The following is a 71353-nucleotide window of genomic DNA, read 5'->3' as shown; positions in this document are numbered from 1 at the left end:
AGGAAAGGTCAAATCATGCAATAATATACAATATGACAACTGCAAAGCACTGTAGAATTTGAGGACTCTTTCATCCAATTTAACATATATGTATTTAGGGACTCTGTGCTTCCATTGCAGAGGGCCTGGGTTTGATCCCTGCTTGAGGAACGAAGATCCTCCAAGCCACATGATGTGGTCAAAATAAATAACTAAAATATTTAATACATTAATACTTATTTATTAATATTTATATTAATTTTAGATATTTACATATACATATATTTAATATTATCTGTTTTACTAATCTCACAAGGGTCTTCATAAAAACCCACAAAATCCATTGGAGGAAGGGCTTTTAAGCTAGAAACATCCTGGTCACTGGCATCATTCTCTCCTATTTGAGTGACCACGACTGGCTCCCAGGTACAGCCTGGAGGGTCCGCACCCTGACTCTCCATCCTAGTCATGCCTGTGGAAGCTTTCCAGTGTGTGTAGTTCTTGCCCTCTCGGATCCGCTGTGGTCACATTCGCAGCTCAGAAGGTGTTTGTTAACTTTTTCAGTCCTGCTTTAAGCCAAGTTGGGGTGAGTGGGGTACAGAGGGGGGTGCCAGAGGGAGGAAAGGAAAGAGGCTTCCTGCCTGGCAGTTGGGGATGCCCGGGTGTTGAGCAGAGAAACCACGGTCAGAGGCAGTTTCCCCCAAACCTCAGTGCACCCAGGCCCTTCCCCTGCTCTGCCAGCACGCAGCATTTAGTTATAGCATTTTGCTGGCATCTCTGCTGCAGCGGGTCCTTCATCCTGCCATCCCCATTGTAGTTGGGAAGCAGAGCTACAGACAGGGGAGAAACCAGACACGTGGTCTCAGACCTGGCTCGGAATCCTGCCTCATCCCCAACAATTTCATCACTGTGGCCAACTGATGTCAACCTTCTGGGCCTTATTTTCTCACCTGTCAAGTGAAAAATAATATTATTTACAAAGTCTTAGGTTATTTCGAGACTTAAATGAGATAAGCAAGCACTCAGTACGTCTGAGCTAGAATTATTGTTAATATTAGTCATTCTGTTTTTCCAGCCTCCTTTGAACTGGAAGCTCCTTGAAGGCCCAGAATCGTATCATACCATACTCAGCTTGTGTGATAAAGCAGCGTGGGCAGTGCCTGCAGCTCATGATACTTTTAGGAGCCCCTGAAAGTGTTTTAATGTCTTTTAAGATCAGAAAAGAAAAATTAATATAATGCAGTCTGGGTTATATTTGTTTTTGTATCAAAGGAGTTGTAAACAGAGAATTCTTAATTTTTTTTTTTACTGGAAGAAAGGGCCCGCAGAGGCAAAGTGCCCTCCACCCAGGAATGTCACAGGGTGGCCCTGAGTGCGGGGGCTTGGAGTGAGACAGGTCAGGTTTGAACCCCAGGTCCACCGCGTAGCTATGAGAGTGATCTGCAGAAAGGCACTTAACTTTCTTGAGCCCAGTTTCTTCATGTGAAGAAAGGCTCATCTGATAAATCCTACCTCCTGGGACACCTAATTCTATTCCCCCTTCCTTTTTAGTCACTTGTCACGTCTCTAGTTATGTATTCAATGTCTGTCTTTCCCCACTAAGCTGTAAGCCCCACAGAAGCAGGAATCCTGTCTAATTTTATGATCCCTACACACAACATTTACAGTGCTCTTACTGTGTGTTGTACATTGTTCTAAAGGCCTTAAATGTATGACATCAGTTATGAAGGGTTTTAGCCCCATTTTACAGATGAAGAAACTGAGGCTAACTGGTTGAGTGGCTTGTCCAGAATCACACAGTAGGAAGTGGCAATGTGTGTGTGAGTTTGTGTGCGTGTTTAAACCCCTGAACCTGTCATCTTAACCATGCCTCTCACTGTGATATAGAGCTCAGAGCCTGGCAGACAAAACAGGGAAAGGAGCAGGTACCTAAGCAATGCACGGCCCAGAGGAAGCCACCTCTCAAGGCAGTTCTGATAAACTGAAACAAAGATTTGTTCCTGAGTAGGTGGCTGGAAATTCAGGAGACAGGAAGTCATTAGGAAGAAGAATTCCTCAAAGACAAATGCTTTCCATTCATGAAGGGGGGAGAGTTTAGGTAGAGAGAATAATCTGACCACATCGAGCACAATAGTGATTGTCCCCACAGTGAATCAGCGAGCGGTTCAGACACCCTGGGAAGCTGGTCCGCTCAGGTCTCCCTGCGGTAGGGGAACTGACAAGCCCAGAGGCCAAGTGTAGTCCAGACTCAACCTGAACAGATCAAGTGCTTCTCATCTGTCATCCTACCCCGGCAGCCTGCTCACTTTGTGTGACTCTCACACGTACAGAACCCTCTCCAATACTCTTGCCTGGAGAATCCCAAGGACAGTCGAGCCTGGCAGGCTACAGTCCATGAGGTCACAAAGAGTAAGACAGGACCGAAGTGAGTTAGCATGCATGCACATGTACAGAGGAATTGGCTTTGCGTAATGTTTATTTATTTAATATTTTATTTATATTGTTTTTATCATCTTTATTTTTATAATTATCTTTTTTATAATAATGGTCTTTTCTGATTGCAAAATAGCACACATATCTTCATCTTAGAAAAATTGGAAAATACAAATACACAGGCACACAAATCAAGTGAAAGTCAGTGATCATCTCACCACGTGGGAATGACGTTGTTTAATGTTTTGTATATTTTCTTCCAATTCTTCTTTATGGCATATAAATACATATTTATTCTTGCAACACTGAGATCATAAACAATACAGTTGTTTCTGTAAACAACTTGGTGGAATCTTTAAGAAAAACAGTCAACAAAACCATTAAAATTATTGGTCTAAAATTAAACTATGTACAATGAAATGCTGATTTGAATTTAGCATCCCTTACTTTCGTCTAGATAGCAAAGGCTGTTGTAATGTGCATAAACGTGGGGTGGCTTGTACCAACTTGTCAGCAGGTTTATTTTTATTTTTGTTTATCACTATTTGTTGACAGTAGTGATGTTGATGATTTGTACCTGGTTTTGATGAAACCCCTGAAGGTCTCTGCTGTTGGGGCTGGTAAACCAGGAAGAAATATGCCTACGTAACCAGCAGGGTAGAAGAAGCCCTGGGAGGTCCTAGGGGTCTTCCACTGGGGTCTTCCTAGGTCCGAGGTGCTTTGTGATGAACCTGTGACCCAAGAGAGGCAGTGAGTCTGGTAGGGTTCTTACAGAGGCTTACAGCCAAGCCTCTGTAAGAGGAGGAGCTTAGAGCTTAGAGCTGGCCTCTCTGGATCTTGTGCTGCCTCACTTGAAAGCTTTTAATGCTTTTCCTGCAATAAGCTGTAGGTTTGCAAGCACTGTCAATTGGATCCTGTGAATCTTCTTTAATAAACTCTGCCTAATGACCACAATTAATGTCCATGAGATGGTAACAACAGTAGTTGCCAAGAAAAAGTCAGATCTACATGTACTGCCTGGAAAGAGATTTTAAATGTATGTGAAACAAATAAGTTTCAGACTAATAGGTAAAACATGATTTGTCTTTATTTTTTGATGTGTGATGCTAGGTATAAATATCAATATATTTGTAGAAACTTAGGGAAAAAAATCAGGAAGCATGCGCATCAATATAAATATGTGGGAATATGTAGAGCAGAGAATGCAATAGGCTTGAATATCTACTTCTAACTTTATGTGATGAAAAAGATGGGATTATAGATTTTTTTTAAAAAAATTAATAAACTATTTTTTAGAGCAGTTTTAGGATTGAAATATTGAGCAGAAAGTATAGAGAGTTCATATGTTCCCTTTCCTTTCCCCCAGAGTCCCGTGCCATATACTTTCCTCCATTATTAATATCCTGTATTAGTGTGGTATATTTATTATAATTGATGAACCAGTATTGATATATTGTTCATGGCTAAAGTCCCTAGTTTACATTAGGGTTCACTCTTTGTGTTGTACAGTGCTATGAGGTTTTTTTTTTTTGGTCGTGTGGTATGGGGTGTGGGATCTTAGATCCCAACCAGGGGTCAAACTGGTGTCCCCTGTATTGGGAGTGCAGAATCTTAACTACTGGACTACCAGGGAAGTCCCAGTACTTTGAGTTTTGACAAATGTGTAATCTCATGTATACACCATTAAATACCATACAGAATAATCTCACCACCCTAATCATCCCCTGGGCTCACGTAGTCATCTCTCCCCACCACGCCCTCCATGAACCCCTGACAACCACTGACTTTTTTACTGTCTCTTTTGCCTTTTCCAGAATGTCCTATAGCTGAAACTATATATAAGTAGCTTTTTCACACTGGTAATATGAACTTAAGGCTCCTCAATGTCTTTTCATGGATTGATCACTCATTTCTTTTTATTGCTAAATAATATTCTATTGTCAGGATGTCCCACAGTCTGCTTATTCATTCACCCACTGAAGGACATCTGATTGTGCTCAGTTTTTGGTGATTGTGAATAAAGCTGCTTCAACTTTTGGGTGGAAAGAAGTTTTCAACATATTTGGGTAAATATCAAGGAGGGCAATGTCTAGATCATATGGTGAGAGTATGTTTAGCTTTGTAAGAAACCACCCAGCCATCTTCCAAGAAGCTGTAAATAAGAGTTATTTTCTCCACATCCTCACAGAGATTTGGTGTGGCCATTGTTTTGGATTTTGGCCATTCTAATAGGTGTGTGGTTTTATTTCACTGTTGTCTTAATTTGTGAATCTCTAGTAATATGTGACGTGGAACAACTTTTCATGTTTATTTGCCATCTGTATGTCTTCTTTGTTGCTTCGTGATGTGCATACAGATTTCTCAAGAGGCAGGTCAGATGGTCTGGTATTCCCATCTCTTTCAGAATTTCCCACAGTTTGTTGTGATCCACACAGTCAAAGGCTTTGGCATAGTCAATAAAGCAGAAATAGATGTTTTTCTGGAACTCTCTTGCTTTTTCCATGATCCAGCAGATGTTGGCAACTTGATCTCTGCTTCCTCTGCCTTTTCTAAAACCAGCTTGAACTTCAGGAAGTTCACGGTTCACATATTGCTGAAGCCTGGCTTGGAGAATTTTGAGCATTACTTTACTAGTGTGTGAGATGAGTGCAATTGTGTGGTAGTTTGAGCATTCTTTGGCATTGCCTTTCTTTGGGACTGGAATGAAAACTGACCTTTTCCAGTCCTGTGGCCACTGCTGAGTTTTCCAGATTTGCTGGCATATTGAGTGCAGCACTTTCACAGCATCATCTTTCAGGATTTGAAATAGCTCAAGTGGAATTCCATCACCTCCACTAGCTTTGTTCATAGTGATGCTTTCTAAGGCCCACTTGACTTCACATTCCAGGATGTCTGGCTCTAGGTCAGTGGTCACACCATCATGATTATCTGGGTCGTGAAGATCTTTTTTGTACAGTTGTTCTGTGTATTCTTGCCACCTCTTCTTGATATCTTCTGCTTCTGTTAGGTCCATACCATTTATGTCCTTTATTGAGCCCATTTTTGCATGAAATGTTCCCTTGGTATCTCTAATTTTCTTGAAGAGATCTCTAGTCTTTCCCATTCTGTTGTTTTCCTCTATTTCTTTGCATTGATCACTGAGGAAGACTTTCTTATCTCTTCTTGCTATTCTTTGGAACTCTGCATTCAGATGCTTATATCTTTCCTTTTCTCCTTTGCTTTTTGCTTCTCTTCTTTTCACAGCTATTTGTAAGGCCTCCCCAGACAGCCATTTTGCTTTTTTGCATTTCTTTTCCATGGGGATGGTCTTGATCCCTGTCTCCTGTACAATGTCACGAACTTCATTCCATAGTTCATCAGGCACTCTATCTATCAGATCTAGGCCCTTAAATCTATTTCTCACTTCCACTGTATAATCATAAGGGATTTGATTTAGGTCATACCTGAATGGTCTAGTGGTTTTCCCTACTTTGTTCAATTTCAGTCTGAATTTGGCAATAAGGAGTTCATGGTCTGAGCCACAGTCAGCTCCTGGTCTTGTTTTTGCTGACTGTATAGAGCTTCTCCATCTTTGGCTGCAAAGAATATAATCAATCTGATTTCAGTGTTGACCATCTGGTGATGTCCATGTGTAGAGTCTTCTTTTGTGTTGTTGGAAGAGGGTGTTTGCTATGACCAGTGCATTTTCTTGGCAAAACTCGATTAGTCTTTGCCCTGCTTCATTCCGTATTCCAAGGCCAAATTTGCCTGTTACTCCAGGTGTTTCTTGACTTCCTACTTTTGCATTCCAGTTCCCTATAATGAAAAGGACATCCACAACAGACTGGTTCCAAATAGGAAAAGGAGTACGTCAAGGCTGTATATTGTCACCCTGCTTATTTAACTTCTATGCAGAGTACATCATGAGAAACGCTGGGCTGGAAGAAACACAAGGTGGAATCAAGATTGCTGGGAGAAATATCAATAACCTCAGATATGCAGATGACATAACCTTTATGGCAGAAAGTGAAGAGCAACTAAAAAGCCTCTTGATGAAAGTGAAAGTGGAGAGTGAAAAAGTTGGCTTAAAGCTCAACATTCAGAAAACGAAGATCATGGCATCCGGTCCCATCACTTCATGGGAAATAGATGGGGAAACAGTGGAAACAGTGTCAGACTTTATTTTTCTGGGCTCCAAAATCACCGCAGATGGTGACTGCAGCCATGAAATTAAAAGACGCTTACTCCTTGGAAGGAAAGTTGCGATCAACCTAGATAGCATATTCAAAAGCAGAGACATTACTTTGCCAACAAAGGTTCGTCTAGTCAAGGCTATGGTTTTTCCTGTGGTCATGTATGGATGTGAGAGTTGGACTGTGAAGAAGGCTGAGTGCCAAAGAATTGATGCTTTTGAACTGTGGTGCTGGAGAAGACTCTTGAGAGTCCCTTGGTGTGCAAAGAGATCCAACCAGTCCATTCTGAAGGAGATCAGCCCTGGGATTTCTTTGGAAGGACTGACGCTAAAGCTGAAACTCCAGTACTTTGGCCACCTCATGCGAAGACTTGACTCATTGGAAAAGACTCTGATGCTGGGAGGGATTGGGGCAGGAGGAGAAGGGGACGACAGAGGATGAGATGGCTGGATGGCATCACTGACTCGATGGACATGAGTCTGAGTGAATTCCGGGAGTTGGTGATGGACAGGGAGGCCTGGTGTGCTGCGATTCATGGGGTCGCAAAGAGTTGGACACCACTGAGCGACTGAACTGAACTGAACCGAACCGATGTCTTCTTTGATGAGGTGCCAGTTCAGATCTTTTGCCCATTTTTTAATTGAGTTGTTTGTTTACTTATTGATGAGTTTTAAGAATTCTTTGTATATACTGCACACAAGTTCTTTCTCAGATTTGTGTCTTGCAAATATTTTCTCCCAGTCTGTGTCTTTTTTATTTTCTTAATTGTAGGCTATTTTTTAGGGATAAAAACAGTGTGGTATATAGATATAGATGGGATATATATACATATATATGCTGCTGCTACTGCTGCTAAGTCGTTTCAGTCGTGTCTGACTCTGTGCGACCCCATAGACGGCCTCCTACCAGGCTCCTCTGTCCCTGGAATTCTCCAGGCAAGAACACTGGAGTGGGTTGCCATTTTCTTCTCCAATGCATGAAAGTGAAAAGTGAAAGTGAAGTCACTCAGTCGTGTCTGACTCTTAGCGACCTCATGGACTGCAGCCTACCAGGCTCCTCCATCCATGGGATTTTCCAGGCAAGAGTACTGGAGTGGGGTGCCATCGCCTTCTCCAATACATATATATCAGATCAGATCAGATCAGTCGCTCAGTCGTGTCCGACTCTTTGCGACCCCATGAATCGCAGCACACCAGGCCTCCCTGTCCATCACCAACTCCCGGACTTCACTCAGACTCACGTCCATTGAGTCAGTGATGCCATCCAGCCATCTCATCCTCTGTCGTCCCCTTCTCCTCCTGCCCCAATCCCTCCCAGCATCAGAGTCTTTTCCAATGAGTCAAGTCTTCGCATGAGGTGGCCAAAGTACTGGAGTTTCAGCTTTAGCGTCAGTCCTTCCAAAGAAATCCCAGGGCTGATCTCCTTCAGAATGGACTAGTTGGATCTCCTTGCAGTCCAAGGGACTCTCAAGAGTCTTCTCCAACACCACAGTTCAAAAGCATCAATTCTTTGGCGCTCAGCCTTCTTCACAGTCCAACTCTCACATCCATACATGACCACAGGAAAAACCATAGCCTTGACTAGACGAACCTTTGTTGGCAAAGTAATGTCTCTGCTTTTAATATGCTATCTAGGTTAGTCATAACTTTCCTACATATATATACACACACATAAATAGCCATAAAAGGGAATGAAACAGTGCCATTTGCAGCAACATGGACCTAAAGATGATCATACTAAGTGAAGTAAGTCATACAGAGAAAGACAAATATCATATGATATCAGTTACAAGTAGAATAAAAAAATGATTAAAGTGAACTTATATACAAAATAGAAACAGATTCATAGACACAAAAACCAAACTTACGATTACCAAAGGGGAAAGATGGCAGGGAGGGATAAATTGGGAGTTCGGGAGTAATATACACACATACTATATATAAAATAGATAAACAGCAAGGGCCCACCGGATAACATAGGGAACTACATTCAATATTTTGTAATAACCTAGATGCGAAAAGAATCTGAAAAAAAAGATATATGTTTATTCATGCATGTAACTGAATCACTTTGCTGTACACCTAAAACTAATACAACATTGTAAATCAACTGTACTTTAATAAAAATAAATAAATAAAAATTAGAGGCCATTTTTCACTTCTGTATTTTTCAAGTAAATGTTTAAATAAAGAAGACAACAGTGAACAGGAATGACTTAGTTTAGCCTCTCTTGCCTGGTTAGAGGACGAGAACCAAGTCTAGTGAGGAGGAATCCACGCCTACATGTTATACTTTTGAACAGTTTTGTATTTCTGTAACTAATTTTAAAAATTCCACTCATTGTTTTTATCTACAGTTTATGAAGAAAGAACCCCCTCCCCATCCCTTTCTCTTTTTTTTGCAAGGCCTAATTAAAGAACTGCTGTTCAGTTTGTGGGAGGGGCAGAAACTGGACTCCAGGGCACCTTTGTGGGTCAGCTACTCCGTGATGGGGGCACCCAGTCAGGGATGGAGTGTGAATGAGGGGCTGCCTCTCCTTCCACCTACTGATGCAGAAAGTGGGGGGTGTACCTGACCAGGCCCCTCCGAGTCAGTTCCCTGAGAAGCTGAATGTTTTACTTGAGCTTATTTCAGGAGACCCACAGAGATGACCTTGGTTCGACTCCTTACTTCCCTTTGTAATGAGGAAAGGGACTCTCTAGAGCTCTGGCTGGAAGCTGCTTAGAAATGCAAAGGTTCAGCTACTTGAAGGGAAAACATTTGAGGGAAGTCTCCCCTGTGCCTTCAAAGAGGAACAGAGCTTTTTCAGAAACCTGGTGTAAAGGCGGAGAGTTCAGAGGCTCTGGTCCCTGGGCCCAGAGGAGGTATCTTCCCAGGCAGTGTTATGCAAATCTCACTTAGAAGAGAAGACTGACTCTTTATTCCCAGCAAAGAAAAACAAGGAAGGAGAATTAATACCCTTCACATTTGGACTATAAATACCACAGTAAATAGGGCTGGAAGGGAAGGATTTGAGGCCTTTGGGGAGCTTGTATCCACTGTGAGGCCTACAGCTGGTATGTCAGTGGTACTTCTCACAGGAAGGACTGGCGGAGCTGGATTGAGGGACTGGAATGGACACCGATTGGAACGACAGCCCCAAGGACCCAGCCACCGCTGCCTGGTAGCCCCTTGGTCACCTAAGAGCAGCAGATGGCTGAGAAGAAATTGTTCCCTGTCGGCTGACCATTGGGGATCAAAGGGGCCAGGACTGCTGTCAAAGATTAAAGCATTGAAATTCGAACTACCTCTGGGAGAGCAAAATGATGAAACGGTCACCAAACCAAGATGTGTGCTCCAGCCAAAACGGGGTATTGTTTTCCCTCAGAAGGAAAGAGCGCAGACCCAAGGGTCACCTGACCCAAGGTAGAATCTCCCTACCTGTAGCCTTAGATCTGCCTCCGCCACCTTCCCAAAGGACTGAGACCTCCTAAAGGCAGGGATTCCATCAGGTCCCTATTGTTTTGCAGCCTGGCTCAATAAAATGTTGCTGGGATTGAATCTGGTGGTGCTAACTGCCTCAGTTTCCTCATCATTAAAATGCAACTTAAAATTATAACAAGAAGCTAGCACATGGTAAATACTCAATAAACATTAATATCTGTCCTTTGTTCATTGTGAAGTCATACTCTCGGCTGCAATTGTGAGTAATCTCTTTTTTTGTGTGGCCACGCTCTGTTGCAGACAGGATCTTAGTTCCCTGACCAAGGATCAAACCCATGCCCCCTTGCATTGGGAGCCTGGAGTTCTGACCACTGGATCACCAGGCAAGCCTTTGATAATTTCTTTTTCACAGCTACATAATCATAAGTCTGTTAAACTTTATAATCATAGTGGTAAAGAACCCACCTGCCAATGCAGGAGAAATAAGAGACATGGGTTTGATCCCTGGGTCAGGAAGATCCCCTGGAGGAGGGCATGGCAACCCACTCCAGCATTCTTGCCTGGAGAATCCTCATGGACAAAGGAGCCTGGCGGGCTATGGTCCATGGGGTCACAAAGAGTCAGACATAACTGAAGCAACTTAACACGCATGCACCCATTAACTCAGAAAACAGTGTATCAAGATACTAAAACTCAAGTTTTGACTGAGACACCAAAGCATAATACTTGGTGATATCTGCACATCACCAAGTGCAGACTTTACACATTTTAAAGAACTGGTTTCAAGGTAGCTGGACCTTTATCCAATTTGTGAATATAAAGGGGGCTTTTAGGCTTGGAGAAATGGGGAAAGCATTTGTAGAGCCAGTTCTTGGAGAAAAGAAACCTTGTTGTGGTGCTGAGTCCTCCTCTCCACCAGGCTGCAGGGAGGACTGCCGCCTCCTTTTCCTCAAGCCAACTGAAGAGGGGGCTGCCCTGGAGCCCCTCGAGGAAATAGTTGTGCCGGGCTAGGTCTGTGTGCCCTAGTGTCTCTGGGCAAGGGATGACTGAGATCTTCCTAAGGCCGGTGTGGGCTGGCCTGGGTCTGTCTAATAAGGCCATCTAGAAAATCCTAGATGTACCAGCAAGAAATTGGAGGTGAGAGACAGTCTCCTGGGCCCCAGGAAAAGTGCTTCCTGCAAATATATTTGCCCAGGTGGAGGGACATAAAGATGGAGAGTTCCCTGGAGACATAACCTAGGAAGAAAGAATTCGCTTTAAATATTTGCCAGTGCACCCAAAGTCAGCTTAGGGTCGTAATAGTTCTAGATCAAGAGCCCATTCCTAACCCCTCATCAGTGCCTTAACCCTGGGCTCCATCCCTGGGAGGAGTCAGAAACTGGCCAGCCAACCTGGGGTGAAGGAAGGGAGAAGACAGCGAAGAGAAGCGTAGAAGAGATCCCCAGCTGTGCCTCCCAGCTGCCCGCTCTCAGCCTGAAGCAGGCCTGTGCTGCTGTGCAGGGAGAAGACCTGAGCCAATGAAGCTTGGGGTTTCTAAAGAACAAGTTGACACTTAAAATGGCACAGGACTGTCTCTTACCTGAGAATCAGCGGAAAAGCCCCAGGCCAGCTGGAATTTTTACCCCAGGGCAAGGAAAGATGATCCTTCTTGGATACATTTCAAAGAGATCATGGGAGATAACATAGTAAGCTGTATTTTAATTTAGCTTGAGCTGTGCATTCACAATAGCCAGCACCTTTCAGTCCATGGTACCTCTTAGCCTCACTGGATCTGCCAGCTGCTATGGTGGCAGCATATACGGCGATATGGTATCTGTGGCAGAGTAGCTGGTGCTGCAGCCTGGCCCTGCTGTAAGCACTTTCTTGCTCCAGGCACCACTCAAGACTAGCAGCTTTCTAAGCCGCTGATAAATAGGTTAGAGCAGTATTCCTAAGTGGGGTGTACATATGTATTGCCTCCAAAATTCTGAAGCAGTCTACCAGGCCCTGTGCCTCTTAGTGATGGAGTGCCAGGGGCAATTATCTATCCTTAATTTTAAAGGTGAAAGTCCCTCAGTCGAGTCTGACCCTTTGTGACCCCATGGACTGTAGAGTCCATGGAATTCTCTAGGACAGAATACTGGAGTGGGTAGCTGTTCCCTTTTCCAGGGGATCTTCCCAACCCAAGGATCGAACCCAGGTCTCCCACACTGCAAGGGGATTCTTTACCAGCTGAGCCACCAAGGAATCTTGAAGGGGAACTTCCAAATGCCTCCGACCACAGGACCACTGAAAACACCATCCCAAGGGACTCCCGTGGTGGTCCAGTGGTTAAGACTTCACCTTCGAATGCAGGGAGTGTGGGTTCGATCCCTGGTCAGGGAGCTAAGACCCTGCATGCCTTGCAGCCAAAAAAACCAAAACATAAAAAGCAGAAACATTGTTGTAACAAGTTCTATAAAGACTTAAAAATGGTCCACATCAAAAAAAATCTTAACAAAAAAACAAACACACACCACCCATATGCAGATCCCGAAATCCTCATGAGCGGGACTCTTTCCCATCCTCCGGTGCTCACGCACCTTCAGTGGCATCTAGAGTACTGTCTGCTCTGCAGGTCCCATGAGCACTGTGCCAACCGTACAACAGGAGCAACTGGACTCTCTGGAATGACAAGGGGATCAAAGCGCCTATGGATTAGACTCTGCTGGGGGGCAAGAGAGTTAATACAGCCCTTGGGCTAGGCAGTACATGGACACTTCTGCCTTTCTCATGTAAAAGTGAGCTGGTTTAATTGATTTTGCTTATTGATGGGAATTGAGTAGAATGCATTTATCAATTAATAGCTGCTTGGGGCTTCCCTGATAGTTCAGTTGGTAAAGAACCCACCTGCAATGCAGAAGACCCCAGTGTGACTCCTGGGTCAGGAAGATCCACTGGAGAAGGGATAGGCTACCTACTCCAGTATTCTTGGGCTTCCCCTGGTAGCTCAGCTGGTAAAGAATCTGCCCACAATGTGGGAAACCTGGGTTCGATCCTTGAGTTGGGAAGATCCCCTGGAGAAGAAAACAGCTACCCACTCCAGTATTCTGGCCTGGAGAATTCCATGGACTTGTATAGTCCACGGGGTCGCAAAGAGTGAGTGACTTTGCAATTGAGCAACTTTCACTTTCACTTACCAAAGACCAGGAGTGGTGTAACCTGTTCTAATCATAACACCCCAAGCATGGCAGCTGAGGGAGGGAATACCACTTGGTAAGGTTTACGCTGTTCCATCATCACTCACCACCATCCATCTGATTTCACAGAGATCAAACAAGTGAATTCTACAAGAATATGATATAAACTGCCACCACCCTTCTGCATCCTTTAAGTCTTTGCTGGTGGTGCTGTTTCCTGCAGTTGCACCTAAGATGTAGTGTCATTTCTGATTTTCTATCTTGGCTGGGGATGCTATAGTTTCAAGCACTCCCATTCAGTTTTTCCTACCAAAACACTCTTTATCAGTCAGGAGCTGGGGAAGGAGCCATAAGAAGGGTCTGTGGGCCCAAAAACCCACTGGAGGCAGACATGGGCCAGGACATTTCTTATCCCCTGTCCTCCATAAACCCATCTCCAGCCAGAAAAGCATGATAGCAGGTGTCCTGGCATCAGTGTCATCTCATACCCTTAGTTTTAATGCGAGTGCTGGGATTGATTCATTGGTCCTCAAGAGATGTGAGAATTCCCTTCCCTCCTGTATAGTTACTCTTTAAGGAAGGATTGGGAAAATGTTTATTGAATACATGTGATGGTAACATAGGGGTTTTCCTCAAGGGGACCCTGCCTATCCTTCAGTCAGTGGGCTCTGAGTCTGGAAACTGACTTAGATCTAGAAAGTACACGAGGCTCTTGCTGTCCATGGTACCAGTTAATTGCCTTTATCTGGCCTCTCAGTTCAGTTCAGTTCAGTTTAGTCGCTCAGTCGTGTCCGACTCTTTGCAACCCCATGAATCACAGCACGCCAGGCTTCCCTGTTCATCACCAACTCCTGGAGTTCACTCAAACTTATGTGCATCGAGTCAGTGATGCAATCCAGCCATCTCATCCTCTGTCGTCCCCTTCTCCTCCTGCCCCCAACCCCTCCCAGCATCAGTCTTTTCCAATGGGTCAACTCTTTGCATGAGGTGGCCAAAGTATTGAAATTTCGGCCTCAGTCCTTCCAGTGAACACCCAGGACTGGTCTCCTTTAGGACCTCTACCACTCTGGAATTCCATAATCTCCACTGACACTAGGCAACTCCAGTTCTATGGCAGCATCTCCTGTTGTCCAGCCTGGCTTATAGAGGTGGCCAATTCAGGGCTTCTCCAAGATGCCAGTGGCCCTCTCTCCAGTATGTCATCACTATCTTAGTGATGTTCCAGCCCTCCTGAGAAGCATGGTCAGGTGACATCTCACATAACAAATTCATCTGACCACGGCAGATCAGTTCATCTGACCATGGCCCCCTCCCAGGACCTTAGGACCTTCTGACACTTCCTTAATTCTCTGCCAAGGCAAGTTGAGCATCTCTACCTCATTTACTGTAGGTTCATATCATCTATGGGCTCCCCAGGTGGCACTAGTGGTAAAGAACCTGCCAAAGAGGAGACATAAGAGATGCACATTCGATCCCTGGGTCAGGAAGACCCCCTGGAGGAGGACATGGCAACTCACTCCAGTATTCTTGCCTGGAGAATCCCGTGGACAGAGGAGCCTGGCAGGCTACAGTCTATAAGGTCGCACAGAGTCGGACACGACTGAAGTGACTTAGTAGTAGTAGTAGAAGGAAAAAAGAGTACAGTATGGATGGGTAGACACAGGCAGCCTCAGAGAGAGAATGGCTGAGTCATGCCCTTGTGGCTGTTTAAATCACTTATAAAGACTGATAATACAGATCATCAGTCCTGATGCCTGATAATACAGATCAGCCACGCCCTGAAGTTCTTTCAACAGATAAGTGATGTCCTTCTGGAGCAGGGACTGTTTTTCCCCGCTTGGACTGAACTGAGAGGTGACCTTGTTTATCTGCCTGGCAGTAATGAGTGTAGCAGAGGTGGATCTTGAGGGTAAACATCATGCTGCTCTGAGAGCAATCTTTCCATGATCTCCAAGCAAGGGGAGGCTGATTTTGAGGGGCAGGGGACTGCTTCTGCCAGTCCAGAGGGCTCAAGGGATTGTAGAGTTTCAGAGTCTCATTTATCCAAAGGTCCCATTTCAGGTCTCAAGGTTCTACATTTTTCCCTTTTAGCATCCTGACTTTGAGACTGAAAATTTCTCAAGGATGGACATTGCTGCTGCTTCTGCTGCTAAGTCGCTTCAGTCGTGTCCGACTCTGTGCAACCCCATAAATGGCAGCCCACCAGGCTCCTCCGTGCCTGGGATTCTCCAGGCAAGAACACTGGAGTGGGTTGCCATTTCCTTCTCCAATGCATGAAAGTGAAAAGTGAAAGTGAAGTCACTCAGTCGTGTCTGACTCTGCACAACTCCATTGGTTGTAGCCTACTAGGCTCCTCTGTCCATGGGATTTTCCAGGCAAGAGTACTGGAGGGGGTTGCCAGTTCCAGGATGGACATTGGTTCTTCTTAATGGGTCTGCCACCCTTACAGTTAGATTCTGGGCCTGACTCTCAGCACAGAGTGACTGAGACAAGTATCTCCTTAAATACTACCAAAAAATGCACTCTGATTTTCACAGCGCATCTTCAGTTTATAGTTGCCTAACTCAAGCTTGCTCCTTGAAAGGAAAGTTGTGACCAACCTAGATAGCATATTGAAAAGCAGAGACATTACTTAGTCAACAAAGGTCTATCTAGTCAAGGCTATGGTGTTTCCAGTAGTCATGTATGGATGTGAGAGTTGGACTATAAAGAAAGCTGAGCTCCAAAGAATTGATGCTTTTGAACTGGAGGAGACTCTTGAGAGTCCCTTGGACTGCAAGGAGATCCAACCAGTCCACCCTAAAGGAGATCAGTCCTAAATATTCATTGGAAGGACTGATGTTGAAGCTGAAACTCCAATACTTTGGCCACCTGATGCGAAGAGCTGACTCATTTGAAAAGACCCTGATGCTAGGAAAGATAGAAGGCAGGAGGAGAAGGGGACAACAAAGGATGAGATGGTTGGATGGCATCACCAACCAACAAATGGACATGAGTTTGGGTGAACTCCAGGAGTTGGTGATGGACATGGAGGCCTGGCACGCTGCAGTCCATGGGGTCACAAAGAGTCAGACATGACTGAGTGACTGAACTGAACTCAAGCTTTATATTTTCTTTTTCTGAGGCTTTCAAAATGGTTAACAAAGGGCAACTGACTCGAACTTTCTAACTTATCCCCATACCATCCAGCTGCCCCAGAGATCACTTGCCTTTTTACCCGTATCACATATGACATCTCGATCCACACAGAAGAGTCTGAGGAACTACAACAGGTCAGGGATTCTCGCCACCGCACTGACTGTCACTGCAAACAGACTCAGGTCTGAATATCCCATCCTAAATGTCCCTGAGGGTCTGATTTCTAGGACTGCTTCTAGGTGCCAGGCGCTGGGGTTGCCTGTGTAGAGACGCCATCCTCACGGCACTTACACAGAAAACAGCCTCTCTTTGCTAGGGAAGGAGGAGGGCTGGCGTTTAGAATCTCCAACTCTTAGATTCCTATTGTAATAGGCAGAATACTGCTACTGCTACTGCTAAGTCACTTCAGTCGTGTCCGACTCTGTGTGACCCCATAGACAGCAGCCCATCAGGCTCGCCCGTCCCTGGGATTCTCCAGGCAAGAACACTGGAGTGGGTTGCCATTTCCTTCTCCAATGCATGAAAGTGAAGAGTGAAAGGGAAGTCGCTCAGTCGTGTCCGACTCTTCTCGACCCCATGGACTGCAGCCTACCAGGCTCCTCTGTCCATGGGATTTTCCAGGCAAGAGTACTGGAGTGGGGTGCCATTGCCTTCTCCAAATAGGCAGAATGATGCCTTCCAAATACTGAACATACGAATATGTTATGTCACACGGCAAGGGGAATGTTAAGGTTGCAGATGAAATTTAAAATTGACCTTAAAACAAGAGTATCCTGCAGTATCCACGTGGGCCCAATATAATCACAAGCGTCTTTAAAAGATGGAAGGGAGAAGGAGGAAATGTCAGTGTCAGAGTGATTGACAGGAGAAAGACTCAACCAGCCAGTGATGGCTTTTAAGATGGAAGGGGCCATGAGCTCATGGAAGGTGGGCAGCCTCTATCAACTGGAAAAAGCTAGAAAATAGATTTCCCCAGAGCCTGCAAAAAGGATACAGCCTGCTGGCACCTTGCTTTTAACCAGGCGAGACCCATTTTGGACTTCCACCCTTCAGAGCTCTAAAGTATGAAAATTTGTGTTAAATCTGTGGCACTTTGTTATAGCAGCAATAGGAATCCAATACCCTGGGCAAATGGGTCTTCAAAAGGCTCCCCCTTTGCTTTAAAGCTGCCTTTAAAGGTGGAGTTGCATTTTACACAGGGATTGGGTTGACAATTCAGGACCTAACAAGAAAAGATAGAGTCCGAATTAACCTTGAACATGCCTTCCATGGCTCATTATGTAGAGAACAGGTACCAGGGCCCACTGAAGTGGTGCAGATCAACTATCCCCAAGGTGCCCTCACCCCAGGGCACCCTCACCACCAGGCACACCGCTTATCAACTAGAAGGGCCAGCTAAACAAATCACACTCTTTGTATCAACTTTCTCTCCCTCAAGGCATGCAATTAAAATTTGCATAAATTCAAAGAGCATATGTTGCTACAGTTTTGTAATTTCAGATTTTTTTATTTCCTGAGCTTACCAAGGAAAGGATGGAAAAACAAAACCTTCTATTGGTGTTGTTTGTGGCTTGTTCTTTTTTTTTTTTTTTTTACTAGGAAATACACCAAGCATACAGAGAAGTTGGAAAAGATAACCCACATGTGTGTGCCCATCACCCATCTCTGACAAATGCAAACATTATTCTACACTTGATTCAGATTTTTAAAAGTTAATGAAATGTTACATGTACAATTGAAACCCAGTATCCTCTATAGCCTTGCAGATACCATCCCAAACCGCTTCCTCCCCTTCTCCAGGAGTAATTCCCTGTTACTGATTCTGATATTAATAGCATTCCTATGCATGCTTTTACACCTCTATCACCCAGATCTGTGTGTACCCATAAACAATAAAGGATCAATTTCCATGTTTGGAAACTTTGCATAAATGGCACACCATATATATTCTTCTGGAACGTGCTTCCCATCCTCCAGTTCAATAGTGTGTTTCTGAGGTTCGTCCACACTGATGCTTGTAGTTCTGATACATCCTTTTTAGCTACCTGCAGAACAATACTCAATTTTAGGAAAACACAGTTTATCTGCTCTTCTGTTCATCAGTATTTAGGTTGTTTCCAACTTCTCTTAAATACAGATGAAGCTTCATTGAATGTGCTTGTACTTTTCCTTGTGCCCCTATGCTGGAGTTCTTCCAAAAATGTACACTTAGAAGGGAAATTGCTAGGTCAAAGGATGGGTTTAGCTTTAGTGCCACCGGTTATTGCCAAATTGCTTTGCACAGTCGCACCAATTTCCCACTGGCAGCACAGCTTAGTTCTCTTTAATCTGAATCCTGACCAGCACTGCTGGCTATTGCCCATCTGCTAATGGGTCTTATCCTTCTCAGGCTGCCCAGTTGATTCTCATAGCAACCCTGGGCAGAGGTGGTACACATCTCATTTATGACCACTGGGCAGGAAGGCACAAGAAAGCCCAGGGAGAGGATGATGAATCCCATATAGCTGGCTGTGACTGTTCAGGAGCCAAGCAAACTCTCGTATCCCAGCGTCCATTGCTATGGGAACTGGATACATGGCCAGAACACTAACGCTGCAGCCACCTTTAGGGAATAAAAGATATTCAAGTGGTTTGTACTGTGTAGTAGTTAACAACTGTTCATGCTAACAGAAAGCAAGAGACTTGCCACTTTGTGGAGCTCTGTGTTTCTGAAAACATTTTTACACGCATTCCGTATTTGACCATGACAACAACCCTATTAAAAAAAAAAAAGACTTAGATTGTTACTGTTCCCACTTTACAGATAAGAAAATTGAGGCTCGTGGCTAGTCAGTAGAAGATTGGATCGTGAACCTATTAGCCTTTAAAGTGGGTCTTCTGTACTTACACTTGGAGATGGGTGTCTGAGAGCTGGGAATCCTCAACCCATGCCATCTCCCCTGGCCTCCACACACAAAACTGAGGTCACAGCAAAAACACAGAGCGTCTCCCCCAGGGGGAAGCTCTGTCCAGCTTTTTACACCTGGAGTCAGATTAGAAGAACATTCTGGCTCTGCCACTCAAAGGACTGTGACCTTTGGCAAGTTCCTTCTCTGTGCCTCGGTTTTCTCATCTGCAACACGGGGACAATGGTACCTACCTCCTGACAAGGTCATGCAGACTGGCCACGGTAGCGCATCTAACACGCCAGGTGCACAGGAAACCCAAGCACGTTAGCTCTTATGAGACAGATGACTGTGACTTCTGGCTTCCCACAGCAGGGAGCAGGGGTCCTGGTGAGGAAGGGTGTGTCTCGGCACAGCACGTGCCACTGAATCTGGGAGACAGCCTGTCCTCGGAGGCGAAGGACGATACAGGCTGGTAGGTACAGGCTGGCAGCTCCCAGGACAAGACCAGAGGAACCACAGCCAGGGGTGGGAGGTGGTCCTGCTGGAACGGGCACCAGCTCATGTGAGGGGCCTGCAAGTCCACATCTTTGTTTCTCTTAAGGCTTGGCGAGTGTCAAAGGATTACAGCCTGGGGGTTTGCTGTGTGCCACCACAACTGCCAGGGAGCTGACAGGCCCTGCTTCTAAGGTGAAGCCTGGAGCGGGTTGCCAAGTGGGTAGGGGTGGCACACCAAGTGTGTTGGGTAGAGGGACCTGAGATGAGGAAGTTAGGGACCAAAGGCATTTTAATGACCTTTTCTTGGCTCCTGTCCATCCTGGAAGTCCTCATTCAAGACGTGAGAAGCAACCCAAGCTCACTGTTGTCCTTGTCATGAAGCCTGACCAGCAACAGCTAGTTATCTAGCCCCGGTGATGGAGGAGAGAGAGCACACCAGTAGGCAGTAGGAGAGGAGGCTTCAGCTCCTGGTTCTACCTGTTTCCAGCTGCATAAACATTATTTTTGGGGGTTTTTTTGGCTATACCATGCAGGATATGGGACCTCAGTTCCCTGGCCAGGGATCTAACCCACATCCCCTACATTGGAAGCACAGAGTCTTAACCACTGGACCTCCAGGGAAGTCTCAAACATTAATTTTTGTAAGCTTCAGCTTGCACAGCTAGTACAATGGAACTGAAACCCCTATCCCATCTACCTCCTAGAGCTGGAATATCAGACGAGCAACACGCATAAACAGAGAAGGCAATGGCACCCCACTCCAGTACTCTTGCCTGGAAAATCCCATGGACGGAGGAGCCTGGTAGGCTGCAGTCCATGGGGTCGAGAAGAGTCGGACACGACTGAATGACTTCACTTTCACTTTTCACTTTCATGCACTGGAGAAGGAAATGGCAACCCACTCCAATGTTCTTGCCTGGAGAATCCCAGGGATGGGGCAGCCTGGTGGGCTGCCGTCTATGGGGTCACACAGAGTCAGACACCACTGAGGTGACTTAGCAGCAGCAGTAACACGCATAAAAGTGCCTTGTGAGCCATCAGGTGCCACGTGAACGGCAGCTCTTGCCTATGGCATTGAGTCCTTCTTGCTCTTCAGGGCGGGTGTTCAGCTGTGAAGGTGAGGGCATGGCTGAGACAGCCACACCATTTGCTCACATCACTGGTCCACTCCACGATCGTGGCACAGCCTGGAACTCCATCCAGCCCTCCCAGAAACTGGCCCTGTAACCATGGCCTCCTAGGCCTCCTGTTCTAATCAGGTGAGATGTTCCCTCACGGGGGCAGTCACACAATTAGCTGGCCACAGCGGGAGAGTCACGGGCCTTGGGAAGCAAAGTTCGAGCATCAGCTCTGCTCCTCACTAGCTGGGTGACCTTGGATGAGTCACATACCCTCTCTGAGCCTCAGTTATTTACAAAATGAAGGGCAACGATGCCTATTTCATGTTTTGAGAGAAGTGAATGAGACTATATATGCTAGTTACTCTGTTAAGTCCTCAGCAGGGCAAGTTTTAAACTCCCTGGGCCTCGAATTCCTCATCTACCAATTGGGACCATTGCTGCTCCCTGTCAAGGCTGTTGTGAAAATGAACGGTATATGGAGCACATACAAGATTTAGCTCATGACCGTCAGCTCCATAAATGCAGGGCCCAGCGACTACTCAGCGCCTTGTGAGAGTACCTGGCACACTCCCGGCTGGCACTTAGGAAACGTGTGTTGAGTGAATAAATGAAGTACTGTGTATATATATATAATAACTTCTCTGAGCCTCGACTTCCTCATCTGTAAAATGGGCATATAAAGACTTACCTGGGAAGGGTTGTTGTGAAAACCAAGGGCCCATGATAGATGCTCCAAACATTCTCTAACACTACACACCACGGGTGACCAAGTGTTCCCTGTACCCCCATTCCCCAGGCAGACACTACAAGAGGTGGCCGGGTAAGTAAGAGTAACGTTTACTGAGTGATACAGGACTGAGTACTATGAAGGGTTTACCAGGATGGAAACACACCCCACCCCCTCCCCGGCCACCCCCTAACACCCAGAGACTACAGTACTTAGAAGTTACACACAATGACCATAACTGCTGGATATTTGTTCGTAACAAACAAACCATAGCATATTTATACTGTATCACATCGAGTGATTATAGAAATCCATATATATATTGCTTGTATAAAATCTTTTTTTTTGTAAAAAATATTAAAAAAAAAAAAAAAGAAAGTATAAAAAACATGTGCAGTTGAAAGCCCTGCCAGGACAGCCAGTCTGTAAACATTCAGTGAGTATGTGCTTTGGAAGGGCGCCTGCGCCTCGTGCCCACAGCAAACTCCAGCAGGGCCGGCCAGGGTGCACCCAGCTGCCGCTCCCCAGCAGGGCCCCGCTGGGCCCCGCATCTCGACCCTCTCTCTCCAGCCTTTCATCAGGGTCGGCAGGCAGATGGCCGTGTCACTCAGTTCGATCCTCAGCCGAGTGTTTGGTTGCAACTCATGGCTGTTCCTGGCTGCTCGGAGGTCCCTGGAGCGGGTACCCTGGTGGAGAGCCCAGAGAAGTGCCTGAGGCTGCTTTCCAGCCCCAGGTGCCTCTGTCCTGTCTCTCTGGAGCTGGGCCCCAGCGGGACAGCCCCACCCTCGAGTCTACTTTGGTCTCAGCGCTTGGTCCTTCTGGGTTTCATCAGCCGGCTCTTCCCCTTGTGTGGCTGATCTGAGTTTCACAAAAAAAAAAAAAAAAAAAAAAAGGCCCGGCCAATTACTGGCTGTGCTGAGCCTCTGGTGTAAAGTTTTTCACACACCAAAGAAGAGCCCTCTGGTGCCCTCCTCCTCTTCCTCCCTCTTGCCATCTCCTACTCCTCGTTCTTCCTTTGTCCTCCTCCTCCCAGCCCATGGTCACTTCTTCTCAAGCTGCTCAAGCAGAGGGTTGCCTTCTGACTCAGGTGTCTTGACGCTGTCGGTCCGAACGATACAGGTGGGACGATGTCGGTTCAACATCAAGATGAGCTGCTGTCGCTCCTGCTTTAGCTCCTCGATCTGGGTCTTCAGCTCAGCGTTCATGAGTTCCAGCCGCTCAGATTCCTGCATGCAAAAACAGAGATGAGGCTTTAAGCTTTCAGTGGGGACCAGCTCCAGGGAGAAGCTCTCCACCTAGGTAGTCACAGGGCGCTCCAGGCTGGCCTTTGTCTATTTTCTGTCAGTTTCCCCCTGGAGAAGCACAGAATCTGCTACAGAGTCCCCTGGAGTAACTGATTTTGTTCAGGTCCTGCCCGTCATACCAGACACTGGCCTGTGTTGTTAGTGGGATGAATCTAGGGTATATCCTGGGGCCAGCCTGGCTCATGTTCCCCTCTCCTCCCCTACTCAATCCACTCCAGCCACAGTGGCTTCCTTTGTGTTGCTGGTGTTGTTTAGCTGCTTCAGTCGTATCTGACTCTCTGTGACCCCATGGACTGTAGCCTGCCAGGCTCCTCTGTCCGTAGAATTCTCCAGGCAAGAATACTGGAGTGGGTTGCCATTTCCTTCTCCAGGGGATCTTCCTGACCCAGGGACTGAACCCATCTCCTGCATTGGCAGGTGGATTCTTTACCACTGAGCCACTGGGGAAGCCCAGGGGCTTCCTTGCTGTTGCTCAAATATAGCAAACACTCTTCTGCCTCAGGACCTTTGCACAAAAAACAAAGGGTGGGAGAAGAATGGAGGTCAAGTGGATCCAGAGCAGATGCGTGGAGGGTCCACAGAGGGGTTAGAGGTGGCCCACGATGGCAGTGCCACAGAAAGTGCTTTATGTGTGATAAATGCATGTTGGGGATATATTGGCCTGTGGCATCCACAAGCCCAGTGTGGTCACGTAATTTCTCCTAAAACATGTGCTTCCTGGTTATCGGTCTATGATTATTTAAGGAGTCTCTTCCTTATACCCTGTTAGCTAGAATCTTTGCCCACTGGGAGGCAATCAATAGTCACCCTTCTGGATCCAAAATGTGGTTTTAAATAACCCCAAGTGAGATTTCCAGAGAACTTCCAGTTCAGTTGGAGAGGCTCCAGGGTGAGGAAAGGATGTTGACTTGATTTATGGGGAGTTTTCTTGCTCATGGGGCTTCCCTGAGAGCTCAGTTGGTAAAGAATCTATCTGCCTGCAATGCAGGAGACCCTGGTTCAATTCCTGGGTTGGGAAGATCCACTAAAGAAGGGATAGACTACCCACTCCAGTATTCTTGGGCTTCCCTTGTGCCTCAGCTGGTAAAGAATCTGCCTGCAATGCGGAAGACCTGGGTTCGATCCCTGGGTTGGGAAGATCCCCTGCAGAAGGGAAAGGCTACCCACTCCAGTATTCTGGCCTGGAGAATTCCATGGACTGTACAGTCCTGCTGCTGCTGCTGCTGCTGCTGCTAAGTCGCTTCAGTCGTGTCCGACTCTGTGCGACCCCAAGCGGCAGCCCACCAGGCTCCCCGTCCCTGGGATTCTCCAGGCAAGAACACTGGAGTGGGTTGCCATTTCCTTCTCCAATGTGTGAAAGTGAAAAGTGAAAGTGAAGTCACTCAGTCATGTCTGACTCTTCTCGACCCCATGGACCCCAGCCTACCAGGCTCCTCCATCCATGGGATTTTCCAAGCAAGAGTACTGGAGTGGGGTGCCATTGCCTTCTCCCACTGTACAGTCCAAGGGGTTGCAAAGAGTCGGACACAACTGTGTGACTTTCACTTACTTACTTACAAGTTTGTGATGTGGAGAGGTGATGGGCACACCAGTTCAATGCTCGGGAGTCAACACGGTAAAATACGGAAGCGCCTGAATTGGTATTTCCTGGACTCTATCTAAAAACATATAACCAGTGTGGAGGTTGGAATTCACCCAAAGGCTGGCAAAGGTTGAGACCAGTCATTCCCAACTAGAAGCGATTTTGCCTCCCAGGAGACATTTGACAGTGTCTGGAGACACTTCGTGTTGTCACAACTGGGGAGGGTGGGTGCCCTTGGAATTCAGAGGGTAGGGATCAGGGATGCTCCTAGACATCCTTTAGCGCACAAGGAGCATCCGGTCCATTGCCAGGCCCAGGCAACCCGCATCAGACAAAGAACGGGCTGTGGTTGTGATGGGCTGAGTGGCCCCTCCCTGCCGGGGCTGAGAGATCCCCAGGGCCTCTGGCCTCAAGGCTGCTGTCTTCCCCACACCAGCCAGGCTGACTGAGCTGTTCCTTGTACTCATATCTGTGGAAGCAGCACAGCGCCTGGGGACTCACAACTGCTGAGATGTGCAGTCCTCGGGACAAGACGCTGAGGGAGAAAAGCCTCAAAGAAGGAAAAAATGCTCAGGGGGGGAAAATACCGAAAGCCAGCTAGGGTGGTTTTGGATTTAGCGGGACAAGGGGCGACAGGGAAGCCAGGCTGGTCCACTGTTCTCCTAACACCCCAAGCAGACAGCCTCTGAGGGCAGGAGAGACCCCATGTGGAACCATGAATCTGGGGCAGGTAGGGGCTGCCTGCTCACTGGGTCTACAAGCTGGTGACTATGGGAATGTCTCTGACCGTCTGGTTCCCCCCAGACACAATTTAAGCTCCAACTTCAAATCCTCTGAGCTGCTGCCTCTAGGAGTCTCGGTTCAATCCACCCACCCAGGAGCAAGTGCAGAGAACCTTCTTTGTGCAGTGAACCCTCTAAGGGGCCCCGAGGTCCATGAGCCCGTAACATGGATCGTGTGCAGCTTCCACTCAAGGGGGAGAAGGATCCAGACAGCCAGGCAAAGCTTATCAAGTGCCATCAGCCCTCCAGGGTCTAGAAGACCTTCTGAGAGTGGGCTGAATGACCAGGTCTGATCTTGGGTTTGGAGAAATGGGTTGACTCTGGTTGAGCAGAGAAAGTCAGTGGGAGAGTGGGAAGATGTTTCAAGAAGCGAGCTCTGAGTGAACCAGGATGCAGACGCGGGAGCGCGTCAGACGCGTTTAAGAGACTAAAAATCCTCCCGGATGGCCACACGTCACTTTTGGACCTATCAGGGCACCAAGCTGGGAAGGTGGGTTTAGAGCCAGACCCGGGGTTTGGAAATCAGAGTCAAGAGCAAGTTTCCTAACTTCCCTGAACCCTAGTTATCTCCTCTGCAAAAAAAAAAACGATGATCGTGGGGGATTAAATGACTTCAAGTGGGAAAGGTACTTTGTAAACCAAGGGTTAGGGAGGCTTAAGGAATTTTTGCTTTAAGCCACAAGCAAGGGGGGATGAAGAAGCAAAGGAGGAGAAGCAGAGGAGGAGGCCATTTCCAAGAAAACTTGGCAGGTCTGGGAGACTGCCTGCGTCTGCAGAGTGGGCGGTGGGTAGACAGCAGCCTGTGAGCATGGGGGAGGGTCCAAGGAAGCAGGGAGGTGGCAGCAGTTCTGGAGGGCAGTGGGCAGGACGAGGAAGGGCTGGGTTGTGCTGGAAATGGAAGTTAGAATGGGACATGCCAGGGGCAGGGTCTGGCAGGCTTGCACACACATCCTCGCCCTTGAGAAGACATCACACCCACCTCACATCTGTATCACACAAAAAGACCAAGTGGGGTGCCTAACTGGCTTCCCCATGCATTTATCATAGCAATGGCATGACATTCTGCTGGTTTGAAAATGTACGGGTACATCATGAAATAGCCTGCGCTTTGACAGTCTGACTGTCAGGCTGTAACTAGCTGCTCTGTTGTTTGATTTTCTTCTGTTTTATTAGTTGATGCTACATACTTATTTACTGGGTAAGTATAAACTGAGTTTTGAAAAATCTTTTTTTTAGCCGTGATTGTAGAAGTGGTTTGTGGTTTTAGAACAACAATTACCTAATCTGTTTTCCTAATTAATTCAATCAACATGGGCTAGGATCTTCACACCTTAATTAGGAAGTGAACAACTCTGCTTGCATTTTTGTTTATCGTTTTGCCTCTGGTAGATATTTACTGCCTTGGAGAAAATGAAACCATTTGTCATTTCAGAATGGAATTAATGCATGTGAAGGAGGTTCTGTCTCCTCTGTGGCAGTCAGTGAAGGCAGTAGAGAAAATACTGGGTGAGGGGCTGAGGTGTCCCAGCAGTGTGCCCTTGGCCAAGTCATTTCCCTTCTCTGGGCCTCAGTTCCCCCACCCCCACAGAAAATATGATTGGCCCAGGGGACTTTCAGCATGAAGATTCTCTCTTATTTTTCAAAGTTACCCTAATGTACTTAAAATACAGCTCCACTTCCCAACGTTTTTTTTCTATAAAGAAAAAAAATAGCCTGATGCAGACTTCTGAGCCCCAAAGCCCTGCCTGAATTAAAATCTTGACTCTGCCGCTTGCCAGCTAGGCTGCTGTGAACAAGATACCCAGGGGGAGGGTGAGTAGAGGGCCGGGCAGGGGAGGAAGCTCTGGGTCCCCATCCTGACTTGGCCACTGTGTGAATCTCTCCGAGTCTCAGAATCTGAGCAAGTGGATGTGGCTGCCTTGCCTCCTCCCAGAGTCACTGTGGCCGTCAAGGAGAGAGGGGCCTTGAAGAGCCATGTGCACCAGGGGAGCGTGCGATGGTGTTAACTGCTGCCCTCTCCCAGGGAACCGTGTCCCGGCCCAGTGGAGTTGCAGAGGCGGCCCCACAGCAGCCACTGCTCCTGCCCGTGGACAGCAGAGGTGCTCAGGTGGCCCTGGGACCTGCAGGGCAAGGGATCTGACCCAAAGGCCTGCCTCTTGCCTCCTTCAGGGCCTTGCCTGGTCGAGGCAGATGACATGTGAGATGCCACAGAAATAGCCTAGCCTAGACGAGTCCCCAGGGGTCAAGGATGGGAGGGTGACTTGTGATATTGTACATATACGTGTGTTTGCGTGCACGTGTGCGCATCCGCTCCGGTCACGTCAATTCTGTGCGATGCTTGGACTGCAGCCTGCCAGGCGCCTCTGTCCATGGGATTCTCCGGGCAACAATACTGGAGTGGGTTGCCGTGCCCTCCTCCAGGGGATCTTCCTGACCCAGGGGCCAACCTGCGTCTCTTATATCTCCTGCGTTGGCAGGAGGGTTCTTTATCACCAGTGCTACCTGAGAAGCCCATATGTGTGTACGCACGTGTGTGTGTGTGCGTGTGTGCACATACACACACATACACCTTTGTACCTCTGAGCCTTGTATATATTTGACATGTTAAAAAATAAACGACAAGAGAATCCCTCATGTCATCAGGCACGGACTGTCCACACAGCCTCCGCCTTTGGGCCTTAACCCTCACACGTGGCCTCAGCCTCCATGGTCAGAGGGGAGGAGGGGAGCATGGTGAGGGGCTGGGCGTGGGCCCCAACAAAACTGTCCAGGCCCCCCTCCCAGACCCCAAGGCCATGCACTTCTCTTGGTCAACAGCTGCCTTCTCCTCCCAGGGGGATAACACAGCAATGTAACCGATCTGCCCACTCGGGCGCGGGGGTTGGGGGGAGGGGGGGCCAGTCCACGCCCCTTGCTGTAACCATAGCAACAGGGTGTGTCCCTCTCCTCCTGAAACCCTCCCATGGCTCTCTGCACTGCACACTCCTTCATCCTAAAGGGACAGGGCATGAGAGTGAAAGAGGGTGCTCTTAATAACCAGGCCAGGACAACAGGCTTAGTTAAAGCGGGATTGCCCCGGACAAGACGGCACAGGGACCACCCCACACGTGAAGGCTCTGGGCCCCTTTCTCTCCGTGGATCCTGCACTCTAGCCACACCGGCGTTCTTTTCAATCCCATCACTGCAACCTTAAACGACACCTCAGCCTCTGGCCTGTGCTTTGGCTGTTGGTGGTGACCCCTCCAGCACTGTCCCTCCCTAAGTGGGCTCCCGCCCCTGGTCTATGTACCCATCAGGAGTCGTTCTGCAGTCTCGACTTGGACAGCCGCCCCTCCCCGCCCCCATCTGTGCTCACAGCGCCCCCCGGGCTCGCCCAACCTCATGCTCAGCACACATCCCATCCCTGTTTTTCCCCTGCCACCCCTGCAGCCACAGCCTGCGGGCCCACTGTGCAGCGGGCACTCACTCGGCACTGAGGAGGGATGGATGGGTCAGCAAACGGATGGATGAACCCTGACTCCACCGCACGCTGGCAGTGGTAACTTCGGGCAAGGAACTTGACCTCTCTGTGCTACAGGTACGTGTCTAAAAGGGGGATCGGCAGGGTGCTCAGTGGAATGAGAATAAACGGGACCCAGGAAATGCCTGGCACACAGTAGGTGCTCAGACCATGTCACTGGAATGCACAGAGCAGCTTGCCCGCTCATCTGGCACTGACCGTTGGTGACACTAGTGTGTCACTGGTGTGCATTCACTTGGCACACCTTGCCTGCTGGCTGTCTGACAGGCCCTGGAAGGCGGGGTTGGAATATGAGTGTTCCCTCTGTGCCCTGCCCAGCTCTGCAGGCTCTCAGGGCTGGAAATGAGGTGTGTGACACTCCATCCATCTTAAAGGCTTATGTGAGACCCGTGTCTTAGAAATTTCTTGAAACCTTCCCTCTTGGTGTCGGTCCACCATCCCTTCTGAGGGGCTTCCAGCTCCAGAGTCTAAGTCCCACCTATACCGACTGTTCCCCTGCTGAAGAGCTCACAGCCGGAGGTGCACACACAGCCCCAAGGCACTGACACCGGTGACCTCCGATTTGTTCTCTGTTTGTTGCAAGAATGAGAAGAGACCCATCGACCTCCAGAGAAAACCCAGGCCAACCTGGCCTCGCCTCTCCAGCTCCCACAGGAGGGACCAGGACTAGTCCTGGGTGGTGTGTGCCCAGCACACCGAGCACAGGACCAGGCACTCAGTATACGCTTGACACTGCTTGTCCACACATCAATAAACAAGCAAAAGAACGAATAAGCAAACCCAGGAATGAATGGATGAGAGCCAGTAGGGCAGAGTGCTGAAGACAGGTGCTCTGAAATTAGCCTCAGGCCGAATCTCAGTTCTCCCAGGCCACTGCTGAGTGACCTGGGCAAGTTACTTAACCCCCGTGCCTTCCTTAGTGTCCCCATCAGCAGACTGAGAATAACGCAGGCCCCTACCTCATACGGCTATAACGCAATAAAACGCACACTGCGCCTCGCACAGGGCTGCACTTCACAAATGTCAGCTGCTGCTGCTGCTAAGTCGCTTCAGTCATGTCCGACTCTGCGCGACCCCATAGACAGCAGCCCACCAGGCTCCCCCATCCCTGGGATTCTCCACGCAAGAACACTGGAGTGGGTTGCCATTTCCTTCTCCAACGCATGAAAGTGAAAATTGAAAGTGAAGTCACTCAGTCGTGTCCAGCTCTTAGCGACCCCATGGACTGCAGCCCACCAGGCTCCTCCGTCCATGGGATTTTCCAGGCAAGAGTGCTGGAGTGGGGTGCCACTGCCTTCTCCGTCACAAACGTCAGCAGCCACTGTTAACTGCAGCTCACTGTAGAAGGCAGCCTGACCTGGGACATGACTCTTCTGCACTGTCACTATTGTTATTTAGAAACCAACAACAGATTGGGAGTGGGGAGGCTGGAGACCACTGGCTGGGACCAATTAGCGTTTTGGTCATGTCCCTTCAAAGTCATCAACCATTTCTGAAAAACAAAAATAGGAGGGAAATCCTAAGGGACAGAAGAAGGAACAAATGCCTGTTTGACACATTCCAAATGAAAGGGCAGGGGTGTGCTCTGAGGGCCATGAGGCAAGGCAGCCTTCCACTCGCCTCGGTGTGCAGAGCTGACCTCTGTGGTCCTGGAGGCAGCAGCCAAGAGCTGGGGGTGAGTAGGGGGATGCCAGCTTTGGTGGGACAGAGTCCAGGCTGATGGGAGTCAGGGCCAGAAGAGCTTTCTGCACTTGAGGGAGGGGTTTTTTTCTGCCCCATGGTTGCATGCACTGCCCCCGTGCAGGGAGCCATCACCAACTTCCTCTGCACCCACGCCAGACAAGTTTGGGAGCCCTCGGTGCACCAGCATGGGGAGTACCTGTCCTGGGCCACCTGGGCCCTCAGCGCCGAGGATCTATACCTCAGCTGGAGGCGGGGAACTTGGCTCCTTCCATAGGCTCTGGCCTTCCTGCGATCAGGCTGCCCCCTGGGTCATCTCAGTTCAGGGAGGGGGCACTGGATAGGAGTGGAGGGTAGGAACAGAGGGGTCGTGGCCGCCCGGGCTGATGCCAGTGAGCATGCATTGATTCCGCAGGCCCGGGATGCTGTCTCCTGGGCTACCAGCACACAAGCCTCTAAAGGACAAGGCCGGGGCCCACCCTGGCCACTGCCCGCCTCACCCGCTGCAGAAATTCCGTCCGCTCCTTCTTCTTGTTCCGGCATCGGGCCGCCGCGACTTTGTTCTTCTCCCGACGCCGTTTCCTCCGCTCCTCTTCCTCGTCTAGCTGTGGGGGCAAAGAGCCACAGATGAGACACTGAGGCAAGCCTGGTGGCTGGCTGCCCTCCCAAGACTCAGATAGATGGACAGACGGATGATCTAACCATGAGTGAGCAGCCCTGCCAGCCCACTGGCCTCTCGGCAGGTGGGATGCAGTGGTTCCCAGCTGGTCCCAAGGATGCTCACGAAGCAGGTGGGCATCCCGGGGAGGAATCAGCATCCCAGGAGGGCAGGGCCACATGGGTTCTGCCAGAGTTCAGGAGGCCTGGAGCCTGGCGATCGCCTCACTCAGAGGTGACACCCAACAGGCGGTCTGTTCTCTGGCCTGGCCCGAGCCTCTGGGCACTGTTTTCCAGGCCAGCAGCTCCCAGGCATTTCCTTTCAAAACACCTTGAGCATGAGTGTTGATTTTACCTTCTGCTCCACCCATTTTCACTCCCTGTCCTCCCTCTCAGGTCCTTCCGAACCCTCAGCTCTATCCTGATGATGGAGCAGTCTTCCCACCCCTCACCAGGTTCGTCCTTCCCTCTGCCAATGCACTGGAGAAGGAAATGGCAACCCACTCCAGTATTCCTGCCTGGAAAATTTCATGGACCGAGAAGCCTGGTGGGCTGCAGTCCCTGGCATGGTAAAGAGTCAGACACGGCTGAGCAACTGATCACACACGCACGCTGCCTCTGCATTTTCTTTCTCCAGGATACCCACTTGCACCCCAAGATTGCAGGGGCTCCCCAAAGTGCCCTTCTCAGGACCTAGACAGAGGAGGCTTCTGAATCTCTAGACTTACTTCCCTGGTGGCTCAGTTGGTAAAGAATCAGCCTGCAATGCAAGAGACCTGGGTTCGATCCCTGGGTTGGGAAGATCCCCTGGAGAAGGGAATGGCTACCAACGCCAGTATTCTGGCCTGGAGAACTCCGCAAACAGAGGAGCCTGGGTACAGTCCATGGGGTCACAAACAGTCGGACATGACTAAGTGACTTTCACACACACACACACACACACTAGGAATCTTATCATGTGTGAAACAGGGCCCACTGAATGGGAGAGAAGAGGCTCACTGCCCGCCAATATGGACTTCCAGAGCTGTGGCTATTACTGTTTAATATCATTAATAATAACAAGAGCTGCCATCTGTTGCCCTCTTTGTTCAGTGCTCTCAACATAGGTCCTATAATCCTCACATCACAGTCTGATGAGGAAGTTCTCTGACTGCCCCACTTCACAGACAGTGAGACTAAGGTTCACCTGCGCAGTCTGCCCAAGCCCCTCCAGCAAGGAGATGATAGAGTCAGGCTTCCCACTCTGATTTCTCCGACTTCACCCGCCCTGATCTTGACCACAGCCCCAGCCCATCAGGATCACTTGGACGTGAAGCCTCTCGTGGTCCACTGCCTGCTAGCGGATTCTGGACGACCCACAGGATCGGCCGGGCTGGACGTGGCCCAGAGTCCGAGGCCACTGGAGAAGTCGTCGGGCAGCCTGGGCCTGCCAACCCTCTCACTTCTGGAACCAGTGGGGGTGCTTCTGGCAGCCTGAGGCCTGGAACAAGGTCTCGGCCCAAAAGGGCTGCAGGCCAGGAAAATAAACAGCCTCCCTGCCTGCATTCCCGGCATGCTCCGGGAACTCAGGACCAAGGGGTGAGCCGGAGACCAGCACCCACGGCCCCCGGCATAGGCCCTGGCAGGGGCCGCCCCATCTCCTGGTTCACCACCTTGGAGCTTCTCCCTGACCCACGCCCTCCCGGCCTGGGAGGCTGGCTGGAGAGGTGCCCTGTCAACACGGCCGCACCCAACCACCTCCCAGCCCCTTGGCCTCCTTTGAAACTGAACCAGAAGTGACAGCTCCTCTGGCTGACCCGCATCTGGGGAAATAGAAACCCGGACAAAGTTGATTCCGCCCAACCTCTACCTCACCCCCAACAAGGCCGAGGTAACCGTGACGACAGGCAGAGGGAAGGAACTGGAGGAAGTGGCTGGCAGTGCAACCTCCCCTCGGCTGAGAGGGTTTGCCCACAAACTGCCAAGGTGATGTGTGCAACCTGGGCCCTGCCAGACGCGCAGGGCCTCCGGCCCCTCTCCCAGAGCAAACCCCGGGTTCTGGCAGAACCTGGGAGATACAGCCTCTGTCCCTCAAGAGCTGGCTCCCTCCTCCACCTCTGTGCAGGGCCTCATCCTACATAAAGTTGGAAGACAACGGAAGCCGCGCAAGCAGCAGACACAAAGAGGCTCAGCGCTGGAAGTTTAAGACATCAGTTGAACCAGGATGACACCCAGATGGGGGGGCTGCTCCTCCTGCCCTCTGCAGCCACATCGGTCCCCTCCTACCCTCACCCTAGACTCCAAATGTTTCACCTTCTCCAAGTCTGCCAGGCCTCCTGAGATAACCTTCCTTTCCTATTGGTCAACTCTTACAACCCTCAAGAGCAAACGCCACCTCCTCCAGGAAGGCTCCCTTGACTCCCCAGATTGAATTAACTGCTTTTTCCACTGTTTATGATAGCCAAGACATGCTGTGCTGTGCTCAGTTGCTTCAGTCATCCAATTCTTTGCAACCCTAGGCATGGTAGCCCACCAGGCTCTGTCCATGGGATTCTCTAGGCAAGAATATTGGAGTGGGTTGCCATGCCCTCCTCCAGGAAGCCTAGACATATAAGCAACCTAAATGTCCATCAACAGAAGAATGGATAAAGAAGATGTGGTACATATATACATTGGAATATTACTCAGCCATTAAAAAGAATGGAATAATGCCATTTGTAGCCACATGGATGGACATAGAGAGTGTCATACTGAGTGTAAGTAAGTCAGACAGAGAAGGAGAAATATCACATGCCATCCCTTATATGTAGAAAAAAAAAAATGATACAAATGAACTTACTTACAAAACAGAAAGACTCACAGACTTAGAAAACGAACTTATGGTACCCAGCGGGTAAAGGTAGTTAGTGACTTTGGGATGGTCATGTGTACCCTGATACATGTAAAATGGATAACCAATAAGCACCTATTGTGTAGCACACAGTACCCTGCTCAACAATATGTGCCAGCCTGGATGGGACGGGAGTTTCGGGGAGAATGGATACATGTATGGCTGAGTCCCTTTGCTGTTTACCTGAGACTACCACGACATTGTTAATCGGCTATACCCCAGTGCAAAATAAAAAGTCTAAAGTTTGGTTAAAAAAAGAAAAAAAGAAAAAATTAACTGCTTTTTCAGTGCTACAGCCCTTTGAGTTCCCTGCTGGAAGAACCTCCATCATACCCCACCGTAATTCTCAGCTTCCATAGGTAGCTGCCTTCCCTGCTAGTCTGGAGGACGGGGGACCTGGGTAACCCCAGCACCTGGCACAGAACGTGGCACTTAGGAGGGGCACAGCGAATGTTAGTCAAATGAATGAATGGAATGAAAGATTCAGAGAAAGATGCCACAGGCTTAAATTCTATAATTACAAAAGTGATTTATTGCCTGTATCTGCATAACCTTTGCTCCAGGGCTTCTAAGGAGCCTTCTCCACCAGGGATGGCCTCATGTTTCTGTCTGCAGGAGGCCAGCAAAGCTTGGGAATCGGGTCCTGCCTTCCCCAGAAACACACTGGCCTGAAGACGGAGTCAGGATTTGGGATGCAGGCCACCTATGGCTGTGAAAGTGAAAGACAGTGAAAGTCACTCAGTCGTGTCCGACTCTTTGCAACCCCATGGACAGTCCATGAAATTTTCCAGGCCAGAATACTGGAGTGGGTAGCCTTTGCCTTCTCCAGGGGATCTTTCCAACCCAGGGATCCAACCCAGGTCTCCCGCATTGCAGGGGGATTCTTTACCAGCTGAGCCACAGCAGAAGCCCAAGAATACTGGAGTGGGTAGCCTATCCCTTCTCCAACAGATCTTCCTGACTCAGGAATCAAAACGGGGTCTCTGCCTGCATTGCAGGCAGATTCTTTACCAGCGGAGCTATCAGGGAAGCTCCCTATGGCTGTGGCGAGTGCACGAATCCCATGCAGGACGTGAGAGCATCAGGCTGTGTGTACTTAAGCCCCAAATCCCGGTACCCATAGCACCGCTGGCTTCCAAGCCCACGCCTGGGCCTTTCCCATGCCTGTGTCCTGCCTTGGCTCACACGACCCAATAAAGCAAGAAATGGCTGCAAAACCCCTTCGCCACACTTTCCCCTTTGAAACTGTGCTGTATTTCCCCCCAGTCCTCCTGTGGCTCTTTAAAAGCCCCCCAGAGGGCTCAGAGAAAAGAGAAGCTGAGTTCCTGCCTCAAGGAAGACAAGGGTTGGGCAGTGCCCTCAGGCCCGCATCCCCATGGGCTCACTCTGGCTCCTTTCACAGGGCCTGCATGGGCTGCGCCCTCTGCCTGGAGCTGTTTGGAGACTGGCTCGGCCCTCCCCCCGGGCTTGAGGCCGCTGCCTTCTCCTAGATCCTCTAGGCATCTGGTCCCGCGTGGGTGAGAGACAGTGCCGTGTTTTCGCCGCACACGACTCCAACATCTAAAACCGGAACCCTGAATGGGAGATGATGACTTTTTCTGCAGACACAGCTGGAGGATCCAGCGTGTTTGAGGAGGAGGCAGCTTGAGCTTCAAGACTTTGAAAAACCATAGTCAGGGTGGGGTGAGTGGGGGCAGGCGGGTGGAGCAAGCAGATCGTTCCTTGTCCTTCAGCTGGGTTCTGGCTCTGGGTTTCTTTAATTCCCAGGGCGGCCCGAGGACAAAGCTGTCTGTGTTCTGGCAGTGATGGGGTGGAGGTGGTGGCGGGCCCTTGCACCATCCTCCACCTTGGAGGGCCAGACCTGGGGGTCCGGATCACGGCCAAGGAGGCCCTCACTGTTGAGCAGTCCCTCCTCAGACAGCCTGTTCTCAAGTCCCCCGAGGAAGCCCAGGGCAACCCTGGCCCCTGCTCTAGCTGACTGTATGTGGTATGAGTGGCTGACCCGAGCTGGACTGTATTCACCAAGAGGAAATCTGAAACTAAACTGCTGGGCCGGAGGGTATGCAGGCTGGACAATCAATTTCAACCCAGAGAAGCAGAAGGATCAGGCTGCTGATGTGTTGAGATGAGCAGAGACCACCCGGCAAGACAGAAACAGACATTCGGTTACAGGAGCGAGTCAAGACAGAAACAGACATTCGGTTACAGGAGCGAGTCGAACAAAGAGAGGGGATGGGCGAGAGTGAGAGAAGCACAGCCTGGACAGGGTGTGGTGAGCAAGGGGCCCAGGGCACAGATTTAAGGAGGTGCTCATCTCTGGAGCTTGTGCCAGGGCAGGGTCAGCACCCGGAGGCTGGGTGTCTCCTTAAATGTCACACGCTGGGCATCTGGCTTGCCGCATCCTGTCCAAACCCCGAGAGACAGAGGGAGCTCCAGACAGAGAAAGGTAGAGACACAGACAGGGAAGACAGAGAACACAGAGAAACAAGATGGGTGGAGAGAGAGACAGAGAGTACGGGGCAGAGCCACAAAGAGAGAAACCCAGAGACATGGCCACAGGCCGATGGTACAGACAGACAGAGGGACAGACAGCAGACAGACAGGAACGCTGATTCCACCCCTGCAGAGGCCTGACTGTGCTTCGTCTCCTCGGGGTCCATGATGAATCTGAATCTACCCTGGAAATTCCTCCATTGGCTTTCAGGGAGCTGGAGAAGGTTTCTGCCTCTTGCCACTGAAAGATACGTGTGACACCAGGGTCCCGCTCTTGTGAAGTCAGGTGATGCCAGGTGTGCAGAGGGTGGTCCCCAGGAATCCAGGAGAGAAGGCCTACCCAGGAGCAATGCTTCTAGAAGACCTGGGAAAGCGGCAGAGCCTGGATGCAGACGAGCTCTTGAGCAAACAGAGGTGGGTCACCTCAGCAGGAAGCAAACCCTGGGGATTCGGGGCCCTGGGGGTTAAATGGTCTCAGGAAGCCAAGCAGGACAGGCCTACTATCTTCCTCACTTTCACAGATGTGCAAACTCATGATATCAAGCTTGATATCAAGACATCAAGGCTGCCCAAAGGGCAGTGACAGCTTCGAATCCAGGCCTTTGGGGCCCAGGGCCTGAGCATCTCCTGCTCTTCGAAGGGCGGGTGGTCTTGGTAACAAGACCCCGACTGAGCCTTTCAGCTCTGTGCCCAGGGATGGAACTATTAAGCATCTAACTGTGAGGACAATGACCGTTTTATTTTTTCCTGCCTGGGTATTTTTTTTTTTTTAATCGAAGGATAAGTGCTTTAACTGGAGGATAATATTGTGTTGGCCTCTGCCATGCAACAACATGGATCAGCCCCAGGTATACATGTATCCCCTCCCCGCCCCGAATCCCTCTCCCATCTCCTTCCCCATGCCACCCCTTCCAGGTTGTCACAGGGCACTGGCCTGAGCTCCCTGGGTCACACAGCAAATTCCCATTGGCTATTAATTTCATATATCTGCCTGGGTATTTTTAAGTAAAGCATATTTGTTGCGCAATTAACACAAGAGTGTAGCACAAAAGCAGCATAGTTTACAGCAGGGGGGCCCACCCCGCTCCAGTCATGACTCTCAGGCCCTGTCTGCCAGCCACGTGGCTCTCACACGGTGGCAAGTCACCCAGATGTGATTTTTGAATCCTGACATTTCATAAGCATTTCCAAATATGTATCTTCAGTTCAGTTCAGTCACTCAGTCACGTCCGACTCTTTGCGACCCCATGAATCGCAGCACGCCAGGCCTGCCTGTCCATCACCAACTCCCGGAGTTCACTCAAACTCATGTCCATCAAGTCAGTGATGCCATCCAGCCATTTCATCCTCTGTCGTCCCCTTCTCCTCCTGCCCCCAATCCCTCCCAGCATCAGGGTCTTTTCTTACAGACCCTCAAAGAATCAGGATAAGAAAGAGCAGTGACACTTGGTAACCCCAGGCATGGCAAACACAGAAACTCTCAATGGACAAAACAATAGAGAAAAGGACAGTGAGGCAGGTGCCCAGCCGAAACCGAGAGGGAAAAATCAAGTCAAACCCGCAGTGCTAAGCAGAGTACTGAAGGGCTGAAAGACTTATCTTAGACTGAAAACTCTCCCAGGCAGAGAGAAGCGGGCTTATCTGAGACTCGGGGCATCAATGTTGTCAGCGTGAACTCTGGGGTCTGACGGCCTGGGTCTACCCTAGCAGCTCTGTACACCAACTCTTGCTGTGTATTGCTTTTTTTTTGGCTGGAAGATGTTATATGTTGAATAAAATTTTCTATAAACATTTTTTTAAAAAGTGCTCCGGGCAAGTCCCTCAGCCTGTCTGAGCATCACTTGTACAAGGAGGATACTGAGCCGTGCTGCACAGGGTTGCCATGACGACTTAAGTCTCATCCCAGAGCTGGGGACACAGGAAGGGCTCTGAAAATTCCAGCTGCCCTGTCTTTCTAGGTGAAGCCAGTGCTGCCCCGGGCCCACCTCCCACACAGAGAGAACCTGGCATAAAAGGAGCCCTGGGGGCCGACTGCAGGGTGGGGGTGCTTCAGGGCACACAAGTTGTCAGTGGGCAGGCCTGAGTGACCGCCCTCAAGCCTCCAAGTCGAGCCCTGGCCGTGCCTGCTGGGACCCTCCCCCTTCCGTGGAGGAACCACATTTCAACACCAGGGACCCACGAGCACCCTGGGAAGTAAACACCCAGATACCAAACATACCAGACATTCTCCCACATAAACACAGCTGCTAGGAGCCAGGGGCTGTGGGCCCTGCCCACCTCCCTGCCCAGGACCCTCTATATGCACTGAGTGGTTTCAGCCACCACCTCTTCTCGAATGCCAACCAAGTCTTTATTTTCAGGGCAAAACATCCACTATCTGCTGGATGCTCGATCCAGACTGTCCTCAACTGCTGGCTTTATCTCTCTTCTCCACCCTAGCTGGCACCATTGCCCACCCGGTTACAGGCCTCGCCCGCTCAGCTGTCCCTCCCCTGTCTCCAGTTTTGACCAGACAAGCCATCCAATTCTACATCCTATATCATCCTCAGACTTGCTCTCCACTCTCTACCCCCCTGCCGTTTTCCAGGTTTTCTCTCTTCTCTTGTCTCTGTTTCTCTGTCTCTCCATCTCTCTCTCTTCTGCTCCACCTCCTGGGAGTCTCCTGACCGTGTACAACCATCCTCCACTCCAGCCATTGGAGGGAAGTTTCTAAAATGCAAATCTGATCCAGTTACTGACCTTCAGGGGCTCCTCATTACCCTCAGGATAAAGCCCAAGCTCCTTAATACACCCAACAAGGCACCTGGTGACTTGGCCCCACCTGCCCTGGTCTCACCTCGCATCTATCCCTATCCTACACACCCTCATCCTGCAACACTGAGCCTCTACTATACCTCACACTTCCCTGGCCTCATGCCTTTGCCTCTGCTGTCCCCTTGGTTTCATTGCTGTACATTCAGCTCAAGTGTGACCTCCTACAGGAAGTCCTCCCTGATTTTCATCCCCTCCAAGCTGGGGAGGTGTTCCTCTGCTCTGGGCTTCCAGAGAACTTTGAGTTTATCCTGGCCTCTACTGTGCTGTATTCTAGCCCTAGTTTCTGCCTCCACTAAAATGCGAGTTCTGTGAGGGCAAAGTCCGTATTTTGTTGACTTTCTGTGTGCCCCACACCTTGTAGAGTTTATGGCCATCAGTAGCACTCAATAAATGTTTGCTTAAGGGAGGCCTGATCCCCAGAGCTGGGGACCTGGATAAGAACCCAGTACTCCTGACTCCCAACCCAGTGCCCTTTCCAACTGCCCCCACTGTCAGGCTGTAATCCAACACTCTCACCTATAAGCAAACCCACACATCTGGATGCCATGCTCACTCAAAGCTCCAGCCCAGCCAACCACCAGGTGAAGGCTCTGAACAGGAGCTGGCAGAGGCAATGGCTGCACCTGCCAATTCACTGTACTCAGCTCTCCTGGCTGGGGGCGAGCACAGGTGGAGAGGTGATTACTCAGGGCACTGGGCCTCTGCACGAAAGCGCGGGGAGCAGCAAGGTGGCAAGCTACTCTCCATCCTGAGGTTCTGGAACTAAGAAGACCTAGAGATCCTTGATTCCTGCCGCATCCGAAGGCTGGAAACTCAAGTTCAGGGAAACAGAGTGAGTCCAAGCAGGTCTCTGGGTCAGACAGTGGTGAGACCACCCAGAACCCCACTGCTTTCTGGAAAGAAGCAGGGAATACCTCTTTAGGATGAAAGCCCACTCCTATTCTTCTTGTTGCATTAGAGCCATAGGGGATCCAATCAAACAGACTTCTCTGAGGTCTTGCATCTCAGTAAGAGGAAGCATCTCATGACCCCTGCCTCATGGGCCTCAGTCAAAACCTTCTCCAGGGTTAAGAGAACCTCTAAAAAAATAGGCCACCCAAGGCCTGAGGCTGGTTTATGCACAGAGTAGGAAAGGGCCATTCTCTCAAAAGCAGTGGAGAACAGCCTGTTTCTACCACTAAGAAAAGGCAGCATTGTGTTTGGAACAAAGCCTGAAATAGCCAGCTGGGCAGGGTGGCACCCATCTGTGGATGGCCCTGCTGAGTGAAGGGCAAACTCTGTTACTGTGAAAGTGAGGGGGAGGCTGGGAGATAGAGGCAATAATCACCTTGGCTCAGGCAGAGGAAGAGAAAAGGGACAAAGGTTGCCGGGAAATCCTTTTGCGGACAAGAGCTATTTGAAGAATGATGGCTCTTTTTTGTTGTTGAAATCTGTCTATTCCAGGCCTGTTTCATATTTATGGCTTAGGGAGGTTTGGTTTCCCACTAGGCAATCAATCAATTTTGTTGCCCAATTGACATTCACTTCAAAAAGATGAGAAAAGGACAGAAATAGTAGCCTCCACATATAAGATTCTCCCCACCCCCAAAAGAATGGTCAGAAGCAGAATATACCTGACAGGGGAAAATCCATTTTCTTCACAAAAAGAGTTAATCATACAATAGAAACTGGGTCTTTAACAATAGCAATAACAACGAGCCATGTAATATACCTTGATTGCACAGGGCAAAAAAAAGAGAGAGAGACAAGAGCTCCTGCAAGTGACTGAATGATAGTCTATAATTAAATGAAAATGCAGCTGTTGCAAAGAATATTTATGAACAGGTCTGTTCTGAAAGTCCCGAGTTGGCCAAAGTAGAACATTTCAAGTGCCATCATCCTATTAAAGCATTGGAAGTCATTCGTCTTTCATCATGAAGGTGAAAAACAAGGTCCTTGGCTTAATTATTCTCTACCAACGCAGTTCCGTTTAATCTGTATGCAGGGTGTGCAGCTGAAATACAGATTTCAGCCAATTTCTTTCAGACACGAGGCACAGATAAGAAATCACTGAGTGAAACGGAGACCTCTATTTTGAGGAAACAGAAAGCCAGCTAATAAAAATCCCATCCAGATGACAGTGGTCAAAGGAACTGACAGCCAGGGATGCCTGGCCTGGAGCTTGGAAGGGTGATTTCACCATGCATGACTTACACAATGAAATGGTTGCAGTTAAAGTTCATAGTGGGTGAAGGCAGGGTTTCGTAGCATCTAGACAGATGACAGGGGCTGAAAGCCCCCACTCCCCAGTTATCAGACCAGAGATGCTGAGAACTCTGGGCCAGATACAGCAAGTGAAGGCTCCTTTGGCATCAGAACAGTATATCTGATTCTCTCCCTTCTACAACAATAAAGGAGCCGGCCTATTGACAAGCTCAGCAGTTTAATTGGGAAGTCCCTTTGGGTGTGAATGCTGGCAGCAGGAACATCTCAAGACCTGGAAATAACTGCTTTGGAAATGCTAAGGTGTTTGCAGACTCAGAGAACAACCCTGCCTTACACAGACTCAGATACCACATGATGGCATGCAGATTCCTCCAGGAAACTTGAGATAGGTTTGAAGAAAAATGTGGCTTCAAGCCCTTGTAGCCGTTCTCCGAGAGAACCATCACCAGAGCTGGAAGCAATGTTCAGTTCTGAGAACATCAGAACCTACTGGAGGGCTTCTGATGTCACAGATTCAAGGGCTTCACCCTCTAGAGAGTCTACTTTAGTAGGTTTAGGGTGAGACTCAGGAGTCTGTGCTTCTCACACACTCCCAGATGCCACTGGGTCCGCGCCTGACTTTAAATAGTGCTGAGTCATTGGAAAAGACCCTGATGCTGGGAAAGATTGAAGGCAGGAGGAGAAGGGGACAACAGAGGATGAGAAAGCTGGATGGCATCACTGACTCAATGGACATGAGTTTGAGCAAATCCCGGGAGATCATGAAGGACAGGGAAGCCTGGTGTGCCGCAGTCCATGGGGTCACAAAGAGTTGGACAAGACTTACTTAGCAACTAAACAACAACAACGATATACTAAATTGATAAAGGTGGTATTTTATTAAGGGGCTCAAATTGTATCATATACTTATTAGAGTCATTCAATAAGAATATAAAAATGAGTTCTGGTTGATGCAAAATCTTTAACTCAGAGGTTATGGGAGAAAGTTGAAGGTTTATGATAGCTTCAGGATCCAAATTATTCCTGTCTTATGTTTCCCCTGCACACATAAATCGGTAGTTGCAAACGGGTGTGTATGTGTTATATAAGTACACACACACATACATACATAAATAATGGTCTTCCAGCTTGCCCTGCACTCTCAAGGCTCAGCAGTAAAGAGAAGTAGCAGAAAGACCTTTGTTCTGAACAAAACAGACCCACCTGGCACCAGATGTCACCTTGGCAGTGCTCTCCAAAGTGTCAGATTTGATCATTAACAGGTATGAGCATGGGTGTAGAACTTGCTTTAAAAAAAAAAAAAAAAGATTAGATAAAATTATGCCTTAAAAATGAGACTCTGGCAAGTTAATCTCTCTGAGCTGCTGGTTCCCTAACAACTAGTGGTACTAAAAAAACATCTAGCTCATAAGGTTTTTGAAGAGATCAAAGGAGATATCTATGTAAAGCAGTTTTCAAACCATAAAATCCACTGCTCACGTGATCCTTCTGTCCTGAAGGCAAATGTCCTTACTCCTTCAAAGACCTGGGCCAGTTTATAAGGTAACGTGGGTTTCAACCAATGGCTACAGATCAGAACCACCTGCCGGCCCCACCCAGACCAACTGAGCTAGAATCACTGGGATGAATTTCGGTATTGTTTTTTAAACACTCACCAGGGGATGCTAATGAATAAGCAGGATTATGCCATATTTCCTCCCAAGTTCCATACAAAACCCTGCCAGGCTGCTCCCATTGCTTTTGCAGGGCCTCTAGCAACAAGAGAGAGAGAGAAAATATCCCTAACCAGACCCTGGCTTTTTTGCCACTACTGACCTAAAAGGGCCAGTGGCAGGGGTATTAATCATCATAGCTACTAATTCTGGAGCATCGATACACGCTGTGTGGCATCACGGCTATGGCACCGCTGCATCACACATGCTATACGATTAACATACAGTATCCCTTTTAATCCTCCCTGTACCCAAGTGAGGTAGATATTACTCTTGCCTGTATTACAATAGCTTTGAGATAAAATTCACACATACCACACAGTTCAGCCCACTTAAAGTGCACAGTTCAATTGCTTTGAGTAGATTCACAAACTTGTGCAGCCATCACAATTAACTTTACAGCATTCTCATCACCCCCAAAAGAAACTCCATACCTTTGAGCCATCACTCCAACTTCGCCCATCTCCCCCGACCTTAGGCACCAGGGAACCAGTTCTCCTCCTTGTCTCTACAGATTTGCCTCTTCTGGACATCTCATAACAATGGACTCACACAACATGTGGTCTTTTGTGACAGGCTTCTTTCATGTAAGGTTTGCAAGGTCCATCCACGTTGTGGTACGTACTTTATCCCTTTTTATGGCCAAATAATATTCCATGATATGGATATGGCACGTTTTATCCATTCATCAGCTAATGGACATTTGGGCTGTTTACACTTTTGAGATATTGTGAACACTCCTGTATAAGTTTCTGTTTTAATTTCTCTTGATCACATATACCTAGAAGTGGGATTGCTGGGTCATAGAGAGAAGAAAATGGCAACCCACTCCAGTATTCTAGCCTGGAGAATCCCATGGACAGAGGAGAGTGGCTACAGACCATTGGGTTGAAAAGGTCGGACACGACTGAGCGACTAACACACTTTCATTTCATGGTAACACTATGCCAGATTGTTTTCCAAAGCATCTGCACCATTTTACATTCCCAACAGCAGTGGATGAGGATTACAACTTCTCCACACCCTTACTAATACTTGTCATTATCTGTCCTTTTTATTACAGTTATCCTAGTGGGTGTGAAGTGGTATCTCATTGTGGTTTTGATTTGCATTTCTGTGATGGCTAATGATGTTGAGCATCTTTCCATGTGCTTATTAACTATTCATATATCTTCTTTGGAGAAATGTGTATTGAGATACTTTGTCCATTTTTTAAATTAGGCTATGTGTCTTTTAAGAAGACATGGCAAGAATACACAGAAGAACTGTACAAAAAAGATCTTCACGACCCAGATAACCATGATGGTGTGATCACTGACCTAGAGCCAGACATCCTGGAATGTGAAGCCAAGTGGGCCTTAGAAAACATCACTATGAACAAAGCTAGTGGAGGTGATGGAATTCCAGTTGAGCTATTCCAAATCCTGAAAGATGATGCTGTGAAAGTGCTGCACTCAATATGCCAGCAAATTTGGAAAACTCAGCAGTGGCCACAGGACTGGAAAAGGTCACTTTTCATTCCAATCCCAAAGAAAGGCAATGCCAAAGAATGCTCAAACTACCACACAATTGCACTCATCTCACCCACTAGTAAAGTAATGCTCAAAATTCTCCAAGCCAGGCTTCAGCAATATGTGAACCGTGAACTTCCAGATGTTCAAGCTGGTTTTAGAAAAGGCAGAGGAACCAGAGATCAAATTGCCAACATTCGCTGGATCATGGAAAAAGCAAGAGAGTTCCAGAAAAACATCTATGTCTGCTTTATTGACTGTGCCAAAGCCTTTGACTGTGTGGATCACAATAAACTGTGGAAAATTCTGAAGGAGATGGGAATACCAGACCACCTGACCTGCCTCTTGAGAAATCTGTACGCAGGTCAGGAAGCAACAGTTAGAACTGGACGTGGAACAACAGACTGGTTCCAAATAGGAAAAGGAGTACGTCAACGCTGTATATTGTCACCCTGCTTATTTAACTTATATGCAGACTACATCATGAGAAACACTGGGCTGGAAGAAACACAAGCTGGAATCAAGATTGCTGGGAGAAATATCAATAACCTCAGATATGCAGATGACACCACCCTTATGGCAGAAAGTGAAGAGGAACTAAAAAGCCTCTTAATGAAAGTGAAAGTGGAGAGTGAAAAAGTTGGCTTAAAGCTCAACATTCAGAAAACGAAGATCATGGCATCCGGTCCCATCACTTCATGGGAAATAGATGGGGAAACAGTGGAAACAGTGTCAGACTTTATTTTTCTGGGCTCCAAAATCACTGCAGATGGTAACTGCAGCCATGAAATTAAAAGACGCTTACTCCTTGGAAGGAAAGTTATGACCAACCTAGATAGCATATTCAAAAGCAGAGACATTACTTTGCCAACAAAGGTCCGTCTAGTCAAGGCTATGGTTTTTCCTGTGGTCATGTATGGATGTGAGAGTTGGACTGTGAAGAAGGCTGAGTGCCGAAGAATTGATGCTTTTGAACTGTGGTGTTGGAGAAGACTCTTGAGAGTCCCTTGGACTGCAAGGAGATCCAACCAGTCCATTCTGAAGGAGATCACCCCTGGGATTTCTTTGGAAGGAATGATGCTAAAGCTGAAACTCCAGTACTTTGGCCACCTCATGCGAAGAGTTGACTCACTGGAAAAGACTCTGATGCTGGGAGGGATTGGGGCAGGAGGATAAGGGGACGACAGAGGATGAGATGGCTGGATGGCATCACTGACTCGATGGACATGAGTCTGAGTGAACTCTGGGAGTTGGTGATGGACAGGGAGGCCTGGCGTGCTGCGATTCATGGGGTCGCAAAGAGTCGGACACGACTGAGCAACTGATATGATATGATATGATATGATGTGTCTTTTAATAAGAATTTTAATCATTCTTTATATATTCTGGATACAAATCCTTTATCAGGTCTACAATTCGCAAAAGTTCTCATTCTGTGGACTGTCTTTTCACTTTTTGTCCTCTGAAGCACGGCAGTTTTTAATTTTGATGATGTCCAAGTTATTTTTCATTGCTTGTGCTTTTGGTGTCATATCTAATCCAAGGTCACATAGATTTGTGGCTTTTTCTTCCAAGAGTTTTGTGGTTTTAGCTCTTACAATAGGTCTTTGATCCAATTTGAGTTAATTTTTGTATCTGTTGTGAGACAGGGAGGAAGCTGAAGCTCAAATGTCTAGTAACCTCTCTAGAGCCAGACTGTTCCAATCAACTGTCCTGTTTGGTTACATGGCTTCCAAAGAGCCAAGGTTCTGTATTGGGGTTGGTTCGGGGGAGAGACAGGGAGCAGCGGCATGGAGGCAAGCCACAGAAGAAGTTGTCACCCAGGACATGCACGTGCACAGTACTTAGTAAAGGAGGACACTGCAGTCAAACAGCAGAGCACAGCCAGTGAGCCCCACAGAGGCCAGCATGTACACAGGTTCTAGCCCACCAACCTCATTCCAAGTATCTCTGCAGCCAGCCCAAATCTGCTCCAATGTCCTTCTAGGTCTCTGAGCTCAAGCTCTCCTGAAGTTGTCTTGTATCTTTGGGGCACAGTAGACTGGAGAAGGCAATGGCACCCCACTCCAGTACTCTTGCCTGGAAAATCCCATGGATGGAGGAGCCTGGTGGGCTGCAGTCCATGGGGTCGCTAACAGTCGGACACAACTGAGCGACTTCACTTTCACTTTTCACTTTCATGCATTGGAGAAGGAAATGGCAACCCACTCCAGTGTTCTTGCCTGGAGAATCCCAGGGACAGGGGAGCCTGGTGGGCTGCCGTGTATGGGATCACACAGAGTCGGACACGACTGAAGCGACTTAGCAGCAGCAGCAGAGGGGAAAGAGATCTGGCTGGCTTCAGAGTTGGCTTCCCTGGCAGCTCAGGTGGTAAAGAATCTGCCCACAATGCAGGAGAACCAGATTCCATCCCTGGGTCAGGAAGATCCCCTGGAGAAGGGAATGGCAGCCCACTTCAGAAATCTTGTCTGGAGAATTCCATGGACAGAGGAGCCTGGCTGGCTACAGTCCAGGGGGTCACAAAGAGTCAGAAACGACTGAGCAACTAACACTTTCACTTATACACTTGCAGAATTGTTCAGCCAGAGGAGGACCCGTGAGGGGACTCAGTTTCCCAACTCTGAGTCAATATTGCCAGCGGGTCTGGGGACACCAATGTAAGATGACCAGCATTGACAGAGCTGCTAAAAATACTGAGGATTCTTGGGAAACCAGCAATGCCCTTAACACCACAGGAAATGAGATAAGAGGTCACTCAGGGCAACTTAGTGGAAACCTGAGGGTTGAAGGGCCTTTTCATTCACAGTTTGTGATGGTAACTAAAACTCTGGCTGCGTTTAAACATAAACAACCAGAAACAGGAAGGTCAGCTTGCCTCTCTGAAACCGTGGTCATAGATACAACACATTGGAAAGACCCCTGCTGTCAGAAACTCTAGCGTGATTCACTGCAAGTGGACTCAGTCCCTAGTAAAGGTGATGTAAGGGTGTGATGACTATAGTCAGGCTATCTTTACACACAGTACCTCACTTTAAGTTCACCACGAAATTTCAAGAGTTTTAGTTTCCTCCTTTTGCAGACAAGGAAACTACACTCAAAAAGATCAGCTGACTTGTCCAAAGTTGTCCAGGGAGTAGGCAATGGAGCCAATTCTGAAGCCAGAAGCTTGAACCCAAGCCCAAAGCTCTTTCTAGGCCCAAGAAGCAGCCTGTTTGCTTAGGCAGCCAGGTTGCTGCCCCACTCCCCTGACACCTGGACACCTCCACTCACTCAGGCCACTCACCACCTCCAAGGGTAAAATACCACAAGCAAATAAAAGCCCAAGAATCAATTTTTGAATCAATGATAAAACCATCTGATTGACTCATTTGAAAAGTCATTGCAGTCATGTCTTACATTTGTTGTGTATCTTCTTAAGTGCCAGGCATTATGTGAAGCCCTTCTTTACCTGCATTAGTTCACTTAATTATACAGCAACACTAGAAGGTAGGAGCTATTATTATCCCCATCTCAAGGCAGAGATCTAAGAAGGCAGCATGGGACTCCTTGAACTTTTCAGAAGTGTCTGATTTCTGCTAAGAACATACAGATCCAGCCATGTCCCCACCACCACCTCTCCAAGGGGCCTGGTGCTATGATAACATTCTTTTGACGTTAAAAAAGAAGTTAGGAATCAAAACTGCAATGAGATATCACCTCACACCAATCAGAATGGCTATCATCAAAAAATGCACAAACCACAAATGCTGGAAAGGGTATGAAGAGAAGGGAACACTACAACACTGCTAGTCAGAATGAAATTGGTACAGCCACTATGGAGAGCTGGAGAAGGAAATGGCAACCCACTCCAGTATTTTTGCCTGGAAAATCCCATGAACGGAGGAGCCTGGGAGGCTACAGTCCATGGGGTCACTAAGAGTCAGATGCGACTAAGAGATTTTCACATACATATATTTGTCTGTAAGCCATTTGAGTTTGTTTTGTGGTTCAGCTGGTGAAGAATCTGCCTGCAATGCAAGAGACCTGGGTTTGATCCCTGGGTTGGGAAGAAGCTCTGGAGAAGGGAAAGGCTACCCACTTCAGTATTCTGGCCTGGAGAATTCCATAAACTGTATATATAGTCCATGGGGTCGCAAAGAGTCGGACACAACTGAGTGACTTTCACTTTCACTATGGAGAACAGTATGGAGGTGCCTAAAAAAACTAAAAGTAGAGCTACCACATGACCCTGCAATCCCACTCCCGGCATATATTCAGAGAAAAACACGATCCGAAAGGATACATGCACCCCAATGTTCACTGCAGCACTGTTCACAATAGCCAAGATAGGGAAGCAACCTAAATGTCCATCGACAGATGAATGAATCAAGATGTGGTACATATATACAATGGAATACTATCCAGCCATCGAAAAGAATGAAATAACACCATCTGCAGCAACGGGGATGGACTTTTAGAGTCATACTGAGAGAAGTGAGTCAGACAGAGGAGAAGCAGCATATGACATCCCTTGCATACGGAATCTAAAAAGAAATGATACAAATGTACGTACAAAACAGAGAGAGACTCAGAGACTTAGAAAATGACCTTATGGTTGCTGGGGGAAAGGGACAGTTAGGGAGTTTGGGAAACTATATTCAAAATGGATAACCAACAAGCACAGGGAACTCTGCTCAAAGTTATGTGCCAGGCTGGAGGGGAAGGGGATCCGCAGGAGAATGGATATATAGATATATGTATATATGGCTGAGTCCCTTCACCGCTCACCTGAAACTACCACATTATTAATTGGCTATACCCCAATAGTAAATTAAAAGTTTAAAGTTTGAAAAAAAAAGTTTGGAACCTTGTGAATGCTCAGGTTATGGTATGAAATAAGAGTAAATACCACAGGGGCCAAAGTTAAACACATGCACGGCTATCTTTAGCTATCACTCATTCGCCCTCAAATTCAATGATTAAAGTGGGGTGGGGGAAGCTAACAGCTTTGGAAAATGTGCTAACAAAGAGTGACGGAACTAAAGTGGAAACTTAGGATTTCAAAGATGAGTTGAGAGATTCTATTCCAAGAAGGGACAGATTGGATCTCTCTGCCAAGCAAGTACGAGACAGAAAAAGCATCTGAGTCAGAGGGAATAAGGCCAACGCTATTCCAAAGAGCCACAAATTAAAAACCAATTATGCAAGGCTTGCGAAAAAATGTCAGTGGGCTGCCTTTATGTTTTAAATCACTAAAAACACATGCATGCTTAGGCCAACATTTACCCAGCACATCAGCTGGTTTGGGGCAATTTTTTGCTCAGGCTAAACATGGATGAACATTTTGGTCTTTTTGGTGAGCAAACTCTTAAGAGTGAGCACACCTTCCAAGATCACACGATAGTTCATTGATTCAAAGTCCCACTTCTTCCAAAGGGGAAAACCTTCTAAATGTTCTTGAGGGTCCCCTAGAGAAGTTGGGAAGTGACCAATGTGAAATCCACAAACAGGTAAGTCTCCTCTCCTGCTTTCAGGATGGTGAGGATAAGGATCTAGTTACCACATGGATTTTGCTGGAAAGGCAAACCATGATGGAATGAAGACATTGATTCCTAGGGAATCAGAAGAGTAGAAGAAGTACAAACAGAAAGTCAGGTTCCCAAATGTAGCCAAGTACTCCCTGGGCCCTCTAAATACACAGATTCCCTGGACCCTCAGAGATTCTGAGTACCTGGGCCTAAGGTTGTGTCTGGGAATCTGGATTCATAAGAAGGTTTCCAAGTGGTTTTGATGATCAACCAAGTTTGGGAATGGCTGGTTTGATTTTCATTGTGTCCTCTTGCCTGTAGCCTGAAGTCCCTTATGCTCACAAACAGAAAAAAAAAAAAAAAAATGGACAAATGCCTGGAGATGAGAACTGGGAGATATAGAAACTAAGGGATGGAAAGTTTAAGTGACTTGCCGAGTCGATACAGCTAATTAATGTTCAAACCACCAAGCATATCTTAACATACAATCTATAGACCAGACGGGCTTCCCTTGTGGCTCAGACGGTAAAGAATCTGCCTACAGTGACGCAGGAGACCCAAGTTCAATCCCTAGGTTGGGAAGATCCCCTGGAGAAGGGAATGCTACCCACTCCAGCATTCTTGCCTGGAGAATTCCATGGACAGAGGAGCCTGGCAGGCTATAGTCCATGGGGTCACAACTAGTTGGACAGGACTGAGCGACTAACACTTTCATAGGCCAAGCACTGTCCACCGTCTGGTGGACATAAAAAGGAAGGAATGAAAGATGTAGTCCCCGTCCTTGGAACCTAAACACAGGACACAGGCTCAAAAGCAGGCTGGTGACAGGGTGTGAAATGGGCTGGGTAGAAGGCAATAGGGGGCAGTGGGGACTGCAGAGAACTGAGGCCCACATGCCAACACAGCGAGTGTCTGCTACTCAGTTCCAGCTTCCCGGTGCATATAAGGCTGTGGGCCTAGAGGGGCCACATATTCTGGGTTTTTTAAAGAAGCCAAAAAGTCCACATTTCCTGGCTTTTAAATATAGCAACTCTTTCAATTAAAAAAAAAAAGAAAGGAAGAAAAAACCCACACTGTGAAGGCCAAACAAGATTCATCTGTAGGCTGACTCCTGCCCATGGAATGACAGTTTGCAATCTCTTTCTTAAAAGGTCATCCAGGCTAACCTCCCACGAACTTGAGTCCCTACTAGAGCACCCCAGAGTGGCACAGAGGGTGAGGGGTTCTATCCAGCAGGCTGTTAGAGCAGTGCTTGGCGGGGGTTGGGGTGGGGGGCGGTTGCAAGGACAGGGCTTCTAGTCTCCCTCCCCCACTACTGGAAATGCATTCCAGGCCCAGAGGCAGGGTGTGGCCACCACAATCAGAGTAGCCCAGTCAGAGATGACCCAGCTGGGAAAGGCCAAGACCTCCAGGACAGTACAGAGTGCTTGGTGGAGGAGTCCAGCTTTAAGAGGCTACAGAACAAAAAAATGGACAAAGGAAGGAAAGCTCTGGAGAAAGCCAGGGAGCAAAGCTGCCTTGAAAAGGAGTATTGGAAAGGAAAGAAGAACAAAGAGGCAAGACAGAAGCATCAGCTCTAAAAATGCCATAAGTCACAATATAACATGCCCACATGCCCTAGCCAACACGTAATCTGGCCACTGGCCATCCACTTGGTCTACTGAATTTGTCTTCATGACACTGACCACTACCTGGCCTTTTATATTGTACGTGAATTTGCTTATTCTCAGATGTCCCCACTCCAAATACATAGTCCAAGAGAAGGTGGGTTTTGTCTACTTGGCTTACGGTTCAGTATCCAGTGTCTGGCCCAGTGGTTGGCACACATTGGGTGCTTAGCAAGTATCTGCTAGACAAACGGACTGCAGGAAAGCAGCTGGCATGAAAATAGTTTCACATGATGTGTCAACCATATAATAATAACAACATCAGCACGAAGCACTTTATCATTACAAAACCTGTCCTTTAACTTAATTCCTCCGATTTTCTCTTACGCAACTGCTTTGTGTATTTGGACATGGCCCAAGAGGCTGTTGGCCCCCACAAGGCGGACAGCCCAAGAGCCGGCTGGGATGGAGCTGCCTGCACAGCGGCTTGGCCTGTCCACTCTATGGGGGCCTGAGAGATGAGACGGCTGCAGAACTGCCGGGCTCAGCGCTAATCGGGCCACGTCATCAAAATAATGGAACATTCTGGGACCAGGTTCATCTGCCTCCCCAGCCTGCTAGAGCACTGAATAGAATCCTGGAAGGCAGGCAGTGAGCACAAAGGGCAGCAGAGCATGAGGTTAAAGCTTTGGCTGAAAAGCCAGACTGCTTAGGCCTGTTTCCCAGCTGTGTGACCTTGGATGTCCCCAAGACTTGTTGATGGCATCCATACTGTGGGCATAACAATAACAACAGTAATAATAATGACTTAGAGGGTTCTCAAGAGGGTTCGGTGAGACACTTTGCGGAGCATGCCCAGCATTGTGCCAGATGCACCCCACAAGTTACAGCAGCAGTATCTTCCCCATGCAGCTCCCAGTTCTGCCATCCTCCAGCTGTGCAACCCTGCGTGACTTGACTTCCTCCTCCCTGGATCTCAACTACCTCTTCTTTTATTTTTTTATTTTTAAATTAAAAAAAAAAATTTCTTTTGTCCACACCTCTTGGGCTGAGGGATCTTAGTTCCCCGACTAGGGATTGAACCCTGGCCCTCTGCAGCAGAAGCATGGAGTCCTAACCACTGGACTGCCAGGGAAGTCCCATATTCTTCTTCTTTAAACTGGAGGAGAATTGGATCACCAGGACCAGGTAAGGAACAAAAGAGATCATACGTGTTAAGCCCTTAGCAAAAGGCCTGCTACGTATTAAACACTCCATAGATGTAAATTCGTATCTTACGGTTATTCAAGAAACTTTTACAAGTCCAAGGTGCTACTGTGAAAATTCCCCAAAGGCAGTGTGCCATATGCAAATAACTCTTCAGGATGTAAGGTTCCCAGTGGCAAGGTTCTCTCTCAACCCCCTTTATTTTTCAGTTGCTCTCAGAAGGCACCCCCCACCCACCTTGGGTCTGACTTAGCGCATTGCAGGTCGGCTCCCAGTGCAGGGCTGACCTTATTCCACACCAGCGCCTCTGTGCTCCTCCATCTGGCCTCATCGCCCCCGCAACACTGCAGTCTGACAGCGGGGGAGAGGACATGCAAATACACCCTAAAAAAAGGCTTGTTATTTTCACAGCCTGGATGGTGCGCATTGTGGGTGCCTGTGAGGACAGCACGTCACCGCCAGGTACAGGGCATATGCCACCAATTGGGGGAGGCTGTGAAATGTAAAAATATGCAATCCAAATAAAGGCATTTTCCAAAAAAGAAAGCTCCTCTGGCGCCTTTTGTGGAGGGAAGAGGTGGTAACTCAGCCCCTGCCCCGCTTCCCCAGGGCAGATCCCAGAGACCAAGGCACCAGGCTCTTCATCAACCCCAACAGCCTCAGTGCCCTCTGCTCAGCTACTGGTTTTAAATGGTTTTAAATACTGTGGAATGACCCAGAAATGGATACTTTCAAGTTCTGGGCCTGGGGAAGTGAAATAGCAAAAAAAAAACCCAAGACAAGTCTTTGCACGAAGAATGCAGAGAGCACTGAGTAAGCTGGGAAGTGTATTCCACAGCACACGGACAAAGTCAATTTAGAAGAATATCATTACCATCCACTCTTATCTTGTCATCAACAGTCTCTAGGGAGCCACTACAGGGCACCTAACCCAGGTGTCTCCAGTACAAAAGTCTACAGCAGGGGCCACGTAGCCCAGGGTAGATGAGAGCTGCAGGCAGCAGTGAAAGTCAAGCCAACAAGGGGAAGCGAAATCATCGAGAGTTAACAGGGAGGCTCAGGGGCCCATGGGAGACGAGAGAGAGGAAAGTGACGAGGGTCCCTTCAGGGAGCTATGGCCACGCCAGCACAGGGCCGGCTGTGGCCAGATCGCCCCATTTTGTAATCAAAGGTTAAAATCCAAGTTTTCAAGTGAAAGGTTGGCTCCAGCTTCTTTTAAAACATGGTGCAGGCCAAACCAAACACACCTGAGAGCCATGGCCAGCCCCGCCAATGGCCAGCATGCCACCCCTGCCAGCTGAGCTCCCAGCAGATCTTCTGTGCAGTTTTATGGTGCTTTTGGGGGAGACAAAGGGCAGAGGGCACAGCAGAAGCACCATGAAATACCCAACTGCCCCCTCCCAACCCCTGCCAGTACCTGGACACCTTTCTCCACCTAGAGTCCCCCTCTCTGGGAGGTCCAGCCCTGTGAGCTCCATCCTACAGGATGAGCCCCCATCCCGGAGCACGTTTCTGAATGCTCCCTCCCCGAGAGTGGCCCAGCATCTGAGACTCAGCTCCCCCACCCGACCCTGCTGTCTGACACCTCTCCAGCTTCCCAGGTGGCATTAGTGGTAAAGAACCCACCTATCAACGCAGGAGACACAAGAGATGTAGATTCGTAGATTCGATCCCTGGGTCAGGAAGATCTCCTGGAGAAGGAAATGGCAACCCACTCCAATATTCTTGCCTGGAGAGTCCCATGGACAGAGGAGCCTGGTGGGCTACAGTCCACGGCATCACCAAAGAGTTGGACACGACAGAAGTGACTTAAGCATGTTTAGCATGGCTCCCAGCACCAGCTCCTTCTCCCTTCCAGGTGGGCAGCTACTCAGTCTGGCCTCTGAAAACATGGCCCTGACGGGGACCTCACAAGGGCAGGCCTTTGGACAAATTGCCAGCCCTGGGGCAGTGACCCAGGGCGTGCCCAGCATTGATGATCACCCACCCTGGGGGACTTCTGCTTCTCACTAGTCCCCAGGGAAATGCTGCTGTTCCACAAGGAAGGCTCATGAGCGCTGCAGCTGCAAGGGACCTGAGGAAGGCAGGCTGCACGGTGGGTCCTCTGCAAATACCAGCTAAAGCGGGCGACGCTGGGCAACTGAGGCCAGGCCCGGCTCTGGCAGTGCTTTGGGAAGGGAGCCCACACCCTCCTCCAAGTTCCTGCTTTCAGCTCCAACCTGGAGCCAAGAGCAATAAAGACAATGATGTGACCAATGATAACAATTTTTTTAAACTAACCCAATATTGGCTTTGCCTTATATACTTTTCAAAGCATGTGTACATTTCCATTGCCTCCGCTGACCACCGCCCCCCTCAACACTCCGGAGTGATGGTCAGATGTTATTATTCAATACTTTCATGATTAATCACTCTTCCTGTGTCCCTTGAAGAACCAGAGACAGGTTTAGCATCCTGATCTAGCCCAGTGCTTCTAAAACGTTAATGTGGCCGTGAATATCCTGGTGTGTGTTGGGGGGCTGGGGGGCAGTTTGTTAAAAATACAGGTCCTGATTCAGAAGATCTGGGGTAGGGCCTGAGATTCTGCATTTCTAACAACCCCAGGGTGACACGGATGCTACTGGTCCTCAGACCCCACATTAAACAGCAAAGCTTAGGTCACCTGGCAAGTTTAGAGTAGACCTGGGATGCTAGTTCAGTTGGTAAAGAGTCCACCTGCAATGCAGGAGACCCAGGTTCAGTTCTTGAGTTGGGAAGATCCCCTGGAGAAGGGAAAGGCTACCCACTCCAGTATCCTGGCTTGGAGAATTCCATGAACTGTGGTCCATGGGGATCACAAAGAGTCAGACATAACTGAGCAAATTTCACTTTCACTTTGGGATGCTAACCCAGGCATCTTACCCTCCCCAAGATCCTGCCTGGGGGAACAAGGCTCACTCACCTCACTCTTAACAGGCTGGGGCCTCTTGCCCAGTTTCACCTCCAGGAAGTGCAAAGGGGCGATCATGGCCCCGATGTTGCGGATGTCGGCGTATTTCAGCTCCTCTGCAGTCAGAGCCGAGCTGGGGAGTCCGGTCAGGGGGCCAAGCCCTGGCAGAGAGCCCGCAGTCATGGAAGGGTCTGGGATCTGCCCAGGCATCATAGCAGGAGGAGTGGCAGTCCAGCCTGGAGTGGACAGAAGAGCAGGACAGGCACGGTCAGCCGGGTGAGAGCTTCCATGGAGGGCTTAAGTCCCAAGTCTTGCTGGGACCCCACCCTTTCTTTCATCAGTATCCCCCTACACCCCTTCTCCACCCCAAGTTGCTCTTCCTGCCCTTACATCCATTCTGTTATCGAGAGAAACTTGATCAGTCAATTCACACCAAGGTTATCACTGGCACCTAGGCAATGCTTAACCCAATCACAGGCCACGTGGATTCAGTATTTGCTCTGAGCTAAGCACTGCGGTCATCCTTCCACCAGCCCCAAAAGACTAGATCAGAGCCCAGGACATGGAGGAAGAAGGAAAGCTTAGAAAGAGAACTCACTCCAGACTGAACACTTTAAAACTGGTAGAGCTGGATTTAGACTGCAGCTCGCTGCCTCCAAAGGGAATGGATCAGAATGGAGGCACATCGAGCACCTTTGCACATGTTTAAGAGGGAGCTATTTTGAGGCTGGCATGGTGCCTCCCCTCCAATCACACATCCCATTCTGCCTACTTGTTAAGACACTCTGAATACAAGATGAAGCAAATTGAAGTTAACAGTGTGTGTGTGTGTGAGTTCTTGCACCTGGCATCTATGAGGAAGCGACTGAGGCAAAGGAGATGGAATTAATTAGCATGCGCTTTCCCCGTGGAGCCCAGGACAAGAAAAGTCCTCCACGGGCTCTTCACTCTCAAAGCAAGCACATATTCTAGCTCCTCCAGACTCAGAAGGTGTGCAAAGGAAGACAGATTCAGGCATGAAAGAAAGACATAAATTAGACAGGTCAGCACCCAGGGAATTCTTATTTCTTCCTTCCTTTCACTGGGGGAAGCTCATGGATAAGAAACGATCACTTCGCTGCACAGATGGCAGCGAAGAAACCTTGTCTGCCAGTAACGCCAGACTTTTCGGTCACTTACGGGGCTCCTATCCATCCATTCAACCACCCATCCATCCAATTGTCAACTACCTACTATGAGCTGAGAGGCACTGAGAATAGTATGGAGATCAGTTGTACACATTCCTGGCTTCTAGGCAGCCTGATAAGTGGTATTTTAGTACAAAAATGCTTCTGGATTCTAGTCCTATAAAGAAAATCATTTCTCTGCGCCCCACCCCCCCCACCTCTTCATGCATCTCTGCACAAGGCTATCAAATCAACACTTCATCTGTCTTGGAAATCCTGGGGGAGAAACTGGCCCATCTCTCTACCACGGAGAGGGGTGTATTTAGCGAGACAGGGAAGACGGGATGTCCATCAGACCTCACGCCTCTGCTGGGCAGTTACTCCTGTGGCCACGCTGTCTGGGTCTCAGGCTCTCATGTCTAGATTTCAAGGAGAGCAGCATATTAGCGAGGCCATTTGGGTCATGAGCCTAAGTCACCTTCTCCATTTCCATTTCACTTCTAAAGGTGAAATTTGGTTCCCTAATCTAACCCTGTGTTTCTTTCTCAATTGGTTCTGTGCTTTGGGGGGAAAAACATGTTGGTGATTTGCACCCTGAGACCACCAACACTTCCTCTGGACATCAACTTTCTTGAAAGAAAGGCACTTGTGAGCAGACAGTGGACCTGCCATTTCATCCTCAGCACCAGCCGCATCTGCCATGAAGCCTTCTGCACACAGCGCCCCACCTCGCACCCCAGTTTACACTCGGGCCCCAGGCTCTTTCCTCTGTGCTCTACCTGCTCTGCCTCCCACACTTGGCCTCTCAGCAGCCCCTGTTCCCCACCCCACATCCTTTCTCCCCTTCCTCAGCACCCAGTGTCCCCTGGGCCATTCTCAGAAAAGGATCTCAGGCTCATTCACATCAAGTTATAGTCTTAGAGCTGGAGGAGGCCCTGTGCTCATCTAAACCACATCCTCATTTTGTACAGGAGAAAACAAGCTCAGAGGTTCAATGACTTGCCCACCGTCACACGGCTATAGAGGGACAGAGCTGGACTCCTGGGCCCTGGGTTTTAGAACCAAAGCTTTTTCACCCCACACTTTTTATTTCCCCTCCGGTGGTCCAAGAAATGTTAGTGCAGAAGGAATGACCTTCTAATGGTGGATTTTCAGACATCAGTCCACAGTGGAGGATCATTCTCTTGCATAGAGGACCCTCTACTCTGCTTTCCATGGAGATCCAGGTTCAAGAAGTTCCCTGAAGAACTACATGACAGGCTAGGCAGAAGTCCAGACATAGAAGAAACAGTCCCTGGGACCTCTTATATGTGGTTGGTCAATGTGCTATGACCCTCCCTAGGCCTGAGCTGGACTGGAATCCAGGTTTGGTGATAAAGTCACTTCCTCCACCCACTGGGGCTTCCCTGGTGGCTCAGATGATAAAGAATCTAGCTGCAATGTGCGAGACCCAGGTTCCATCCCTGGGTCAGGAAGATCCCCTGGAGAAGGGAATGGCAGCCCACTTCAGAAATCTTGTCTGGAGAACCCCGTGGACAGAGGACCCTGGCAAGCTACAGTCCATAGGGTCACAAAGAGTCAGACATGACTGAGCAACTAACACTTTCACTTTCCACCCTCTGGAGCCAGGCCTGCAGTGCAGAGGGGGCAACAGGCTGCCAGGCCAGAGGCTGCTCCAGGGCACAGTGGGTGAGTCACATGTCTTCTGGGGACTCCTGCAGGGAATAAGAAAGGGCCAGTATAAGGACTCACTCCTGTCTGGGTAAACCATACCTAGGATCTTCCCGACCCAGGGATTGAACCCACGGCTCTGACGTCTCCTGCACTGGCAGGCCGATTCTTTATCACTAGCAACGCCTGGAAAGCCCAATTTCAGGCTACCTGAGCCAAAGTGACAAAGGAAACTCATATCTTCTTCTCAGAAAAGAAAAAAAAACCCTACAACGGCCCACCCCCACCCCCAGCACCCCTTCTAGACCTGAACTGATGCTATAGAGAGTCAGCAATCCCAGGAAGGATGTTTACCTGAGCAGGTCACAATGGACAGGAGCTGGGAAACCTGACAATGTTCTACACCTGGTGCTTCAGCTGAACACCAACCCCTAACAGGGGAGGGAGGCACCACGCCTCAGGTGTGGAGCAAAGCAAAATAGAGTGCAAGGTCCTCTCCGTGGCCCAAAGCCCCAGAACCTCCCTGGAGCGTAAGGACCCATGAACATGGCAAAATGTGCCATGTGGCCACTTAGCCAGTGGAAGGTGAGCCACAGGCATGCCTGTTGTTGCCCCATGGGACCCCATGCCTGCATCATTTATGGCACAGAAAGGATAATCCACAAAAACTTGACTGAACGAATGAACGAGGGATACGTTCATGGGGGAGCCAAATTCAGTGAGTCAGGTGAGGATCTGTCTCTGGAGGTTTAGACGCTTGTCATCCACCTCCAGACCATGCGCTCCCACAGTAGCCCCCAAGAAAAATCCGCCAGAGGCTTCTGGATGTTTCCTCGCCTAAGCCATCTCAGGAGATGGAAGCCAGACGCCTCTGTGTTCCGGGAACGATAGGCTCAGCTTGCAGCTTCTGTTTATTTTCATACAGATGGTATAAATGAGAAACTAACAAATAATCCCAAAGTATAATGAATTCTCTGCTACCGTGAGAACCCCACCCTTGCCAGAGGGAGCACCCCCTGGGAGCAGCAGCCCCATGAATTCTTCCCATTCCTGCTCCCCTGTAAACACACCCCAAGGACAAGCCTCACTTGGGGGGATTAGGCACCAGGCTTTCCTTTGCAAAAGTGGAAAAAAAAAAATCTCCCTCTCCTGCCCTTCCCCTCAAGGGCGCCCCTAAATGCTCAGATACAAACCACAAAGTCCTTAACACATGCCATTCCAAGAAGACAACCACAACAGCTGACATCCACCAGCAAGAAGTCATCCTACATGGCTCCAGGGGCGGGGTGGGGGGAGCGCAGAGATGGAGGAGCTGGAGCAGCTGCCTCTCATAATTGGATCCCCATTAACTGGAAAGAGCTAGCTGACAAGCCCTGGCTGAAAGGCAACTTGGGCGATTTGAAAACTTGCAGTGATTTAGGGATCGACTAGAAGGTGTGTGTGGGAGGGGGAGAGGGGTGGCAGGGAACCCACAACAGTCAGGAAGAATTGACCCACTTCAAGGAAGACAGACGGAAGATGACAAGAGGTGAAATCATCTCCCAGACTGGTTGTTCCATAAACAATTTAGTGGGAAAAGGAGAACTAAACAGCAGAAGATTTAAGGGAAGAACTGAGTGTTGCCCGTTGGGCCCAGGGGTCCATATGGAACATAAAGATCCTCCATGCCTTCCATGACATGGAGGACATCCTCCATGTCTCATTAGTAACTGGGTTGCATAAAAAAAGAGCAAACTCTATATGCTGGCAGAAGACCCATATTGGCAAATAGCTCTTGTGCCTCAAAAGACAGGCCTAGAATCAAAAAGACTTTGGCAATTTGGGACACTGACCAGGAACGACCTGGAAACTAGCCAATGGAGAAAAACTGGGTACTGCGTAGATCCAAGATGAGACAGACAAGCAAGGCATAAATGAGAGGGAAAACATTCTGGAGGTCACAGTGGATCCTACGCTGTTGTTGAGCCTAAGATTTGGGATGGTCTGATGCAGCTCCTTAAAAGCCAGCTTGAAAGAAACAGGGACCAGGTAGATCCAAGGGGAAAAGAACCTAAAGAAAAGATCTGATATGTCTCTATCCTGACTTCCTCAGGGACTTGTAGGCACATGGTCTGGGAGCACTGCCTTATATAAGTAGAAGAAAAACCACAAAACACGTCAAGTTCCAAAAATGGGCCCTAATGGGAGACATTAAGATGAAGAGTCATTCCAGACAAAAGAAGGAAGTGTAGAGATAAGTTTTTCCCTCTTATTTTCTTCCCTCGTTTACTGTATGTAAACCTGTAAGATATTATTATGTTTTTTTAATGGGAGTATCTATAAACAACAGTCCCAACTTCTGAAAGGCTAGTCTTATTAGAAAGTGCCCAATAATGGGCATCTCGATCTAAAATAGCAAAGACAGATTTTTTTTTTCCCCAAAAAGACAGGTTAAGAAAAGGTTAGGATCTGCCTCATGAACTTTCTGCCCATAAAAACAAAAGTTTAAGGACGGCTCTAAAATCCCTGGGGGTTAGCTCCCTTCTAAGCAAATAGCTGGCCTGGGCAGGCATCGGGAGCCAGAAATAGGGGTGCAAATGAGTACCACTGGCCCAAGGCTTGGTGCAGAAAGTGGAGGTGAGTGAGAGCAGGTCAAGGAGCAATGGAGTTCATAGGGTCAGACCCCAGGAGCACTAGTGGGGTTGGAAGTTAAGAGCAAGCAGCTGGTAATTGAAATCAACAAGAGCGACTTGGAAGTCTTGGGAGCTGGAGCCTCAGAAGATTCCCAGGAAGAAGCTGTGGAGGGCAGAAGTCCATGGCAGCAAGTAGAGGGCAGAGAGGCCAGAAAGTTGCCAGGCCAGATATCACAGAGCACAGCACTAACAATCATGAATCTTGGAGAATCAAACACCAAATCTGTCCCTGGAGCTAAGGAGTTATCTGGGATGACCTCTCTCCTGGAATCTGAAATGATGCAGGCCAATCAGCTTCCAAAAGACAAGGAGAGTCAGGAGGCAAGGAGGAAAAGGTGGAGAAAGCTCCGAGATGGAGCACAAGAGCAAGCAGCAGAAGACCATCTCTGACGGCTGGCTTAGCTCTGCAGGCAGGAGAGTGAGGCAGGTTAAAAGTGGAAACTCCAAAGCCAGATCATCTGAGTATGAACCCTAGCTCTGCTCCTACTAGCTGTGTGACCTTGGGCAAGTTCCCTAACCTCTCTGTGCCTCCCTTTCCTCTGCTGCACAGTGGGACTAGTCACCTTACTTTCCCTGTAAGGCTGAGAAGAAGAGTTAATTAGTTAATGCTTGGAAAGCACCTGGAACAGCACCTGTGAGCATGACGTCAGTGTGGCTCTGAGCGCCTTCCTTCCTGGAGCAACACTAGTGCTGGGCGAGCCCTCGAGGCTCCTTCTGCTCTGTTCCCAGTTCCCATCGAACACCAATCTCCCTATCCTACGGCCAAGAAGAGGATCCACGCCATCACCCCCAGCCCGGCCCAGAGGGTTCTCTGCTCTTCTCCTTCCCAACTCGAAACCTCAAGAGGGCAGGACCATCCTGCATCCAGGCAGTTACTGCAGAAGAGAAACAACAGGTGGCAGATCGGGGCTGGGTACAAAAGTGTGGAAATGAGAATGAGACCCAGCACCTGCCCTTTGCCTCGGTTTCTCCTAAGTGCTTCTCCATCTCACCAGCCAGGACAACAACTACATAGATCACTGGCAACAGGGTGCTCCCATGGCTGGGTTTCCATGCCCACCTCCAGAAGAAGAGGGCCAGCATCGGCTGTGTCTTTCAACTCACTGTACCCCTGCATTGCTTAGAAGGGGTCACTCCTCAGATCTTTATAAAAAAAAATGAGGGGTGGTAGGTGTCAGAAGAAGCCCCTGACATAGTGTGAGCCCTGCGTAGCCAACCCAGCCATGAAAGAAACTAGAATGTCTCCCCAAGAAAGGTTCTTCCCCAGAGACCAGGGAAATGCTTTAGACAAGCCCTGCCTATAAGCACGGGCTTTCTCTCCTGCCTAATGTAGGTGCTCAGTAAATACACAGTAAGTCGTTTCTGCCTGGATCCTTATTCTGAGCAGTGAGAAGCAGCTGAGAAGGAACTGTCTCTGGGCCTCCTAGACTCTCTTCCCTGCTCACCCTGTCCTGTTCCTGGCGCCAGGAGTTCATATTGACGCACAGCACAGACACACACACAGCCTGTGACCGATCCTTTGGCCCTTTTTTAAAAAATTATGCCATCGGCCAGTTAAAGCTTTAGAAATTGAGCTCCACAAATGGAATCCCATGGGTAGGAGCAAGAAAACAGACTAAAAAAAAAGAGAGGAAAAAAACCCAGAATGGTGGGCTCTGGCCGGGCCTCCCACAGCCAGCCACGAGTGTAAAGAAACACAGGCCGAAAATTCCAACCCTGGGTTGCTAAGGCATTTGTCTCTGCTGAGTTTTGAGAGGCCAAACCACACACATGCACAAGAGCGAGCGCGCACATACACACACACACACGTATGTGTGCACGCACACACACAGGCATACAGAGCTTGGCAGCCTGTAAGTTCCAGAGCTGGTAATACAAGCCACGGAACCTACTGCCAAGACAAGCAACAGAACGAGCCAGGCCCAGTTTCATTGGCCACCATACGCTGCATATGGCCCGGGACGCAGCCAAAACAGTGTTCTCACCCTCCTCAAAGGCATAGGAGACCCTCTGTTTTCAAACACACCTCCACAGAGCCTTAATTAAAGGAAAATGGAAAAATAATGTGCCCGCTTTCCCCCTGCCTATATAGGTATGCACACACACATACCCATACCACTCTAGTTTTCTCTTCCTATTTCAGTTTCCAACATAATTCATTCACATGGAAAAAAAGCAAACTGCATCCTGCAGCAGAAAAGCAGAAAAGAATGTAGCTTGCCCTCAGCCCTGGCTCTGACTGCTGAAGTTGAGCTGGGCCTGAATGAATACAGAGCAGGCCAACCTAGAGTCTGCACTGGCCCCTTCTTTCCAGAGCAGAACTGGAAACAGAGACACTTGTGTCAGAGACAGCCCCATTGCAACACCAACAACCCCACAACAAACAAGGCCTGGAGAGCCTAGCCCATCTCAGGGTTCTGCCAAGGGTCTGGCAGGTTGGAAAAGATGCCTACACATCCTGCAAACAGGTGGGAGAGGCAACGACAGATGTTGGTGGCTGCAAAAGCTAGGCAGCAAGTGAATGGAGAGATTCTTGTCCAAGTTCTTCCTTGGGGGACACTGTCACCAGTTATCAACATATCTCCTTGGAGGTGGCTGCAACCAACCCAGGAGAAAAGTCAGAAGCCTCTACATCCATGCCTTCTGAGTGAAAGTGAAAGTGTTAGTTGCTCCATCGTGTCCGACTCTTTGCAACCCCATGGACTGTACCCGCCAGGCTCCTCTGTCCATGGAGTTCTCCAGGCAAGAATACTGGAGTGGGTAGCCATTCCCTTCTCCAGGGGGTCTTCCCAACCCAGGGATCAAACCTGGGTCTCCTGCATTGCAGGCAGGTTCTTTACCATCTCAACCAATCCATGCTTTCTAGCTGCCCTTCAAATCTCACAGCACCCAGCTCTTCAAGAAGATTCTGGGGCTACCTACAGCTCTGAACCAAAGCCAGAGTAGAAGGGGAACAGAAGAGTCTTTGAGAAATCAGTTCTCCGTGTTTTAAACAAGGAGAAATCTTAACCAGCCCGAGGCACGAGAACAGATTATGCTTCTCTTCCCTGGTCGTCAGGTTTATATAAAATCAGAGCCATGCTCACACCTGATACCTGGCTAAACTCTCCCCTAGAAACCTGTGAAGGAAGATAAGGCGTTCATCCAAACTGCAGCCAGATTGGCAGGGAAGATGAAAGCAATGGGAGGTGTTTTTAAAAACCCTGGGGGAAGGCAGATGACATGTGAACACAGTTTTCTGCAAGGTCTTAAAGGATAAGCGGGCTCCCAAGCATAGTTCCAAGCTCCAGTCTCTCATGTTCCCCAAACCAAGACCCTGAGGACAGTCCACCGAGATTTAAACCTGGGAACACACACGGGTCTGCAAACTCCCTGTCCCACCCCCGACCCCACCACTGACAAAACTTGCGAGTGCAACCCCGGGATCAGGGGTCCAGGCCGTGTTAAGTCCTAACCTTTCAGGCTCTTTTGAGGGGCGAGGCAAGAGAGAGCCGTCTAAACTGGGCTGGGCCGGAGAGGAGGGGCTGGTTACCTAGCGCAGCGGGCTTGACTCCTTATGTAACCTAGCTTGGCAGTTGGGGGAGCCCAAAGGGGACCCAGCAGCCCCTAGACACCCCCCCCACGCCCCCCTCCGAGAGGGGGAATCCCCGAGCAATGGCCCTGAGGGAAACCCTCTTCACTGTATGGAGAGCCCAGCCCTTGTCAGCGCCCTCTTCCAGGTCCTCAGGGAGCCGCGCTTCCTCCCTGCGAAGGGGAGGGGCGGGCACGGCTTGCCAGCAGGTCCCTGTCATCCCTCCACCACCGGCACCCTTGCACCTCCCAGGCCTTCAACCCTCCATTTCCACCCCAGGGCCGTCTTCTCCCCACTCACCCGCCTTCCCCGCCGCGCGAGAGCACCTCCCTGCAAAACGGACGGGGGAGGAGCGCGCGGGAGGGAGGCAGAGAGAGCGCCTCGGCCGTCCCGGGAGCGGACGGAGCCTCCCGTCCCAGGGCGGGAACCAAAGAGAAAGCCACCCGCTCGCGGGCGCTTAGCGGGAGCGGGTCCGGGCTGCAGAGCGCCCCCTCGCCGGGGCCGCGCGGGCTCCCAAGGCTGCAGGAGCCTCCCCGCGGGGCTCGGGTTCCGGGGGCTCCGGCGCGCTCCGCCCGCACTGGGGGTGTGGGGTGTGCGGCCGTCCCAGGTGCCCGCGCCCGGCGCGCCCCACCCCGCCCTCCCGCCCGGCGCCCGCCGGCGCGCGCGCGCCCTCGCACCCACCGTGCAGAAGCCGCGGGCGGAGGCGGCGCCCCCGGGGCCAGGGCCCTGCTGCAGGCGCCGTGCCCGCTCAGCGCCTCTGCCTCCCGGCCGCCGAGCTCCGCCCGGTGCCCAGGCCCGTCCCGGCCCGGGAGCCGCCGCGGCGCCAGCCCAGCCGCCGCCGCCGCCGCCGCTGCAGCGCCCCCCCTCCGTCGCGGCCGCCGAGCGTCCCTCCCGCAGGCTGTGGCGGGCGGCGGGACAGGTTGCATCAGCCCCGGCTATATAGCGGCCCCTGGGCGGCGGGGAGGGGTCGGGAATGCGGAACCGGCCGGGCTGCCAGCTCCAGACGTCAGAGGGGGACGGAGAGGAAGGGAAGGAGGGGACAGGGGAGGACCGGGGGCGGGGGGGCGGTGTGCATCGGGCGCTTCACACCCACTGACCTTCACCTCCCCCGCCGCCTCTCGCGCCCTCCTCCCGCAGCTCTTCACGCTCATCTCCCCCTGCGGGGGCGGCCCCGGCCCCGCAGCGCCTGCCCCGGCTCCATCGCGGTCCACCCCCCCCTCCCCCCAGGCTCTCCAAGCCCGCGCGGTGCAGGAGCGCGCGCGAGGAAGCAGGACGCGGCCCGGCGATTATGTAAGAGCATCCCCCGCGCACCGCCGCCCGGCTTCCACCGCGAGACACGAGCTCTGGCCGGGAGAGCCGAGGAGGCTGCGGCGGGACAAGTCCAGAGCCCCTTGGAGAGCAGACGTAGCCTGTGTTGAACCATCTTCCTCAATCCTTAGCTCTTTTTTTTTTCCCAAACCGAGAGAGAGAGAAAGAGAGAGAGAGAGATTTCAACACATTTTCATCCTTGGACACTTCAGCACTGAGTGAGGAAATATCTCGCAAGCCTGCTTCATTTTCTATAGAAGGATGGGCAGAGGACCAAGGCGTTTGTTGGGTGCTTCTCCCCCCGACCCACTAGCCCACTTGGCCACTTCAGCTGTCCTTAAGCCCCAGGTTCAGTGCGAGAGACCTGCCTTCCTTGGGCAGCAACCTGAACCCCTTTCCCTGTCCCAGTGGCTCACACAGTTTGCCCCCTAGTCTTTTCCGCCCAGGGACACTCCTGTGAGCAGCCCAGCCCTCAGCCCACCCCAAATGGCCTTCTTCCCCATGACAACTTCCATTGCCAACTGGACTCCTACCTGCATCCTCCTAGAGTGGCAGATGGTTAAGGGTGACTCCAGAGGAAATGTGTCCTCTCCGGTGCCTTCAGTGTATAAAGGCACAGAGACCCTGAGCCCTCAAGCACACATGTGGCGCCCAAGCCCTTGGCATCGTGGTTTCTGTCCCCTTCCTCCAGACCCCTGGGTGCTCACTCAACCCTCTGCCTTTCTGCCTCAGCCAGCGAGGAGTGACAGTGTTTATATTGGGCGACCTTCAGCCTCTTTCTCAGGGTGATGTCAGATCATCACCCGCAGAAGAAAGGAAGTGAAAGAAAAAGTTCATGCCTTCTTGGAGTGCAGATGCTCAGAGCGAAAGAAACAACAAGCCTTGAGACAGATGGGAGCAAGCGAGCAGAGCCCAGCGAGCAGGTCTCTTCAACAGGAGGACAGTGAGGTCCTATTCTCCTTATGGCCCCAGTGCAGGAAAGTATTTCTGGATCAGAGGACTGGTGTTATGGCAGGAAAGACAGAGCAAATCCCCATGACACTGACCATTTTCACCTTCACTGACAACTCTCTCCCTCAAAGCATTGAAGTTAGCAAGTAAAAAGAAAGTAAGGCCCTGAAAGAAGATACAACGGAAAATGAGTGGTAATATGATAGTCTTGTGAAAGAACATGACTCTCAGCTACAGAAAGGTCGACTACACCTTTTCTATAGCATAAAGATCAAAGCTGGGTACTGTGAAACCAGCTTACGTTGTTTCCCCGAGACTGAAGTCTGGACAGTTATATGGAAGAAAACACTGAACAGGGAGAATGTTACTCTATGCGTCTTCATCTGAGACTTTGGAAAAACAAACTGATCTATGGGTTGTTCAGTCGCTCAGTCGTGTCCGACTCTCTGCAGCCCCATGGACTGTAGCATGCCAGGCTTCTCTGTCCTTCCCTATCTCCCGGAGTTTGCTCAAACTCATGTCCATTCAGTCAATGATGCTGATCTATGTGTGGGACTAATAATTAGTTTGTGTAGTTAGAGCAGTCCTCTCCACTGTTGACTGGGCCACTGGCAGGCCAATTGGGCTTTTGCTTCGTCCACAAATAAAATACACTACAGGGGTGGCACCAAGCAGTAACTTGGAGGGCTTTAGCTCCTTCCATCTCCCTATAATATCCATTAGGTCTCCTCCATTATTTGATATGGATGCTTTTAAATTTTAAGACTTCTGTCAGTAATGCCTAATGGGAGCCGCGTTAGGCATTACTGACAGACCTCCAGCCACATGATCCTCTACTAGGCTCTTCTACATAGTCATTGCCTCTGGAAGTCTCTGGAGGGAGAGACGATAAATTGGCCTATTTATGTTCACGTTGGTCTGCTTCTCCTTGCCTTGCTATTGGAACTGATCTACCACTGGCTCTTGGGGATGGACAAGTGACCCAGCCTAAAGCAATTTAAATTTAGGATTCCTATTCCTTGCAGCTAAAAAAGTCCTGGTTAATATATCCAGCCCTGGTCAGTGCGTTGCCTCAGAGCCTGCCGTGGGTCCCAAGTGAGCCTGATGAGACTAGCAATTTTGTGGACCTGCTGGGAAGAGAAGCTACCAAAAGTTGGGCCTGAATCTGCCAGAAGCTACCATGTAAGAGAGTCTACTGAGAGCGAAGCTAATGCAAATTCAAAAAATTTAAATTCAAAAATCTCCATTTCTGTGCTTTTGAAAAAAATCAAAGGTAACATATAATAATCAGTTTAAGAAATATACTTGGGCTTCCTTGGTGGCTCAGCGGTAAAGAATCCACCTGCCAATGCAGGAGACACGGGTTCAACCCCTGGTCGGGGAAGATGCCACATGCTGTGGAGCAACTGAGCCCGTGCACACACTACTGAGCCTGTGCTCCAAAGCACGGGAATCACTCCTGAGCCCACAGGCTGCAGCTACGGCATCCTGCATGTCCTGGAGCCCGAGATCCACAGCAAGAGAAGTCGCTGCAATGGGAAGCCTACGCACCACGACAAAGAATAGCCCCACTCACCACAACTGGAGAAAAGTTGCGCAGCAACAAAGACCCAACACAGCCAACAATAAATAAATAAAACTTTATATGTACATAAAAAGGAACAGACTCACAGACTTAGAGAACAAACGTGGTTGGGGGGGCATAGCGGGGAGAGATAGTTAGAGAACTTGGAATTGATGTGTATGCATTGCTATATTTTAAATGAATAATCAGAGGGACCTACTATATATCACAAGGAACTCTGCTCAACATTATGTAACAACCTAAATGGGAAAAGAATTTGAAAAAGAATAGATACATGTATAACTGAACCACTTTGCTGTATACCTGCAATTAACAAAGCATTATTAATCAACTGTACTCCAACAGAAAATAAAAAGTTATTTCCTGGGAAAAAAAATCCAAAAACAAAAATATAGGTTAGGACAGGTTATGCTGCAGTAGTAAACATCCTCCAAAACTCAGTGGCTTAACATGAGAAGAGATGATTCTTACTGCACAAGACCGCTGTGGATTGAGGTGACAATCAGGGCAGCTGTCCTGCAGGTGATGGCTCAGTATGGCACCTCCATATCAGCAAACGTGTCCCTGGTCAAGATGGCATGGAAAGAGAGAGAAGTGGAGAGGGCCGTGCAGCAGCAGTTAAATATTTCCTTCCAGAGTAACATACCTCACTTTAGTTTACATCTCTTTGGCCAAAACAAGACACATGGCCATTCTTAATTGCAAAAAGGTGGAGAAATTCAGTCCTCCTATGTACCAGGAGAAGAAGAGAACAATGTCCTAGTGAACGGTTAATATATATCCCATCATAAACTGTCTAATGCCAACAGTGGGCTGCAGCCTACTTGAAGCTGGCCCCTTGGGTGGGACTTAAACACCCCAGTTTGCCACAGCTTCTACCCAGCCTGCTGGGGAATTTACATGGCTTGCCTGGCCTCTGAAAGCATTTGATTTTGCAGCTCCTGGTATAAATAAAACCAATCTCAATATCAGTCTTTCAGTGGCCCTAGTGATCCATGGGCTTATCACAAATTTTTCAAAAACAAGGTTTTAAAAAATTAGCTAAACTTAAAAAATGCCACAAAGAGTTCTTAGGTGAAGGGCAGGATGGTATAATAAAATCAAACAAGAAGTTGAGACTGGCTGTTATATAGTCTACAAAATACAGAGACTTGTTTATGATAGTTTCTTCCTCCTCCTTTCCCCTGGCTCAATGAAATATCTACAGGAGAGACCAGGAGAAGTGAGCCTTCCACTCTCTTCCTTAGGATAGGAGGAGAAGTCTACATGGTAGTGATTTGGGGTAGGGTGTGCTTGGCTTAAAATTTTTAAAATTTCCCATATATATGTATGTGTATATATTCATGGCTGAAGTATTTAAGAAGAAAATTTGAGTTGCCACTCAACCATCTGAGACCGAATACAGAACTACACTGAGCTGCCTTATTACAGTTCAGAGTTCAGTTGGTCATTTAAATAATTTAGACACCTTTGTTTGAATGTTTGCTGTGAGGCATACACCATATGCCACTCTATTTGAGGGGGCAAAGCAAAAAGAAGATATCATCCTTGCCCATAAAAATGACACAATAGAGGACCAGGAAGATGGATGATATTCATTAAAATGGGGAAATGAGGACTTAAGTGATCTAGGGAGGAGCTGATGCATTCTGCTCCCAGAATATTCTGTTTCGGCATATGTCTTGAAAACACCTGGGAGAAGATGAAAGGCCCATGTGGGGATGTTTCTGTGTAAGTCATGCATATATAGGTGCTCCCTGAAGTTGACACCAGGACTGTAGGTAGAATCACCAAACTCCTTTAAAGATGATCTTTAGAAATACTGAATTTCAGATAGTAGGTGATTCACAAATTTTGAGTTAATGAATGAGTAAACAGAAGCTGGCCTAGGACTCAGTCTTAGGAGATGATGATAATTAACAAACTGGGGCTATAAGAGGAGGCAAAGAAGTTAGCACAGAGTACCCCCAGAAGCACAGAACCTCAAGTTTCTGCAGATCTCATCTCCCTTGACACAGGAGTGGGTTCCCCACTGCCATGGAAGCCAAAATGGGTTGTCAGTATGGTCACATGTAACATAGAGAAGATCTGAGATGAGTCCTCTGTACTTGTTCAGATCTGGAAAGTACGTTATAAATATAGGGATATAGACTCTAGAGGCCTCAAGTCATTTTTAAAAGAAGGAGTTTAATCTGAAAGCGTTGACATTATGCTATGAAAATGTTTCCACTTAGCACCCAAGGAATTCTGCTTCTAGAGAAATGGAGGACCCTTCTTCACGTTTTCCTTCCTTCTTAACCCCTGTCCCTTCATACCTACAAAGTGTTACTATGGATTGGTCAAATTCCTCCATAAAATCTTTGGACCTCAGTTTCCCTGTCTGCTAAATGGGGACAATAATAGTGCCTACTTTAGAAGGTTGATGTGAGGATTCAATGTGATACTTATTATTAATACCTTCCACACGCGGAGTTCAGTAAGTTTGCCTGTATTCGTCATTATCATCTTTACCACCAT

At 48.9% G+C, this 71353-nt stretch overlaps 1 protein-coding gene across 3 annotated transcripts; it reads right to left on the bottom strand.

Annotated features, from left to right (window-relative positions):
• Positions 1-21622: 21622 nt before the first annotated feature.
• On the bottom strand, positions 21623-67030 carry JDP2 (Jun dimerization protein 2). 3 transcript variants are annotated; one of them, XM_061429495.1, is made up of 4 exons: positions 66834-67030; positions 55925-56148; positions 30903-31007; positions 21623-22760 (listed from the first exon to the last, which is right to left on the bottom strand). In XM_061429495.1, exons 2-4 carry the CDS (start codon positions 56123-56125, stop codon positions 22575-22577), a joined length of 492 nt encoding a protein of 163 aa, XP_061285479.1. In that variant the 5' UTR covers positions 56126-56148; positions 66834-67030; the 3' UTR covers positions 21623-22574. The 3 variants fall into 3 exon arrangements, with proteins under 3 accessions (XP_061285479.1, XP_061285478.1, XP_061285480.1); XM_061429494.1 differs by lacking the exon at positions 66834-67030 and adding an exon at positions 65674-65761; XM_061429496.1 differs by lacking the exon at positions 66834-67030 and adding an exon at positions 65293-65411.
• Positions 67031-71353: the final 4323 nt, after the last annotated feature.

This window comes from Bos javanicus, chromosome 10 (genome assembly GCF_032452875.1).
Source record: "Bos javanicus breed banteng chromosome 10, ARS-OSU_banteng_1.0, whole genome shotgun sequence".
NCBI lineage: Eukaryota > Metazoa > Chordata > Mammalia > Artiodactyla > Bovidae > Bos > Bos javanicus.
Note: the sequence above shows the minus strand (reverse complement) of the source record. Positions and strands in the feature narration are given on the sequence as shown.

What these genes read in the sequence shown, in the direction of transcription:
- JDP2 (XM_061429495.1), bottom strand. Translation starts at nt 56,125, where the DNA reads ATGATGCCTGGGCAGATCCCAGACCCTTCCATGACTGCGGGCTCTCTG. An exon ending in CCCAGCCTGTTAAGAGTGAG is followed by an intron (nt 31,008 to 55,924) that starts GTGAGTGAGCCT and finishes TTGCCCCCACAG; the next exon opens with CTAGACGAGGAAGAGGAGCG. An exon ending in GGACGGAATTTCTGCAGCGG is followed by an intron (nt 22,761 to 30,902) that starts GTGAGGCGGGCA and finishes TTTTGCATGCAG; the next exon opens with GAATCTGAGCGGCTGGAACT.